This window comes from Ursus arctos, chromosome X (assembly GCF_023065955.2).
Source record: "Ursus arctos isolate Adak ecotype North America chromosome X, UrsArc2.0, whole genome shotgun sequence".
In the NCBI taxonomy this organism is placed as follows: Eukaryota; Metazoa; Chordata; class Mammalia; order Carnivora; family Ursidae; genus Ursus; species Ursus arctos.
Window position 1 is genome coordinate 59,133,711 of NC_079873.1, and position 72,089 is coordinate 59,205,799.

Genomic DNA, 72,089 nt, shown 5'->3' on the forward strand with positions numbered 1-72,089 from the left:
TGCATTTTAGAAAAATAACTTGGTCAAGAGATGATGTAAAGGTGCTTTAGAGTAGTTGTGGGTTGGAAAGAAATGTGACACCTTGGAGAAATATTTAAAAGGTCTAAGTATTTTATAATGATAAGAAGGATGATTCATCAAGAAATTATAACAACTAAAAACATATATGCACTTAACAAAAGATCCCCAAAATGCATGGGAAAAAAACAGACGAAATTAAATAGATAAAGGAATAATCCAACAATAATAGTAGGAGACTTAATATTCTATTCTCAATAATGGATACTACAGTAGACAGAAAATCAACAATGATATAGAAAACTGGAACAATACTAGCAACCAAATTGATTTAATCAACATGGAGAGAATGCCCCAACCAATAGTAGCAGAATAGACATTCTTCTCAAGCACTCATGAAACATTTTTTTTCCAAGACAGACCATATGCTAGGCCATAAAACAAGCTTCAATAAATGTAAAATGATTGAAATTATACAAAGTATGTTCTCCAATCATAATGGAATGAAATTATAAATCAATAAGAGGAGGAAATGTGGGGAATTCACAAAAATGTGGAAATTAAATATTGCACTCCTGAATAACCAGTGGCTCAAAGAAATAATCACAAGAAAAATTAATGAACACTTTGAGATAAATGAAAAGAAAACACACCATACCAAAATTTATGGGATGCAGCTCAGAGAGAGTAGCAGTGGAGTGTGGGAGTAGTGCGCAGAGGGAAATACATAACTGGCAATACCCATATAAAAACAAGAGAGATCTCAAATCAAAAACACAATCCTCACCTTAAGACACTGAAAAGAAGAGCAAAATAAGCTTAAAGCAAGCAGAAGGAAGGAATAAAGATTAGAGTGAAAATAAGTGAAATAAAGAGGTAAAAAAAAAAACACTAGAAAAAATTGACAAAGCCAACAGTGGCTTTTTCAAAGATCAGGAAAATTGAAAAAAACCTTTGGCTGGACTGGCCAAGAAAAAGAGAGAAAAGACTCAAATTTCTAAAATCAGGAGTGAAAGAAAATGCATCACTACTGACCTTCCAGAAATAAAAGGAGAATAAGGGATACTATCAACTACTGTATGCCAATAAATTATGTAACCTAGATGAATTAGACAAATTCCCAGAAAGACAAACTGCCAAAGCTGCCTCAAAAAGAAATAGAAAATCTGAATAGAGCTACAAGTAAAGGAACTAAACTAGTAAGTTACAAACTTCCCACAAGAAAAGCCCAGGCTGAGATGGCTTTAATAGTGCAAGTTTCCAAACATTTAAAGGAGAAATAGTATCAATTCTTTACAAACTATTCCAAAGAGAAGAAGAGGTGGGAAGACCTCAAAAATAATTCTTTGAGATCAGTATTACCTTGAAATGACAACCAGAGAGATCATCATCATCATCATCATCAAAATGCTATAGATCAACATTCTTTATCAATAAAGATGCAAATACATTCAACAAAATCCTAACATACCAAATCCAGCAGCATAAAAAAGGATTATACACCTCGGTCAAGTAGTACTTATCTGAGGAATGTAGGATTAGATGAACATATAAAAATCAATGTAATACACCATATTAATAGAATAAAGGACAAAACCACATAATCAACTCAATAGCCAGAGGAGAATTTGACAAGATCCAATGAAATTTTATGATAAAAAATGTTTAATAAACTAGGAATAGGAGGGAACTTCCTCAATCTGATAATAGACATCTACCAAAAGCCCACAGCTAACGTCATACTTAATGGTGAGACTGAATGTGTTCCCCTTAAGGTCAGGAACAAGACAATGACATTCATTTTCACAACTTCTATTGAACTAGTGGTTCTAGTAAATGCAATATGTCGAGGCAAACCCAAGAGATGCAGAAAAAAATATTTGACAAAATTCAACACCCCTTCATGAGAAGGACATTCAACAAAGTAGAACATCGTCACCTGATAAAGAATATGTATAAAAATCCCATAGCTAACATGATATTTAATGGTCTTAAAGACAAAACTTTCCCCCTAAGATCAGGAACAAGACAAGAATGTTCATTTTCACTACTTCTATTCAACATTGTATATTGAAAGTTCTATTCAGGGCAATTAGGCAAGAAAATGAAATAAAAGTCAGAATTCAAACTGTCTCCATCGTTTGACATAATCTTGTCTATAGAATCTTACAGAATTCACTAAAAAACTATTGGGACTATAAATCAGTTCAATTCAGCAAGGTTGCAGGATAAAAGATCGATATACAAGACTAGTATTTTTACATATTAGCAATGAACAACACAAAAATGAAATTAGGAAAATAATTCCACTTACAATAGCATCAAAAAGAATGAAATACTTAGAAAAAAAGTAACAAAAGACGTACGAGACTTACACACTGAAAACTACGAAACATTGTGGAGTGAAAATAAAAACCTAAATAAATGGAACAACATCCTGTGCTCATGTATTGGATGACTTGTAAGATAATACTCGCCAAATTTATCTATAGGTCCCACGATATATATCAAAATCTTAGTCGCCTTTTTTGCAGAAAATGACAAACTGATACTAAAATTCATATGGAAATGCAAGAAACTCAGAACAGTCACAACATTTTGGAAAAGAAGGGAAAAGTTGGAGGCCTCTTACCAATTGCAAAACAAAATACAAAACTACAGCAACGAAGACTGTATGGTACTGGTGTAAAGGTAACCATATAGACATATGAAATAGAATTGAGGTAAGTATGTGAGAAACCAGGGAAATGAAGAATGACAATAACTAACTCCAGGAGACAAAAAGCTGTGCAGATAGTAAGAATTGATCAGAGTATTCATGGCTCAGCCATAAGTAGCATTTACATAGTTATAATTATGTAAATGTTGGCTATTGACCCAACCAATATTAGCAGAAAGGTGAAGCCATGGCAGGGGGGCTGGCTGGGGTGGAGAATTTGAAATGTTTAAGTGTATGAGGTGGACCAAAAGATGGTATAGGTAAGAAAGGGCTACATGTTCATTCTCTGAAATGGAAAATCATAGATCAATTAAAACATCTAAAAAACATCAAGAATTCATAAGCATCTGCTTGACTTATTTCGCTTAGCATTAATTAAGGAGGACACATATTGCATGGTGCACTGGGTGTTATACACAAGTAACTTGGAACTTTTCATCAAAAACTGGGGATGCACTGTATGGTGACTAACATAATGTAATAAAAATATTATTATTAAAAATAATTACACTTAATGACAAAAAAAGAATTCATAAGCATCATTTATAGTTATGTCTCCTTTTTAAAAAGATTTTATTTATTTGACAGAGAGAGACACAGCCAGTGAGAGAGGGAACACAAGCAGGGGGAGTGGGAGAGGGAGAAGCAGGCTCCCAGTGGAGCAGGGAGCCCGATGTGGGGCTCGATCCCAGTGTCCTGGGATCAGGCCCTGAGCCGAAGGCAGACGCTTAATGACTGAGCCACCCAGGCGCCCCTATAGTTAGGACTCCTTAAATCAGTGTGTTTTAAGCTGTGAATTACAATCATTTAATGTATTTGAGAGATCAATTTAATAGGTCACCACCAGCATTTATTACAACATGAATAGAAAATGCCATAGCCAAATTATGGAAAGAGCCCAAGTGTCCATCAACTGATGAATGGATAAAGAAGATGTGCAAACATTCCAATATATAAATATTCCACATCCAGAAGATGAAATGAAAAAGACTCTTAACTATGCAGAACAAGCTGAGGGTTACTGGAGAGGAGGTAGGCTGACGGACAGATTAAATAGGTGATGGGTATGAAGGAGGGCACTTGTGGTGATGAGGACTGGGTGTTGTTGCATGTAAGTGACGAGGCACTAAATTCTATACCTGAAACTAATACTACACTGTATGTTAACTAACCGGAAGTTAATAAAAACTTGAAAAGGAAAAAAAAATAAAACTAGGGTGTTCGTCTGAAGGGGGAACAAAAAGAGTTGCAGGGGCTCACAAATTCATCACCTATCTTCAAAATTTCATGTTGTCTTCCCATATATTAAACCGAATTAGATTTTCAGGATCTCAAGTCTCAAGAAAAACAAGAAAGAATATATTTCCTTATAGAAATAATTTGCCCTCCTGGGGCGCCTGGGTGGCTCAGCCGGTTAAGTGTCAGCCTTCAGCTCAGGTCATGATCCCAGGGTCCTGGGATCCAGCTCTGCTTTGGGCTCCCTGCTCAGTGGGGAACCTGCTTCTCCCTTGACTCCCTACTCCTGCTAGCTCTCACTGTCTCTCTTTCTCAAATAAATAAATAAAAGCTAAAAAAAAAAAAAGGAAATCATTTGCCCTCCTAATTCAAAATTTATGCCATAGTATCTAGTGTACTGTACATATCAAATGAATATTAATTTCCTCTTTACCTTGTCTTACCCAACCAGTCCTAGGCTAGAAAATACAGCTGGTGGTATAATGAACCTAAGGTATATAGATACAGACATATAAATTTCATAGTTACTTCATCATTTTAAGTTCCCTTTTGCCATATGCACCTTTTACACATTCCAGTGTGTAGCTTACATTATTATATGATCCTAATTTTTAGGTGGGCTCTATTTTAAATTTATTGGAAGTTTCTAAATTTAAAAAAAGTAATGGATAGAGAGCTTGTTAGATTTTCTAGTTGTATGGTAGGTTGTGTTTTATAAGAAATTTGTCCATTTTATTAGGTTATCAAATTTATTGGCATAATTATTCCTTTAATACCTAAAATAAAAGAAAACATCAAAGTGCATTGCACACGTTAAAGGTATTTTTTTCTTGAATTTGTTTGAGTTATAACACACACATATATATCCTCTATTGTGATGTAAAATGCGTATCTTACTTCATGTCTCAATTAAAGTTGTTTGAAAATCAATACTTTAAACTATGGGCATGTATTACTTAATAAAGATATAAACCTAAAGGGAAATATACATGTGATAATTAATAAGGTTAATTTAATAAACATATATCAAATTTTGAACCACAGAGAGGTTTTTTGCCTTTTGAAACCATTTATGCAGCATCATTTAATTGTTTAGGAATAAAACTCATTTCATTACTATATATATAGCAACTCATGCTCTTTGGCTCTAATCCTTTATTAATTTTTGAAAATATTTATCTTTGTCATTGCATTTATGGGACCAGTTGCACATTCCAATGAAGTCATACTGAAAATAAAGACCAATGGCTACATATATTATTCTTATGTCTGTGTTTTACCAAATATGTTTGTATTGCCTGCCTGAAAAAAATTCATATGCAAAACATATAGTTAACTAGTGACTTAAAGAAAAACATTTATTGTGAGTTTTTAAAATTATCAATAACCTAGGGGCGCCTGGGTGGCACAGCGGTTAAGCATCTGCCTTCGGCTCAGGGTGTGATCCCGGCGTTCTGGGATCGAGCCCCACATCAGGCTCCTCCGCTATGAGCCTGCTTCTTCCTCTCCCACTCCCCCTGCTTGTGTTCCCTCTCTCGCTGGCTGTCTCTATCTCTGTCAAATAAATAAATAAAATCTTTAAAAAAATAAAATTATCAATAACCTAAACTTATTTCAAAAGTTGTAAAGTACAGAAAAGGAAAATAAGGAGAAAAAAATTGTGTTCAATCACAGAAACCCAAAATAGCTATGGTTGATATTTCAGTGTCTAGTAGTCCATATTTATTTGTATATCTATATAAATGAACATGTCCATAAATCTTTATGCAGTTTATATAAGATATAAACAATTTGGAAAACAACAGAGAGGAAATGTGTCCAATATTTAAATTACGGTTTTATAATTTATTTTTCAAGTGATAATGTGTTCTTTATACTGACTGCTTCAATCCTGTTATGTTTTATAACTTAAATGGTGGTGATTATCTTGAAAACTAGAATTCCTTCAATAAAATATGCAAGATTATAAGTCTCACTGTGGCATTTTATTTATTTTTTTAAAGATTTTATTTATTTATTTGACAGAGAGCACCAGGCAGGGGGAGAAGCAGAGGGAGAAGCAGATTCCCCACCAAGCAGGGAGCTGGACTGGGGCCTCGATCCAGAAACCCTGTGATCATGACCTGAGCCAAAGGCAGACACTTAACAGTCTGAGCCACCCAGGTGCCCCTCACTGTGGCATTTTAAAGATTTTTTTCTACCCTATGTATCTTATATCTTTGTGAACATTTGTATTTTATTTTTTAAAACAAAAAGGTGGTTGGTCTAATTTGTTATAATTTGTTTCTTTCATTTACTGGATTAGATACATCTCATACATATATTTCCTATGTCCATAAAAATGTCATCTACTAGATCACAAAGATCTAATTCTTAATTATAAGAAATCTTGTAGGGTGTATTTTCTGAACGGGGAAGGATTCCAACAAACGTAAAGATCCAAGTGTTTATTTAAAAAAAAGAACAACAACAGAAAACACCAACACTCAGCCATGCTTTTGACTTCAAGGATGGAAGGAAAGTGGGGCGGGGGGGGGGCGGGGAGAAGGGCCGCTGGAATGCCTGTGACACATAATTGGGGCCGTGCGCAAACCTTGTGTGACGTTACCGAGGCCCCTAGAGAAAAACGGCCACTTGTCTCTAAGCCGCCGTAAGGGGAGGTGCGTCGGAGCCTCCGGGGCAGTGGTGGGCCGGCTCACCCTAAGATCTCACCGCCGCCATGAGCAGTAACGAATGTTTCAAGTGTGGACGGTCTGGCCACTGGGCCTGGGGATGCCCTACAGCAGGAGGGAGTCGAGGGCGCGGAGCTAGAGGCCGCGGCAGAGATTCTCCGTGCAGTTCCACCAACCTACCTGACATCTGTTACCGCTGTGGTGAGTCTGGCCATCATGCTAAGAACTGTGACTTTCCTGAGGCCGTCTGCTACAACTGTGGGAAAAGTGGCCACATCGCTAAAGACTGTATGGAGCCGAAGAGAGAGAGAGAGCAGTGCTGTTACACTTGTGGAAGACCAGGCCACTTGGCTCGTGATTGTGATCGTCGGGAAGAGCCGAAGTGCTACTCTTGCGGTGAATACGGCCACATTCAGAAAGACTGCACCCAGGTCAGGTGCTACCGGTGTGGCGAGACCGGCCACGTGGCCATCAACTGCAGCAAAACGAGTGAAGTCAACTGCTACCGCTGTGGCGAGTCCGGACATCTGGCCCGGGAATGCCCCATGGAGGCTACCGCTTAGTTTTTCCCCTTTGTGTCGCCCCCACTCCCCGCCTTTTGCTGATTGATAATTGTATTATTTTCTCTGAAATCTCTTCACTGACCAGAAGTTGATAGATGGAGGCTACTCCCAGGCCAGTGAGCTTCGATTACCATGTTGAAGAACGAAAGGGCTGGGAAAAAAATCTCAAAAGAAGTTGTTCACTTTTAGATGTCTTATACTGTAATTAATGTGTTTCTGTGTCACTGGTGAAACATTACTGGACAATCATTCTAGACATTAGACAATTTTTGGTTCTCTGTACTTTGATTTAACATCCAACTAACTGTTACTGTATGCCAGCCACCGCTGCAGGAATTGGGGATATATCAGTGAACAAATCACATCAGGTTTGAGAACACAGGCCTAGAATCTATTAACGAATAACACAGAATGTCAGTGAAGATAAATTGCTATAGAGAAAAAGAACACCAGGTAAAAGGATAGAATATACTGGGAAGGAGACACGCGGTTCTTAGATACACAAGGTGCCCTGAGGAAATGACATTTCCTCAGAGATTCGTTGATAAATAAAGCTGATTCTAAAAATGTCTATGACTTTGTCAAAGTAATTTCAACTTTATTATATATTGACTGTTTTGAATTATCTGATCTCATTAGTTTTTAAATAATGTTGAAAGACATCTCTATCTGACCCTACCTAGAGTGTACAGTTTAATGAAAATAAACCAGAAAATGTGTACAATGTATGTAAGTAGCTTTGAGAGAGAGGGCAATGAGAAACGAACAAAAAAACCTTCACAGCAAATGGTTGACATAAACATATGGCAAAGTTTGGACTTACATATTTTTTAAAATCTAAGAAAAGTATAAACATTAACATTAAACATTGATTGGGACTTTGACAATTTAAAAAATACCCATTTTCATAGATAGGAAAATTATATTTATATTTAGGATTTTCTGAAAAAATGTGTTGTCACAGATATAAAAATGTTCAGTTTCAAATGCTGGAATCTATTTTTAAAAATCAAATCTGAAAAACAACTGAAGTCTATAAAGTAGAATATAAATTCTAAGTCTATAAAGTAGGATTTAAATTCCAAATAAAACCTGGGATGGGGGAGGTAACCATAATTGAAGTTGTAATGAAAAAATGGTTTGGAAAATAATAACTACATGTCAAACCTAGGATGTGATAGAATTTATATTAGAAAAGATAGTGTAGAGGGTACAATTTTTGGTCTATAAACACATGAGGTCAAAGAAATGTAACTGATTTTATAACTGAAGCCACATTCTTTTATGAACCTCCATAAAACTTCATGTGTAATTCTTTATTCCCATCTAAAAGATCCCTTCAATGCAGCTGAGTTTCAACTTCTGTGACCCTCTTGGGTTCCTAGAAATTGATTCTGCCATTGTGTGCTGTTGCAACAAGATAACCTCAGGTACACTCCCAGCCCCTAAGTGAGGCAATCTCAGTTCAATCTGCCAAGACACAATATTAAACCCCTACATCACTCTGAGCCAAACAAATTCTCGAGTCTCATCACAGTGCTGAGCTCTAGGAAAAGAGGAACACAGATCTCTGCATTTGAATCCCCCCAAACAATCTGGAGTTTCATTTCCCATGTCCTTAGGAGTTTGGCCCAGAGTTGGAGGGGGAAAATACACTATGTCCCTTTATAAAGAACACACTCAGCATTTAAGTCCCCTCTACATTCCTTCTAGGCAGTTTTTTCTAGTTCAAGAAGAAAGGAAGCCTTATTTTGACTCATTAGTATCCCTGTATCAGAAGTTACAAAATGGTGGCCCTTTTACTGAATCAGGTCCATACTATATTTAGTCTGACCTCCACATTGTTTAACAATATTCATGAAATAGATGCCAACATTTAAAAATTGCACCATTTTTCATAGACATTCTTATTTTTGGTCTCTCTGGAACATAAAACAAAGATCAGAAAGCAGTAGTCACCCATTTCTGCGTGGAAGCTTTCAGATGAAGGTGAGTAGCATTTTCTCCCTATTGACAAGTCACATGTTCCTCCTCTGACTCCAGCACCCACTATTCCCCATAATCTTACAAAAACCCCAACAGGCACTCCTTTCTCATTAACTTTACCTGCCAGGCCCCTCTAGTCGCTTGAGTCTAAACCTTTGCTGTATGCTTGGGGATAGTGGTAAACAACTATACGACATTCCCCAGAGAAGTTTAATTAAAGCTGTTTATATTCTCCTCAGTATTTGTAGATACAAACAGGGAAGCACGTTATATCAATAGAGGATAAAAAGGCATTTTATCAAATTCAAGTTTCTAATTTAAAAACAAAATAACAAAACATCTCTTCAAAATAACTTAAAATAGGGTTAATGGAGAAGAAGATTGAACAAATGCACTTTTACCTATTTCCATTCAGTGCAATAAAAACCTTGAACATTATAAAACAAACATAAAAAGACTCTGAAAGGTAGAGAGAAAAAGATGGGTAAGGGCCTTTGGATCAAAGAACTACACTGCAGTGAGTTTCCTGGGTTTTCTTTTTGCCTCCTATATCCTGGACTTGAAGCTGAAGAAATTTTAACAGGCACAGAAATAAAAGCTTTCACTAGCTAAATGGCCATGAAAGAAGCAGCCTAGAAACTTAGAAAACTTTTGGACAATAACTGCTTTACTTCAGCCAAATATCACAAGTAAAACTATGGCCCCACCCCCACCAGCAAAAGCCTAATGGGGAGACTAGACTTACACCCTGATAAAGCTGCAACAAAGTACTCCAACACCTCAGTTGGAGAACTGTCCAGAGAAAGCCCAGCAGTAACAAAGTGGCTTTTTGAAAAGATTTTAAAAATTGATAAACCTCCAGCAAAACTAACCAAGAAAAAAAAAAAAAAAAGAGGGGAGAGAAATCACCAACTTCGGGAATGAAATAAGGGATATCACTACCAAGCCTGCAGACATCAAAGAAATAATAAAGATTACGATAAACAACTCTACACACATAAACTGGACAACTTAGATGAAATGGACCAATTCTTTGAAAAACACAAGCTATCACAGCTCACCCAATATTAAATGGATAATGTGACTAGCTCTGCAGCCATTAAGGAAATTGAACTAGTAATTAAATATCCCCCCTCAAAAAATCTCCAGGCCCATATGATTTCACTGTAAAATTCTATCAAACTTTTAAGAAAGAATTCATACCAATTCACACCAATAAAAAGCCTCAAGAAAAGCCTACTTTCACTAGCCAAAGGTGCAGAAGGGAGGCAGCCTAGAAAGATAGAAAATAGAAGAGGAAGGAACATTTCTCAATACATTTTATAAAACTAGAGTTACCTTAATAGAAAAGTTAGACAATGATAGTACAAAAAAGAAAACTACAGATCAATATCCCTTATGAATATAAATGCAAAAATCCTTGACAAAATATTAGCAAATAAAATTCAGCAATATATTAAAAGAATTACATATCATAACCAAATGAAATTTTTTCCCAAGGCTGCAAGGCTGGTTCGGTATTCAAAAATCAATAAATGCAAGCCAATGTATTAATAAGCTAAAGAAGAAAAACCACAGAATCATGTAAATTGATGCAGGAAAGGCCTTTGATAAAATCCAACATTCATTCATGATATAAACTCTCAGAAAAACAGGAATAGAGGGGAACTTCCTCAACATGATAAAGTACATCTACAAAAAACTACAGTTAACATATTTAATAGTGAGAGACAGAATGCTTTTCTTTGGAGATCAGGAAACTGGCAAGGATATCGACTCTCACCACTTCTATTCAACATAGTGAGGGAAGTCCCAGTTAGTGCAATAAGGTAATAATGGGAAACGGAAGGCATACGAATTGGAGAGGAAGAACTAAAATTCTTCCTATTGGCAGATGACATGACTGTCTATATAGAAAATCCCAAGTAATCACCAAAAAACCCCTCCTAGAACTAATAATTTCAACAAGGTTGCAGGACAGAAGAAAAACATAAAAATCGATTGTATTTTCATATACTAGCAATGAATACTGAAACTAAAAATGCAATGCAAATTATACTCAAAAAGAGAAATACCTAAGTGTCAATTTAATAAAATATGTACAATAATTGTATGCTGAAAGGTACAAAATGCTGATGAAATAAAACAAAGATCTGAATAAATGGAGAGACAAGTTAATGCAAATCTTATAAAAATCTCAGCAAAACTTTTTGTATATATACTATTCACGTCCAGGCAAAGGCAAAGGAAATAGAACAGCTAAAGCAATTTTGAAAAACAAGAATAAAGTGGGAGGAATCGTTCTATCCAATTTCAAGAGTTACTTAATTGCCATAGTAATCAAGACAGAATGGTATAGGTGGAGATATAGATCTACATGTGTAGATAAATGTAACAGAATAGAAAACACTGAGGTAAATTCTTACAAATATGTCCAACTGAACTGTGATAAAGGTATAAAATCAGTTTAATGGAGTTTTAAAAAAAGGAATCTTACATAAAAATCAACTAAAAACAATCACACACTTAATTGTAAAATGTAACCTATACAACGTTTAGGAAAAAAAAATCTTTGGGATCTATGGGTAAGTAATGAGTTCCTAAGCACAACAAAAAAACACAGCCCAAGGAAAAATTGATAAATTGGACATCATCAAATTTCAAAACTTTTGCTCTGAAATACTCAACTGACAGAATGAAAAGACAAGCTGCAGAATTGTAGAAAATATGTGTAAATCACATATCCAAGAAAGAACTGTTATTTAGAATATATAAAACAACACTCAAAACTCAACAGTTGCAAATTCGAACAATTCGATTATAAAATGGGGTAAAACACACGAAGAGACTTTTCACTAAAGAAAACATATAGATGTCAAATAAAGAAACATTAAGATTTTCAACATCGTTATCTACTAGGAAAATGCAAGTTAAAGCCACAGTAAGATATCACAACATACTTATCAGGATTGCTAAAATAAAAAAAGAGTGACATCAAATGTTGGCAACAATGTAGAGAAATTGAATTATTCATACATTGTCAGTAGGAATGTAAAATGGTACAGCCACTCTTGAAAATAGTTTGGCAGCTTCTTTAGAAAGTACACATGCAACCACCATATAACCGAGCAATTGCACTCTAGGGCATGTAACCAGAATAATGAATAAACTTCTATTCACATAAAAACCTGTACACAGGGGCGCCTGGGTGGCTCAGTTGGTTCGCATCTGCCTTCAGGTTGGGTCGTGGTCCCAGAGTCCTGGGATCGAGCCCTGCATTGGGCTCCCTGCTCCGTGCAGGGCCTGCTTCTCCCTCTCCCTCTGCCGCTGCCCATGCTTGTGCTCTCTCTCTGTCTCTCTGTCAAATAGATTTAAAAAAAAAACCTGTACACAAATGTTTATAGCAGATTTATTTGCCAAAAACTGGAAACAATGCAGCTTCCCTTTAATGAGTGTGTGGTTAAAATGTGGTATAGCCATATGGATTATTACTCAAAATAAAAAGAATAAACTATCAATTCATAAAAAATGTAGATGAATGTCTAGAGAAATATTATTGAGTGAAAAAGGCCAATACCAAAAGAGCATATACTGTATGATGCCATATATGTAACATTTGTGAAATCATATGATTATAGAAATGGAGAACAGATTAGTGACCATCCAGAGTTAAGGAGTGAGTGAGAGTGAGAAGGAAGTGGGTGTGGCTATAGAAGAATTACATAAAGGTTACTAAGGGTGATGGAAATGTCTGAGTTTTGACTGTATCAATGCCAGTTTCTTGGTTGTGATATTGTACTATTGTATTATAAATTGTTACCATTGGGGAAAACTGGGTACACGGGCTATTTATGTATTACTTCTAACACCTATATGTAAATCTGTGATTGTTTTAAAATGAAAAGTTTAATTTTAAAAAATAGGACTTCACAGCAGAAAAACCTGACAAACACTACCTAAAATAGGTGATCGATTTCAACATGCACAGTCACAAATAATGTTGACAGTATATACTCATTTTTAATTAAGTTTTTAATTTTAATTCCAGTATAGTTAGCATACAGTGTTATATTAGTTTCAGGTGTACAATGTGGTGATTCAACAATTCCGTACATTACTCTGGGCTCATCGTGGTAAGTATATTCTTTAATTCCCATCACCTATTTCATCTGTCCTCCCACCCATTTCCCCTCTGGTAACCATCAGTTTGTTCTCTATAGTTTAGAGTGTTTCTTGGTTTGCCTTCCTCTCTTTTATTTTTCTTTTGCTCATTTGTTTTCTCTCTTAAATTCCACATATGAGCGAAATCATATGGTATTTGTCTTTCTCTGACTAACTTATTATGCTTAGCATTATACTCTCTAGTTCCATTCATGTCATTGCAAATGGCTAGATTTCATTCCTTTTTATGGCTGAGTAATGCACCACATCTTTTTTCTCCATTTGCCTATTGACGGACACTTGGACTGCTCCCATAATTTGGCTATTATAAGTAATGCTGCAATAAACATGGGGGTTCATGTATCCCTTTGAATTAGTGTTTTTGTATTTTGGGGGTAAATACCCAGTAGTGTGATTGCCAGATTGTAAGGTAGTTCTATTTTTAACTCTTTGAGGAATCTCCCTACTGTTTTCCAGAGTGGCTGCACCAGTTTGCATTCCCACCAACAGCGCACAACAGTTCCTTTTTCTCCACATCCTTGCCAACACTTGTTATTTCTTGTGTTTTTGATTTTAGCCATTCTGACAGGTGTAAGATGGTATCTCATTGGTTTGTATTTCCTTGATGATGAGTGATATTGAGGTATGTAACCTTTATATAATGTGATTAAAATGACACTTTACCTGGCAATTTTTCTCCTCTGAACATGTAACCCTAGTCTAATCATGAGAAAGACATCAGACAAATTCAGAGAGAGGATTACTATAAAATAAATGACTAATATTCCACAAAACTGTCAAGGTCATCAAAAATGAGGGAAGCATCAAAATGATCACAGCCAAGAGGAGTTTAAGGAGACATGACAACTAAATGGAATGAGATATTTTGGATGGAATCCTGGAACAGAAAAGGCATTAGTTAAAAAGTAAGGAAATCTGAATGAATTATGGATGTTAGCTAATAATTAGGTATCAATATTGGTTCATTAATTGTAGCAAATGTACCATACTGATAAAAACTGTTAATAAAAGGGGAAACTTCGTGCAATGTATATTGTAACTCCCTATACTATCTTCTCCATTTTTCTAGTAAGTCTAAACTGTTCCAAAAAATAAAGTGTATTAAAAATTAGGGCTCCTGGGTGAGAGGATTCTGGGAAGATGGTGGGGTAGGAAGCCTCAGGAATCTGCCTTCCCCCCTCGACAATTGCACAGGCAGAAACTGTCTGATGTAACTATTTTGGAATTCAGGAGTGTATTGAAAGATCAAAACTTCCAGGGGAAGGCTTGCATGGCAAATTGAAGTTAATTTTGATCAATTTCAGCTCTTAACACAGTAGCAGCCACCCATTTCCCAGCCCCAGCCACAGGCAGGCAGCTGCGCATGTGTTCCTGGATCAGCTTGCACACAGCTTGCAAGAGCCATGGTAGGCAGAAAGGACCGTGTTCTCCAAATATCAGGGATCTGCCTTCTGATCATCAACTGCTTTCTGATCATCAACTGTTGCTTCCAATCACGGAGGTACAACAAAAAAGCAGAGCCCATTGTTGTTGCATCTTCCCGCATTGTTGCAAACTCCACCCACTTTGGCTGAAGTGACTCCAAGTGGATTTAAAGGACTGGTGCCCGTTCCCCCCTCCCCCGCTTGATTTCTCTCTTTTACCCCTTTTGAGAGCCAGACATTAGAGATAAGGACATTTAAAAACACCTATATATATGGGGAAATTAGAAAGTGAGCATGCATGCCCACAGAAAGTCTCAAAAAAGACCCGAGAGGACCTTAAGTTTCTACCACAGCCTGAACCTCAGCATAGAAACAGCCTAAAACTGGGGCGCCTGGGTGGCACAGCGGTTAAGCGTCTGCGTTCGGCTCAGGGCGTGTTCCCGGCGTTCTGGGATCGAGCCCCACATCAGGCTCCTCTGCTATGAGCCTGCTTCTTCCTCTCCCACTCCCCCTGCTTGTGTTCCCTCTCTCGCTGGCTGTCTCTATCTCTGTCGAATAAATAAATAAAATCTTAAAAAAAAAAAGAAACAGCCTAAAACAACATCATCATCATCATCATCATAGCAAAAGACAGCAAACCCTGTGTAAGGTGGAGAATCTGATTTCCAGAATTATCACATTATTAGATTCAAATGTCTAGTTTTCTTTTCTTTTTTTTTTAATTTTTTTTTTTTAAAGATTTTATTTATTTAACAGAGATAGAGACAGCCAGCGTGAGAGGGAACACAGCAGGGGGAGTGGGAGAGGAAGAAGCAGGCTCACAGCGGAGGAGCCTGATGTGGGGCTCGATCCCACAACGCCGGGATCACGCCCTGAGCCGAAGGCAGACGCTTAACCACTGTGCCACCCAGGCGCCCCCAAATGTCTAGTTTTCAACAAAAAAAAATCACAAGACATATAAAGAAAAGAAGTATGACCCATTCAAAGGGAAAAAAAAAACCCAACAGAAATTGTCCCTGAAACATATTTGATGACAAATCTACTAGAAAAATACTTTAAGCATCATTCTTAAAGCTGTTCAATTAATTAAAGGAAGATGTGGAGAGAGTCATAAGAATAATGAATGGACAAAATGGAAATATCAATAAGGAGAGAAATTCTAAAAAGAAACCAAAAAGAAATTCTGGAGCTGAAAAGCACAATAACTAAATTAAAAAATTCACCAGAGGGATTCAAAGGCAGATTTGAACTGGCATAAAAAAAGAATCAGCAAACTTCAAGATAAGGCAATGGAAAGTATTGCATTTGATGAACAGAAAAAAAAAAACAATGAAAAGTGAACATGAGCTGAAGGGACCTGTGGGCTACTATCAAGAAGCTCAACATACACATTGTGGCAGTCCCAGAGGGAGAAGAGAGAGGAAAGGAGCAAAGAGAACATTTAAAGAAATAATGGCTAGAAACTTCCCAAATTTGACGAAAGACATGAATATAAACATCCAAGATGCTCAATAAATTCCAAGTAAGATGAACTCTAAGGGATCAAACTTTAAAAACATGAAATAAGGCAGTAATGCAGGCAATGAGGGACAAAAACTATAAGACATATAGAAAACAGATTGTAAAATGACAGAAGTCCCTCTTTATCAGTAATTACCTTAAGTGTAAGTGGTTTAAGTTTTGTCAAAAGACAGATATTGAAAGAATGGATAAAAACACACAATCCAACTATATACTGTCTATAAGAGATTCATCTTATTTCTTTATTTAAAAGTTTTATTTTTAATTTCAGTAAGTTAACAAACTGTGTATATATATATATATGCAAGTTTCACGTGTACAATATAGTGATTCAACAATTCTATACATTACCCAGTGCTTATCAGAAGTGAGCTTCTTAATTCCCATCACTTATTTAACCCATTCCCCCACTCCCCTTTCCTCTGGTAACCATCAGTTTGTTATTACAAGAGACTCATTTTAGGTACAAAGACACAAATACATTGAAAGTGAAAGCATGGAAAAAGATATTCCATGCAAACTGGGGATGTACTGTATGGTGACTAATATAACAAAATAAAAATTATTTTAAAAAAAGATATTCCATGCAAATTGTAACCAAAAAAGAGCAGAGGTGACTATACTAATATCAGCCAAAATAGACTTTATTTTTTAAATTTTTTAAAACTTAAAAAAAAACATTTTATTTATTTATTTGAAAGAGAGAGAGTACGAGCGGGGGGAGGGGCCGAGGGAGAAGCAGACTCCCTGCTGAGCAGGGAGCCAATCATGGGGCTCCATCCCAGGACCCTGAGATTATGACGTGAGCTGAAGGCAGACGCTTAACAGTTATATCTTATTGGCCAATGTATAGAGAAATGAAGGTAGAGAAATGAGCCACTGCCAGAGAAGCTGCCCGAAGTACAGAGAAATGCCCTAGAGTCTTTCTTCCTCCCAACCACGGAGGTTTTTCCTCAAGAGGCTGGGAGCCAGGAAAAGTAGAATAGTTTTGAGGGCAAACACAGCCAGGAGCAGCACAGGCCTCAAAAAGCTGCACTCCAGGGATCAGAGTGAACCAGAAGTAAAATACTCCCTTCCATTATAACTTATTAGACCACTGCTCCATTTTAAATGCAGGTGACTCAAAGCCACTATATTCACAACAGAGTACAAGTTAGACCATCTGAAACTATGTTGGAAGACTTAACTTTGTGATTGATAAGATGACTGGTCCAGTATCATATTTTCCCCCACTTCTCCTTCTTGCCATATATTTGTAGAGCCATGTATTTTGGTTGTGCTTTAGATATTCACAAAAAAACTTTTCTAGGTTTTTTTTTTTTAAATCGTGATAAAAATTTGCCATCTTAATCATCTTTAAGTGTTTAATTCAGTAGTGTTAAGTATATTTGCAGAGATTGAAAGTATGGATAAAAACACATAATCCGGTTAGAAGTTTTTCATCTTACAAAACTGAAATTCCATACCCACTAAACAAGAACTCTTCATTTCCCCCCCTCCTCAGTCCCTGGTAAACACCATTTTACTTTCTGTTTCTATGAATTCCTCAGGGATTTTATACATGCACATGCATACACACACACACACACACACACACACACGAACAGAGACATTAAATCAAATTGACAAGATGTTAACATTTGTTGAATCTGCATAGTGTGTATATAGAGTACACTGTATTACTCTTTCAGCTTTTCTGTGTTTGAATTTTTTCATAATAAAAATGTGGATGAAAAGTAATTAAATGATTGGGTATGACAAAAATAGTAGGGATAAGATAAAAATGGACATTTCCAGTCAAACAAAAAATGAAAGATTTTGCCACCAGAAGACTGGAACTAAAGGAAGTTCTAGGGGCACCTGGGTGGCTCAGTCAGTTAAGCATCTGCCTTTGGCTCAGGTCATGATCCCAGGGTCCTGGGATCAAGCCCTTGCGTGGATCTCCCTGCTCCACGGGGAGCCTGCTTCTCCCTCTCCCTCTCCCCCTCCCCTGCTTGTGCTCAATTTCTCTCTCTGTCAAATAAATAAATAAATAAATAAATAAATAAATAAATAAATAAAAAATATAAAATCTCAAAAAATAAAGGAAGTTCTAAAGGATGTTCTTCAAGAAGAGAGAAATGATATCAGATGCTGGGTCAGATAAAAGGAATTAATGATGAGCAGTGAAAATTTTGTGCACTGTTGTGGAAATAATAATGTCATTGACGCTAGAGATGAGGATGATGTATTATTTGAGGGTAGCAGTGATTCAGTTTTTAATTCAGTGAATGCCTAAAATGAAGAACGTTCTCTACATATACTGGTGATGAAATATCTTGCTCTGAGGTAGTGATTTCCTGGGCTTTGAAGATAAAGATAAAAACTTTGCAAAGATAAAATAAAAATAAAAATCGAGTGTGGCATCTCCTCAAAAAATTAAAAATAATATTACCGTATGATCCGGCAATTCCACTTTTGGGGATATATCCAAACTAATTGAAAGTAGAGTCCTGAAGAAATATTTGTATGTAGCATATATAATTCACAGCGATATTGTTCACATTACCCAAGAACTGGAAGCAACATAAGTGCCCATCAACAGATGAATGAATAAACAAAATGTGGTATATACATACTATGGAATATTATTCAGCTTTAACAAGGAAGGAAATTCTGACACATACTATAATATGGATGAACCCTGAAGACATTATGCTAAGTGAAATAACCCAGACACATAAGGGCAAATTTAACAAGGTTCAACAAAACAAAAAGGCAACCTACAAAATGGGAAAAAATATTTGCACACTATGTATCTGATAAAGGGTAAATATCCAAAAATATAAAACATTTATACAATTAGTGAAAACTAACCTGATTGAAAAATGGATAAAGGACCTAAATAGATATCTTTCCAAAGATATACAAATGGCTACCAGGTATATAAGAAAGGGTGCTCAATATCACTAAGCATCACGGAAATGCAAATCAAAACCACAATGAAATATTATCTCACAGTTAGAATTGCTAATATGAAAAAGAAAAAAAATAACAAGTTTTGGCAAGGATGTGGAGAAAATGGAACCCTTGTACACTGGTAGAAATGTAAATTGATACAGCCATTTTTTTCAAAAAAATTTAAAGTAAAACTACCATGTGATGCAGCAATCCCACTTTGCAACGTATATCCAAAGGAAATGAAAACAGGATCTCAAAAAGATATCTGCATCCCCATGTTCACTTCAGCATTATTCACAGTAGCCAAGACATTGAAACAACCTAACTGTTGCATGGATGAAGAAAATGTGGGCCATGGACATGAAAATTACAGCATAAAGAATATAGTCATTGATATTGTAATAACATGGTATAGAGATAGATGGTGACTACACTTATTGTGTAACACTGAGCAGTGTACAGAATTGTCAAACTAATGTGTTGTACACCTGAAACTAATATATTATTGTATATCCATTATACTTTAATAATAAAAAAGGAAAATGTGAATATTATTTGGTCATGAAAAATAAGGAAATTCTGCTATTTGTGTCAACATGGATGAAACTGGAGGGTATTATACTAAGTGAAAAAGCCAGAAAGAGAAAGACAAATACTGTGTGGTATCATCTTATATGTGGAATCTTAAAAAAAAAAAAAAAAGGTAAACTCACAGAAACAAATAGTAGAATGATGGTTAGCAGTGGCTGGGAGGTGGGGCATATGGGGAGATATTGGTCAAAGGGTACATAGGGTTAGGGGCGCCTGGGTGGTGCAGTTGTTAAGCGTCTGCCTTCGGCTCAGGGCGTGATCCCGGAATCCCGGAATCCCGGGATCGAGCCCCACGTCAGGCTCCTCTCCTGGGAGCCTGCTTCTTCCTCTCCCACTCCCCCTGCTTGTGTTCCCTCTCTCGCTGGCTGTCTCTCTCTGTCAAATAAATAAATAAAATCTTTAAAAATAAGGGTACATAGGGTTATAAGATGAATAAGTTCTGAGGATCTAATGTACAGCATGGTGACTATAGTTATAATACTGTATTGTGTCCTTGAAACTTGCTAAGAGAATAGATCTTAAGCATGCTTACCAAAAAAAAAAAAATAAGGCCATTGTGAGGTGATGTGTTCATTAACTTGATTGTAGCAATCATTTTACAATGTATATGTACATTAAATCATCAAGTTGTACACTTTAAATATATGTAATTTTATGTGTTCATTATACCTTAATAAAGTTGGGAAAAATGGTTGATATGGTAAATATTATGCTATGTGAATTTTACCACAATTAAAAGTAAATAAATAACAATAATAAAAGTAATACTCCTAGTTGTATCTCTAGGGTTGGGTAAATGAATGTTGATTTGTTATTATTATTATTACTGTATATGTTAAAATATGCTGTATGTATGATATTTCATGATAATAATTTTCAGAAAATAATTTATGAAGATATCAATTTTTCCTATTGGAAAAAAATTGGATCCCAACAAATATACTTATATGGTTTCTTTATTTGATTGTTTTTTGAACTAGACAACCTGATCCCTTAGATCATGTGGAAAAATATACATGTAAAAAGATGCAGAAAATCTCTGAAAAAGAAAATTAGAAAGAACTCATTTGTTCAGTGTTTTTTAATGTGAAAGGGTGTTGGACTTTGTCATGCTTTCTCTGCATCAATTTTTCTGTATCAACAGAAAATCAACAGTCATATGGGTTTTCCCCCTTAATCTTCTTAATATAGGTTATATTAATTTATTTTTGTATTTTGAACCAGCCTTGCATTTCTGAGGCATTTCCCACGTGGTCACAGGTATAATCATTTTCTTACAAATTCTATCACTTTATCGCTATAGGTTTGTTCAGGTATTCCATGTCTTCTTGAGTCAGTATCACTAGTTTGTGTGTTTCTAGGAATTGTCCATTTCATCTAGGTTATCTATTTTGTTGGCATATAATTGTTCTTAGTATTCCCTTATAATCTTTTTTTATATGTAATAGGAAAAAATCATCTTGGAGAGAAAGATGTTTTCTTATTTTCCTTTGCTAGGCATGATACTCCTTAGACCTAATTCTTCCAGACAATCTACCACTTACTGAACACAAATCATGGTATGTTGATCAATCTTAGGCTATTTGTTTAGTGTACAATATTCCTACCTTCCCAAGTCTGTTATAGGTTGTGGTAAAATCAGGGATGAATAGACTTGATACCAAAACCAGATAAAGACTCCCCTAAAAAAGAGAACTCCAGGCCAATATCCCTGATAAACATGGATGCAAAAATTCTTAGTAAAATACTAGCAAATTGAATCCAACAATACATTAAAAGAATCATTCACCACAATCAAGTGGGGTTTATTCCTAGGTTGCAAGGGGGTTCAATATTTGCAAATCTATCAAAATGATACACCACATTAATAAAAGAAAAGAACCACATGATCCTTTCAATAGATGCAGAAAAAGCATTTGACAAAGTACTGCATCTATTCATGATAAAACCCCTCAACAAAGTAGGGATAGATGGAACATCCCTCAATATCGTGAATGTCATATACAAAAGACCCACAGCTAATACCATCCTCAATGGGAAAAAACTGAGAGCTTTTCCTCTACGGTCAGGAACAAGACAGGGATGTCCACTCTCAGGACTGTTATTTAACACAGTACTGGAAAGCCTAGCCACCAATCAGACAACAGAAAGAAATAAAAGGAATCCAAATCAGCAAGGAAGAAGTAAAACTGTCACTTTTTACAGAAGACATGATACTGTATACATAAATCCAAAAGACTCCACCAAAAACTGCTAGAGCTGATAAATGAATTCAGTAAAGTCACAGGATACAAAATCAATGTACAGAAATCTGTTGCATTTCTGTAAACAACAATGAAGCAGCAGAAATAGAAATCAAGTGATCAATCCCATTTACAATTGCACCAAAACCCATAAGATACCTAGGAATAAACTAACCAAAGAGGCGAGAGACCTGTACTCTGAAAACTATAGAACGCAGATGTGAGAAATCGAAGATGACACAAAGAAATGGAAAGACATTCCATGCTCATGGATTGGAGAACAAATATGGTTAAAATGTCTATACTGCCATAAGCAATCTATTACATCTAATTACATTTAATATAATCCTTATCAAAACACCAACAGCTTTTTTCACAGAGCTAGAACCAGCAATCCTAAACTTTGTATGGAACCACAAGGACTCTGAATATACAAAGCAACCTTGAAAAAGAAAAGCAGGGGTGCCTGGGTGGCTCAGTCGTCAAGCGTCTGCCTTCGGCTCAGGTCATGATCCCAGCGTTCTGGGATCGAGCCCCACATTGGGCTTCCTGCTCAGCGGGAAGCCTGCTTCTCCCTCTCCCACTCCCCCTGCTTGTGTTCCCTCTCTTGCTGCCTCTCTCTCTGTCAAATAAATAAGTAAAATCTTAAAAAAAAAAGAAAAGAAAAGAAAAGCAAACCTGGAGGCAAAACAATTCCAGATTTCAAGTTATGTTACACATCTGTTGTGATCAAAACGGGACAGTACTGGCAGAAAAATAGATACATAGATGGAACAGAATAGAAAACTCAGATATAAACCCACAACTATATGGTCAGTTAATTTTCAATAAAGCAGGAAGGAATATTCAATGGGAAAAAAGACAGTCTCTTCAACAAATGGTGTTGGGAAAACTGGACAGCAACATGCAAAAGAATGAAACTGGACCACTCTCTCACACCATACACAAATTTAAATACAAAATGGATTAAAGACCTAAATGTAAGACAGGAAATCATTAAAATCCTAGAAGAGAACAAAGGCAGTAATCTCTTTGACATTGGCCGTAGTAACTTATTAGATATGTCTTCCTGAGGTAAGGGAAACAAAGTGAAAATAAACTATTGGGCTTTGCTTAAATAAAAAAGTTCTGCACAGTGAAGGAAATAATCAACAAAACTAAAAGGCAACCTACATAATGGGAGAAGATATTTGCAAATGACATATCTAGTAAAGAGTTAGTATCCAAAATATATAAAGAACTTAGGAAAGGAAACTCAACACCTACAAAAATGAATGATCTAATTTAAAAATGGGCAGAAAACATGAATGGACGTATTTCCAAAGAAGACATACAGGTAGTCAACAGACACGTGAAAAGATGCTCAATATCACATACCGTCAGGAAAATACAAATCAAAACCTCAATGAAATATCACCTCACACCTGTCAGAATGGCCAAAACCAACAACACAAGAAAAAAGTGTCAGTGAGGATGTGGAAAATGGGGGACCCTTTGTACTGTTGGTGGTGATGCAAACTGGTGCAGCCACTCTGGAATATAGTATGGAGGTTTCTCAAAAAGTTAAAAATAGAATGACCCTATGATTCAGCAATTGCACTACTGGGTATTATTTAAAGAATACAAAAATACTAATTTGAATGGATACATGTACCCCAATGTTTATAGCAGCATTATCTACAATAGCCAAATTATGGAAACAGCCCAAATGTCCATCAGCTGATGAATGGATAAAGAAGAGGTGGTATGTATGTATACAAGTACATACACACACATACCTACATGCAGTGGAATATTACTGAGTCATTAAAAAGAATGAAATCTTGACATTTGCAATGCTGTGGTTGAAGCTAGAGAGTATTATGCTAAGTGAAATAAGTTAGTCAGAAAAAGACAAATGCCATATGATTACGCTCATATGTGGAATTTCAGAAACAAAACAAATGAGCATAAGCAAAAGAAGACAGAGGCAAACCAAGAGACAGACTCAACTATAGAGAGCAAACTGACGGTTACCAGAGGGGAAGTGGGTGGGAAGATGGGTTAAATAGGTGGTGGAGATTAAGTAGTGCACTTGTAATGAGCACTGGGTGTTGCATGGAAGTGTCGAATCACTTTATTGTACACTTGAAACTAGTATTACACTGTATGTTAATCGATGAATTTACATAAAAACTTTTTTAAAAAAGAGAAAGTATGGTCCCTTAAATGATAATTCTTCTTGAATGTTCCTGGAAGGTCAGGACCATACAATGCTATTTGATACTGTTCTAAATTCTATTCAATGATGAAGGAAACCTTACTTCTAGCTCACAGCTTACCTTCTTCTTTTTTTTTTTTTAAAGATTTTATTTATTTATTTGACAGAGATAGAGACAGCCAGCGAGAGAGGGAACACAAGCAGGGGGAGTGGGAGGGGAAGAAGCAGGCTCATAGCGGAGGAGCCTGATGTAGGGCTCGATCCCGGAATGCCGGGATCACGCCCTGAGCCGAAGGCAGGCGCTTAACCGCTGTGCCACCCAGGCGCCCCCACAGCTTACCTTCTAAAATTATTCCAATTTGTGTTGATTTTGAAATACATGTTTGATGATAGTATTGTGGTTATGTTTAAAAAGGAGAATCCTTGCTTTTTAGAAGTACATATGGCTACATACCAATATTTTTACAGGTAAAATTATATGTCTGGAATTTGCTTCAAAATATTCTGAAGGTTGGAGTGGGGCAGAGATGATGAGGAGGTTGAGTGGAGATACAGAAGAAGCAAGCTTGACCATGATGTGATAATTGCTGAAGCTAGGTGATCGGGTTCATTTTGATATTCTGTCTGCATTTACCTGTGCTTAACAAGTAATCACTAATATCAGAATTTTCTTTTCCTACCCTGTCAGGATTTCCCCGATCCTCTCCTCCAACAGCAGCCTGGCTTGGCACATTAGAAATTGCCTCAGGCTAGGTATGGTATACACTAATTAACTCATGGAGAATGTATATAGAATGCAGCTAAATATAGCTCTGATGGTACTGGTGTCAGTAACAAACCAAAACTTTGAAGAGCTTGAAAATGTTCCTAATGAATGCAGTGCATTATGTTCAACGTGTGGAGCCTGAGTTTCCCACTGAAGAAATGTCTACACTTCTATGCCCCATAACTCCTTCTACACTTTAACCCCAAGTTCTCTGCACTTATGCCATAAACTCCCAATTCTAGTAGGTCTTAAAAGGGGACAGATGTCACACAGAATGATTGAAAAATTATAGAATCTGGAAATTTCAGTTAGAGATGGTGGACCAAATATTCTAGAAACTCACAAAAATGACAGTAATGGGATATTATGAAGGTATAAGTCTTGTAGGATCTAGAGAGGGAGACAAATAACAACAACACAATTTTGGAAGAAGGAAACAATGAAACTGACTTTGCACACCTAAATCCCAAGCAATGGAGAAAACTGAAAAGTAATCCAGTTCACCCTGAGAAACCCCCCCGCCCCCAAAAAGTCGGGAATTGGCAGCACTGAGTATTTCTGAATATGGGAATGAAGATGATGATAAAAACCAAGGGCTGATTATCTAAATTTTATCTAAATTTTATCTAAAATCAGTTAGATCCCTAGACCCCCCACCCCCGAGCACAGCCAGCCAACTTCCTTTCTTCCATCTTGGCGGAAGATTGGAGATTCATTCTTCAGAGAAGGTAAAACAATTTCTGGAGCAGGGAACCCAGGCACAATTAAAGTGAGAAGCATTACACTTAAAATAGTATAATTCATTTATATGAAAGCTTATATACTCAATATTGATACCTACCTCATCCCAGTCCCTGAGATTATTGCTATTTAGATTTACTACAGGGGAAAGATTGGACGACTCTATGTGAGGAATCTGATCACCCTGACAGAAAAGACTAAAATATACCAACATGGTGAGTTGCTCCCCAAAATGGAGTAATCGATACCCTGCAGAGTAAGTTAGTCTCTAAATCCCATCCATGTGCACAGGACTTCTAATCAGCTTCCTAGTATTCAAATCTTAAATACAAGTAGTCAACCAAGGATCACCATGCATTTGAGGAAATACAATTATAAATAATACGAAAGACAGAGGACCAAAATCAACAGAGGGAGGAACTTTGGAAAAAATAAAGGCCATACGTGAAAAGGAAAACTTAAAGAAATCTAAACATTCCATTTCTCTAACATTTCTTTAGCATATTATTCCATAGTTTAGTCTTCTTCCTTTGGGAGCCACTTAACCACCTCAGCAAAATCCTGAGCTACCTTCAGATCTGGTGTGTATTAGATCTTCCTACCTCTAGGAAATTGCTCATGTATGTGCCTTACCTATCTAGAAGCAATTGAACTTTCTTTGAAAAATTCGCATCACTATTAAATATTTAGGAATAAAGGGCCTTGACATCTGTCATTTATTCTCAAATGGTTTAACAACAACAACAACAGCAACAGCTTAAGGTATATGGGAATTCCCTGTACCATTATTGCAACTTTTCTACAGAAAGCTTTTATAAGTTTTACATTTACATTACATGAACGTTTTCATTTACAAAAACACAAGTTTTACATTTTTAAAAAAACAAAAGGTAAAAAACATTGTGTTAGACAACACATATGTACATACAGCCCCATGTGGCCACCTTCCCTTGGGATTTACCACAGTAAATTTTATTTAGATACTGCTCAGCAAGCACAGTTCCAATTTTCCATTTGAAAAACTGTCTCTTGCAGGTCACTGCACCCAGTGATTCTAAGGGAAAGAATTCAGCTCTTTATCATATCCCCCCTCCCTTTGAAAGAATACTTCAAACACTATTACAGCTCATGCCGAGTTCATCTCGATTTCTTTGTGTGATTTTTCTAACAATCTGAGTGCCAGAAATGGACATGTCTTGGCTCAGATTTAAAGCATGTTTAGATTTAGGTAGTGTTGAATATGAGTGTATAGTTCCATTATCATGAAAAAGTCCCTGAAAGGTAATCATTATAAATACTGCACCCATGTGGTCCATTTGTTGCCAGGAGTTGTATTCAAGGAAGATAATCAAAAGATCTTAAATAGTTTAAAAATATTTTACATTTTTTATTTTGTGTCCCTTCCAGAATATGAAATAGAATCTAATTTACACATGCCAGCAATACTTTTTAAAATCTTTTTAATTTAAATTCAATTTAGTTAACATATAACGTATTATTAGTTTTGGGGGTAGAATTTAGTGATTCATCAATTGCATATATAATCCCCAGTGCTCATTACATCACCTGCCCTCCTTAATGCCCATCATCCAGTTACCCCATCCCCCCACCTATCTCCCCTCCAGCAACTCTCAGTTTGTTTCCTATAGTTAAGAGTCTTCTATGGTTCGCCTCCCTCTGTTTTTATCTTATTTTACTTCTCCTTCCTTTCCCCTAGGTTCATCTGTTTTTTTCTTAAATTTGACATATGAGTGAAATCATATGGCATTTGTCTTTCTCTGACTGACTTATTTTACTTAGCATTATACTCTCTAGCTCTAAACATGTCATTGCAAATGGCAAGATTTCATTCTTTTTGATGGCTAATATTCCATTGTACATATATAGCACATCTTTATCCATGCATCTGTTGATGGACATCTGGGCTCTTTCCATAGTTTGGCTATTGTGGAAACTTCAGCAGCACTTTTTATATCCTCTCTCTTCTTTTCAGTTTTCTTACACACCCCACCCTAACATGTCTGAAGCCTCTCATCTGCAAAAAATGCCTTCAAATACTCTTGTTTCTCTCCTGCTCTCTCTTTCTCCCCAGTATCTTCTGGTTCTTTATTATGTAGGTTAGTTTAGCTTCTCTCTTTATATGTTTCATCTTTTCTCCCCACTTTTGAGATATTGTCTTCCTCAGTTTATTTTTCTATTTCTGCATCGCAAAAGTGTAAGAACTCACCTGGTAGGAAATTAGTCTCCTGGTTGAGGCTACTAAATTGGAAAGATTCCATCTCTTTACTTCCTTGAGGGAGAGAGAAAAATTGAGAAACCTGATATGTTAATAATTTTTTGCCCCTTTGCTTAAGCAAAAAGAGAAAAGGCATCCAGGAACCAACACCTAGGGCAATCCAAGTAATTCTACCAGGCAGTCTTTTTCTCCAGTGGGACTGCTTTTAACAAACCAAACTTGCAGAAAAATTTGCATATATTATTATTTAAAAAACTATTTATTATGTTTTGAAATGCAGAAAAATTTGAAGAAGAAACAAAAGACCTATAGTTCAATGCCCAGATAAACTTTCACTAACAGTATTTTTTTTTTTTGACTGGGAAAATAACTTCATTTTGTTTGGAGGTGTGGGCTGATGTCTAGTCTCAGAACTCTGAACTGCTTTTTGGTGCCAGCAGCCTTGGTGACCTTGAGCATGTTGAAGCTCAGAGTCTCTCTCAAGGGCTGGCACCTACCCACTGTGCCAATGTTGCCAATGTTGACATCCCTGAAGCAGGAGGGAAGGAGCATGGATATTCTTATGGCATTTTTTGAAGTAGTTGTACTTTTGGATGTAGTGGAGGTAATCTTGCCAGATGACAATGGTCCTGTGCATCTTTGCTTTGGTCACCACACCAGATAGAAACTGCCCTTGGATGGAGACATTACTAGGAAAGGGGAATTTATTAACAATGGCATCTTGAAGCCCAGAACAAAGTTTTTGTAGTATCATGAGAGCTTCTCCTTACCAGTTCCTCCAAATAGGCCCCTCTTCTTATTTTGAAAAATGGTCAGTGGCTTTTGTTGGGCATACTAACTGTGAATGTCTGCCATCTTCCTGGCCACCCAAAGATAGTATTTTTAATAATAAAATAAATATATGCATATGTCCAGAAAATTCAAACAAAATAGAAGGATAAAAAGAAATGTTTTCCTTCACCATCCTGCTCCCCAATTTTTCTCCTCAAAGGTAAAGGACCTGACAAGTTTCTTGTGTACTCTTCCAGAAACACATTAATGCATATGCTAGCATATGTGTACTCCATAGTGTCATCTCAAAAGCTCTAGACGATGATGCAGTCTGAAAATTCTTTTCCTAAATCAAGATGATAGAGGAAAACTAGTGACAATATTTAACTATATCTGAGACTTGTGCTCTTGGAGATTAGAGGTGGTTGAGAAATCCCCCCACCTTTTTGTGTTCTGAGAAATGGCTAACCACAAAGGACCACCCTGCCCTCATGTATTCTCACTCTGCTTCATAACTTAAACAAAATTTGCTGTCCACCTTTCCTCATGGTTCCCTTGTTTATCTGCCTCTATAACACTCAGGCCCCCTTCCTTTTCTTTAAGACATTCTTCCGCAGAAATGAACATTTTCCTTATTGCACTTGCCTGAATTTAAAAAAATCTCTTTAATTGTCCGGTGCATTTGTCTTTCACATTAATGTCAAAGAAAAATTATTCTGACACTTGTTAAAAATGGTAAGGAAGACTTTATTCAAGCGCCTATTGTAATGGGGATGGGAGTCAGTGGGTAGAAAATTACTTAGAGGTGAGAGATTTGATAGGATTCTTGCTGAAGGAAGGCCAGTGTGATTAGATACTAAGGGTAAGATATAAAGAATTTAATCAGATATCAAGAGTGGTCATATGCTGAGTGTGGGGATTCTTGCTAAACCAATTTAGGAGGATTTTTGCTAAAATTGGGCAATGCAAAGATGGAAACGGAAGTTCAAAGGTTGAGGCCTAGTTGGAAAGAGGTTTCAGAGGAACCTGACTAAAATTTGGGTCAGGGAGAGAGTCTATGTCACTAACAATTGAGGAATTCGGCCTTCTTTCCATAAGCAAAGACTAACCCTCAACATTAGGCTAAAAACTGTATGTGTTTTAGCCAAGAGTAAAAGTTTTTACTCTTGGATCTTTCCAGTTTACAACTTGAAACTACAAGAAGTCAGGTGCTGGGGAATCCTTTGGGTTCCTGACCAGGACTTCCAAATATCTAAAGATGCATTCTTAAAATATGTTTAACACGATCATTTCTCTATAATAGGTCTCTAGAAATGGTTACTGATCAGCAGCTCCAATATCTCTAGCAAGGGGTAATACAAATTACCACTACTTTTTACAGGCTTTTCCCCTGCAATTTACTTTTGTTTTTCTTATTAGTATTAGAGCCAATCCTTCAGTGCTGCCTTTTTCCATCATTTATTCTCCCCTTATTGGCATGACAGTGAAAGGCTATCTAGGCCAATAAAAAGAGCACAGGGCCTGGAGCCTAATCCAAGTTCCAGTACTGCCCTAGATGCTAACAAAAATGAAGAGGACTGAATTATCCAGAAATGGAAGTTGCCAAGTTTATCTGTAATGGCAGGGGAACATCAACAAGAGGTCTCATGGCAATAACATCCTGAGTTGTCTCATTCCTTCTATCCTTGCCTACAAACAGTTTATTCTTGGCACAATCGCAACAGAGACCCAGTTAATGACTAGATGATGTAATTTTGCTCTTCTCCTGAAATTGCAATGGTTTCCCACTTCACTGAATTAAAGCCAACTTCCTTATCATGGCTTGTCGGGCTGTGTATAATCAGACTCACCAATTCTCTGCCATCATCTCCTAATATTCTAATTACCTCATTCTTTACAGGAACATTGGTCTTCTTGTTCTTCAAACATGTCTCAGGGAATTACAATTATAATTGTTGTTGTTCTTCCTACCTGAACATCTTCCCCTAGATAATCATATGGATTGTTCCCTGACTTTTCTTCAAGTTCTTTTTCAAATGTCACTTTCTCAAAAAGGCATTCGTTAATGGCCAAATATAAAAGACAGATGCCCAAACTATGAATCCTGCAACATATTATAATCTTCCTATTCATTTATTTAGTGTTTGTTTTCTTCTATTAGAAGGTAAGATTCATCTTTTTTTTACTGATGTATTCGGCATCTGGAATGGTGTCTGCCATATGTCAAGCAACCAATAAAAATATGCTGAGTGAATAATAATGGAGGATTAGCATTCCATTGTTTCTTCTCCAAATATCGAAGCTTACCTTTATAATTCATTAGTAGTTGCCTTGTGTCTTCTGGAACTAGGGAGAAAGCCCTGTGTTCTCTGGGTCTCACTTTCCAACTCTAAAAAAGAATGGGCAGGATGCAGCACACCTGTGCTTTCTCCCTCATTGACTGTGGACAGGGTTAGGGCTCAGTATAAGGGAATAAAAGGAGGTGGAATCCTGGGTCCCAAAGGACTAGGAGCCCACTCTTTTCCATAGACACAGCCCCACATCAGGGACAGAGGCAAAGAGACAATACCTACACATGGATGGTGGGACAAGAGGGCCCTTCCTTTTCTGTTCCAAGAAAACATACAGCTCCTTAATAGCTCAGCACTTACAAAACAGCCTGGAAACAAAAAGACTCAGAAACCAAACAATAGGAATGACCAGGCAGTTAAAACAAGGCATTTCCTTACTTTTTCCCATGAAAGTTTCACTTAAACCGCTCTACATGTCACTGAGCTCCGTAAACATAGAATCCACAGGACACTTTCCATAGCTTCCCTCTCCCCCCCTTGTTTCCTGTGTCACTTCCCACCACACACATAGCAGAAGAGCAGCAAGGATGGAGAATAGGGGCAGCCTTGCTCAGTGCCCTTGCTCAGTGCCCTCTATATTAATTGTCAGGATCAATGGAAGATAAATCACAAGCACAGGTTTGAAGAAGGAGATGACTTGGCTCTCAGAATGAGTGGGGGCAATTTTTTTTCATAATAATTTGACTTTTGACATTTTTTGAATCCCCACAATACACACTTCACATCACCACAGCCAGCAAGAGAAAGGGGGCCAAGTTCATATGCAACTTCTGCTCAAAAGAGCCACTGAAGACTCAAGAGTGAGTTTTGGGGTCCCAACCCATTACTCTGAGAAGCCCTGCCTAAAGAAAAGGAGCCTCACCTCTCCTCCAAGCTCCAGAAGTTGCCCAGTTCTTACTGAGATAACAAAAAGTTCCTGAGGGTCATCCACATCCTTGACTATGCCTGCCTGACCTGAAGAGGGAAATCAGTTGCTCCCCACAGCTACCCTCCCAACCGACCAGAACTGACTCCTCTAGAAATGGGCACAACCAGGACACTGCCTGTAGCTCCAGAGCCCCTGAGATAGGCTCTGCTGGGTTCCCACAGGCTCCGACTTCCTTTAGCTTGGGAGTAGCTTCCTGAGTTGGAATCTCCTCTTGAGCACTTGCCTGCCTAGCTATGTTGCAAACTCTGAGAGGGAGGGACCACATCCCACTTGTTCACAGTTTGGTCCCCAGTAACTTAGTCACTATATGTTGAATAAATGGAATAGCTGGGAGATTCAGTAGCTCCTGGTGGGGCGGTCAAGTTAGAGCCCCAGTTCAGGTGCTTGGTAGCCAGACATGTTTGTGACCTCTTCTCCTGTGGTGTGTGTGTGTGTGTGTGTGTGTGTGTGTGTGTGTGCGCGCGCTCATTCCCCCAGGAGAACCCAGCAGCTCCCTGATGATGGGTTTCACAAACTGGTTTTAGTTAATGCCACAACTCTGGGGACTGGCTCTCCTCTTCACCATCCCCACACCTCACTAGGAAGGATTCCCTCCTGAGGAGGTCCCCAACTCTTCCCCACTCCAAGCTCCTCTCTGTCCTAGCTCTTTGTGAGCTTGGACAAGTCCCTGTATCCTTGTCTAGAGAATGGGGAGGTAGGGCTACATGGAGGGCAAGGAGCTGATCAGTGTCACAATTGTTCATCTCCATGACATCTGAACACTGCTGCCTTCTGAACACCTCTGGGGTTGGGTGTAGGGGCTGCAGAGCTCCAGACCCCACTCTCCCACCATTGTGACTTGAGTTGTGCATTCTATTCCATGAAAGTGCCTGTTGCCCACCCAGATACTTCTGGGACAACGAACATGCCTATCTAGACCTGGGCCTTGGCCAGAGAAGCCAAGACTCAGAGACAGTAGGAAACGGGCAGGAAGACCCTTCTGACTGTAAAGATAATTAAGAACAGTAACCATTTACCAAGGAATGTTATGGGTCTCTGTTTCCTAGAGATCATAGAAATGTGGGGGCTAGTGGGCCCCTAGAGATCATCTGGCCCAACCCTTTCATTGTATAGATAAGGAAACAAAGACCCACAGGGAGGAAATTGCCTGCCCAGGGTCACAGAGCAGCAAAATGAAAGAGCAGAGACCCAGACCTGCCATCAGGGTTCCCCAGCTAGAGCACACTTCATTGCTCCAAGCTGAGAGGGCTCCTTCAACCACAAGACAGCCCAGCAGATTCTCTGGAGTGTCTTTGCTGCACAGATGAGGACTTCCTGATGCCTCCAGAGGGTAAATGGTCTGTAAGAGGGAGGGGTGAGGCCAAAGGCCCGTCATCAGGATGCCAAGGCCCAGGCTGTTCCCTGGACATTGCCTTGCCTCCTCTGAGGACAAGAGAGACCATTTTCACTCTGCAGTGTCTGAAGGCTACTCCTTCCTGGGGTCCAGGACCTCTCCTCCCAAAGACTCACCTGTATTTCCAGCACACCTACCTGCCAGAAGACCCCTGACTCAGGCAGTCAGTCAGTAGGCCCCCCTTCCTTTGGGGAGCACCTTCCAAATGCCTCTGGGTGAGTCTCAGCTGGAGCAGGTCACCAATATCCAAGAGCTAAGGTCCTTGTACTGAAGGAGCTTCTGAGTGAGTGGGACACCGAGGCACATGCACCCAAAGGCAGATACTTGGGAGGAAAGAAATGGGCCAGAGTGGTCAGAGGAGGTGGGATTGCATGGGTCTTTCGCAGATGCTGGGTAGGACCTGGACTAAGGTGGTCAGCGGAGGCCTTCCCCGACTCCTTCCTAAAGCCTTCTCTTACCTCTTTGGAGGCAGGACAGGTGGGGGTGGCAGAGCATGGTTGTTGGAACACATACAATTAGGAGTTTGGACTCCTGACATGAGTTACTGGCCTGGCCCAGTGCCTCATTAGCTGGGTGACTTTGAGCTCTTCATTTCACGACTTTGAACCTCAGTGTCCTCGTCTTAAGATTTGGGAACTAATAATGCCCCACACAGCTCAAGGCAGAGCTCATAGGAAGTCTAGGAAAAGCCCGGGCATCGATGGTTTCCAGGATAATATCGGTTCCTTGTTCTTTTTTTTTTTTTTTTTTTTAAGATTTTATTTATTTATTCAACAGAGATAGAGACAGCCAGCGAGAGAGGGAACACAAGCAGGGGGAGTGGGAGAGGAAGAAGCAGGCTCATAGTGGAAGAGCCTGATGTGGGGCTCGATCCCAGAACGCCGGGATCACGCCCTGAGCCGAAGGCAGACGCTTAACCGCTGTGCCACCCAGGCGCCCCACGGTTCCTTGTTCTGTTGGAATATTGTGGGGACCCACTTGGAACCCTAGAGTTGGTATAAAGATTATTTTAAGCTGAAGAACCTTGAGATTCAACAGATAACAGGGGGAAAATCCTTCTTGGAGCTTCCCTTATCTGACTAAAAGCAGCAACTTCTGGGAAATGAGGCGGTCATAAATTCCTTCTTAGGCCATGTACTCCCAGAAGGTAGACTGTGAATAAAATCTACCCCAAATCTCTTCTCCAGGAGAGTTTTGTGGTCCTGAAGGAGACAGAAAGACCACTCACACCTCTAGAGACAAACGTTATCACAAACTTTCCTATCAACTGTTTGTTCTCCTGAAAACCCATTTATCTTTCCAAAAAGGCATTTGTTTTCCAGCAAGTGCCTTTCTCTCCTAGCCCTCACCTAGTAAGATGGCATATAAGCATCAAACTCCAATCACTCCTCTGAGTTATGATCACTCCGTTCTGCCATGTATACGGAGATTGGGCCTGTAAATAAACTCTGGTTTTCCCCTCCTGTTAGTCTGTGTTTTATCAGTTTAATTTACACACCTCAGTGCGTCAGTTACTGAGCTTAAGAGAGTAGAGGAACGTGGAACACTCCATCAAAAACTAATGATGTACTGTATGGTGACTAACAAAACATACTAGAGAGAGAGAGAGAGAGGGAGGGAGACAGTAGAGGAGAAGGTTTTCCTCTCCTACGGTGTTCAGAAAGTGGAATCTATAGATTAATGTGTAGATTTTATTTAGATCCCGACCCAAGTAAACTGTTAAAAAAACAGACCAACCCTTCATGATAGTGATGTGATATTTGAAGTTTGAACACTGACTGGGTATTTGATGATATTACGGGATTATTGTTAATTACTTTAAAATAACACTGTAGTTATGTTAAAAAGAGGATTCTAATGTTCCAGAGCTGCAAACGGAATACTTACAATGATGTGACAATCTGGCTAGGAGTTAATAATTGTTGATGCTGGGTGGTGTGCACAGGAGGGCTCATTATGCTACTCTACTTGTGTGTAGGCTTGAAATTTTCCATAACAAAAGGTTTTCAATATGAAATAGAAAAGGGTGGATCAAGGAGGTATTTATCCAAATGCGGGTTATCTGTCCGGCTTTGGGAAGGCTTTTCATTATAGAGCACAGAACTTGCAAATTTAAGAAAATGTGCAATTTGTGAGCACCAGCGGCAGTGCTGGCAGAGGCTTAGGACTGGAGACAGAGATTTTGCCCCTCATTTCAGCCCCCTCATTAGGCAGCATCTGTGCTGCTCTTCTCAGCCTGTGGCAGTCTGGTTGCCAGGCAATGGAAACCAGAAGCCCTTTTCTTGGGAGGGAGAAAGGGGGAAAGGGAGGGAGAGAAGCAAGAAGAGGGGGGAAGGTAGAAAGAAGTTGCCCAGGGGAAGGCTTGTCTCTGCCCAGGGGCCTGGCTCAGGGTGAGAGATGGGGATGGGGGTCCCTCGTTAGATGCCAGTTTCCCACAGCCCCCGCTTTCCGTGGCTTATTTCTAGGGGGCAGCCCTGTTGTCAGAGCTTGAAGCCCTAGGGAAGGGGTAGAGGAACGCATGCGTGTGCACCTCCCATGAAGTCCAGTGAGATCTGAGATTAAGATACCAGTTAGCCCCCACTCACAGAGTCAGAATTCTGATCAGCCTCCTCCTAGGGGACACTCCTGAACTCTTACTAAGTTAAAAAATTCTGGACAAGCAGCTCGTCAAATGGAAAAATCTGCACTGATGATCACCCTGAGCTGAGGCCATCCCCAAAAGCAGGAGGGCAGAAGGCTTCTTCTTCGTGGTGGAGAACCCTGTCCTCACTGTCTTTTGGGAGGGGCAGCAGAAGCCCTCTGTGCTACACAGTGGCCTGGCAGTCTCACGGATGCTGACTGTGTTGGGGAGCCTTGTGCTCTGGCATTGGTTCAGACCCAGCTGTCACTGAAAGGTTGTGTGGATCTGAGCCCATCTGACTCTGTTTTCTGACCCCTAGAAGTGGGGAGTTATCATGTATGGTCCCTTGCCTCCCTTCACACGCAGGTGGGCTGGGAGTACAATGCACAGCCCCTGACACCCAGAGCAGGGATTGCTCTCACCCAGAGTTTAAGGAGTGGCCACCAAGGAGTGGCCCACCCCCACTCCCACACACCAGGCCAGCCTGGAGGAACCCGCATAGCCAGTGAGCTCTGTCACTGGTCACTGGAAGTGACCTTCACTGGAAGGGGCACTTCCTAGAGCCACCCTACTGTGATCATGAGCTGTCTTCTGCCAGGGCTGGGAGGTGGGATTCAGAGAGGCTCCAGGCAGGAAGAATGGGTGGGGGGTGAGGTCAAGGCAGCTGCCCCAGAGATCAGCCTTTCAAGACCTGGCATCTGAGAAAGGAAGGATGTCTGTACTCAATGAGAAAAACATCAGGGAGGCCAGCAGTCAGGAGCTGAGCAAGAGCAGGGCTCAGACAACCCCCCTTTCTGCAGCATCTCTGTGGCTTCTGGTTGCCAGGAGCAGGCTTTTCTGTTGCTAAGCAACTGGAGCCTGGTGGATTAAAACCAATTTCCTGAGCTCGCTGCAGGGGGAGGGAGAGAAAGTGCAATGCAGATGCCCTGGAGAAGCTCATCCCTGCCTTCAGGCTTTGTTGGGGGATGTGGGTGGTGGGTAAAGGGAAGGTGCGGCACAACTTTGAGCTGATCTCTAGGGAGAAGGGGGGGTAAGGAAGAATAGGGACTATGCCCCAGGTATTCACTGTAAAGGCTAAAAGAAGAGAGTGAGACTGGTGATTAAAATGCCAATTAGAGTACTAATGAATGCTAATGCTGCTCCTTTTTGAAACCTCAGGAAAGGGCTGTTAGTCCCTGGGGTGCTTCTGAGCCACCTGACCAGGCCAGACAGAACTGGGCAGGGTTTGTCTTCCAAAGATGGGAGGATCAGAGCATTTTAGGGTCCATGGGCCCCCAAAGGTCCTGGGGCCCAACTTCTTGATGAATCCCAGAGGCCCCTCCACACATGGCCCTCTGCTCTCTGCTTAGATAATGACCTCAGGATGACAGGGAGCTTACTTTTTCTGTACTTTGCCCTTAGAGAGTGCTTTGTCCCTTGTAGTCCAAGTCATTCTCACTGTGACTCTTTCCCTCAAGGGCCAAGGGAGCTAGTCCAATCTGCCTTGCTGTAGGGATCTGTAGCGTCTCTCTTTCGTGAGCCCCACATCCCACCTCTTGCCACTTCTTGGGGGACAGACTTGGTGGAAGACTTGCCATGGATGGTGCCTTCTGGTTCCCCAGCCCCAGCCTGATCTTTAGTCTCCTTAAGGGGTGGGCCACTGGGACAGACAAATTTACGAAGAGGTCCTGGATCCAATTCCTACACCAGAGTCCAGGCAGGCTTTTTCCATCGCCCTGCTCAGGTGGAGACCTCCTGGCCCAGGACCCTGTCAGTGGGCAGGTGTTTGTCTTTCTGGTTCTATTTCTGTTTTACAAGAGGCAGATAGGGTCAGTGGAGGAGGGCAATGAGCCCTCTCCCTGCTGTCCTGATCCTGTGTCCTGATTCTGAATGTGACCTGATCCTGAATGTCTTCAGGCATCAGCTTCTGTTTGCTGAGCAGGACTGCTGTTCATGCTTGGGCCTGCCCTGGGCCTTGGTTAGTCAGACTGACTGACAGAATGCCTTTTTCATTCAGTTGCCTGTAAGTGATCAAGGACACATTCAGCTAGGTTGAACATTTTCTTTTACTTTATAATACTTGCCATTATGTAATATATATTTTTACTATTATTTTGTTTTTCTGTTTCTCTACCCTGTGATATAAGTTCCATGAGGGTTGAGATTTTTCTGTGTTTAGTTTATTGTTACATATCAGTGTGTAGAATAGGTCTGACACCTAGTAGATGCTCACCAAATGTATGCTGAATAATAAATAAATGCTTACATATATAGATAAGTTATTTCAATACTCATATAGCATGATATCCAAGCTAAATCCTGAGTGAAAAGGAGCAGGATACAGAACAGTATGTATTATATGGTACCTTTTGTGTGGGAGGGCAAAAGAGAAATACATAAAGGAGAAATTTATTTTTGTAAATGCCCAGAATGTCATTGGGAGAATAAAAAAGAAACCTGTCTTGGGATAGGAAAGTTGGGTGACTGAAAGAACAGGCATCGTCTACATACTTTTTGTGGTATACCTTTTCATGCCTTTTGAATTTTGTGCCATTAACATGAATTACTTAAATGTTTTCATTAAAAATTTAAAGCTTAGAAAGAATTTTAAAACCCTCAAAATAAAAGCCAACTCACTGAATCATTTCCAACAATCTCAGGTACTATGATTTGTCAGCTTGCCAGACACAAGTCATATGGGCCTATGCCATGTGATCCCCTAACTGCCATTGTTTTAGGCAGTTTACATTTAATTATCAATTATAACTGATAACTTGCCATGTCAAATTATTATGTTCAAATAGACTAGTTCATATTGGAGGTATATGCCAAAGACTTCCAGCTGCATTAGTTGCAATAGGACCTCATTCTTTCCTATCAAAAGTTTACCAGTCACAGCCACTCTGGAAAACAGTATGGAGGTTCCTCAAAAAGTTAAAAATAGAGCTACCCTATGATCCAGCAATTGCACTACTAAGTATTTACCCCAAAGATGCAGACATAGTGAAAAGAAGGAGCACCTGCACCCCAATGATCATAGCAGCAGCAATGTCCACAATAGCCAAACTGTGGAAAGAGCCCAGATGTTCATCGACAGATGAATGGATGAAGATGTGTATATATATACAATGGAATATTATTCATCCATCAGAAAGAATGAATACCTTCCATTTACATCGACATGGATGGAACTGGAGGGTATTATGCTGAGCAAAATAGGTCAAACAGAGAAAGACAATTATATGGTTTCACTCATATGTGGAATCTAAGGAGTAGCACAGAGGATATAGGGGGAGGGAGGGAAAACTGAATGGGAAGAAATCAGAGAGGGAGACAAACCACGAGAGACTTTTAACTACAGGAAACAAATTGAGGGTTGCTGGAGGGGAGGTGGTGGAAGGATGGAATAAGTGGATGATGGGCATTAAGGAGGGCACATGATGTGATGAGCACTGGTTGTTATACGCAACTGATGAATAACTGACCTCTACATCTGAAACTAATGATGTACTATATGTTGGCTAATTGGATTAAAAAAGAAGCTTACCAGTCTTTTCTTTTTCTGTAACATGAAGATATGCATCTCTTTGGTGGGATAAGCCCTCTAATTCATTGCCTTTGGGACCATAGATTAGTATGTTTTCCCCCCCCCCCCCGAAGATGGTGTATCAATACGTACTAAAGCTTAAAAATATTCATTTCCATGAGTATCCACTTCTAGATAACCTAAAGAAAATATTTGAAATTTACATTATGTTTTATGTATAAGGATATTTGTCATGGTGTTGTTTACCATGGGAAAATATTTTAAATCATATAAATATCCAACAAGAGGAAAATGGTATTAAAATAAATTTTGGCAGGACCATGTGATAGAATATCATGCAGCCATTAAAAATATATGTTTTGTGGAAAGGTGAATTTAATCTAATCTTATTGAAGAATGCTTAAGGATGTGGTTAATTATACATACTAGGCACACTATCAGGAGCAACTGTAGGAATTATGAAAAACAAAATGTCAGAATGTGCCTGATGAAGAATTATGAAAGTACAGAACGCCAGACTAAGCCTGAAGAATTATGAAAAATAAGACTTCAGAATAAGCTCAATGTAACAAGTGATGTAAATTGAAAATCAGTTCACTGTTCACCAAAAGTTGGATGATGTGTAACAGCTATGGATTTAATTCCATATAAATGCAGCTGAAATTCCACTAAACTTTGTAGTCACTTGTTGGCTACCTGCATGCATTCAAGGTATTTGCTTTGTTCAATGATAAAATCTGTTAATTCTATATAAACTGGTGCTTCTCTTTGGGTCTTCCCCCCCCCCCACCCCCAATAATTTAGCAATGAGGATAGGATTACTTGAATGAGCCCTTCTTCTAGATGAATTTGTCAGAGGATTTGTGGCCACCTTTGTTCAGGTGAGACTCTGGCTGTTTGCTAAGTAATCTCCCTTTAACTATTTTGGCTGAGTTTAATTGGGTTCCCGAGAAAAAATTTCAAACCCTTATAGCAAATTTTGAGTTACTATTACACAAAATAGGTAACATAGGTTCTAAGATCCCATCTGGTTCACCATTAGCTCCAATGGCAGAAAAATATGAGAAACCCAAAGTATTGGCTGATTTCACTCTGTCATGTTGGGGATGGGGATGCTTATGAGTACCTTGTGTTTTAATGGCCAGAGGAAGGCTTTTTCAAGGTAGACAAATTGCTGTACTTACAGGAATCTTTAGAAAAGCTCCACCCAAGCAAATGTATTATTGAAATGACTGTTTCTCAGGAAATAAACTCAAGAATGAATAGGATAGCTGTAAGCAATGAATCAATATACTGGAGGAAAAGATTAAGAAACTGAAAGCTCCTTTTTTTCCCAGGTTTGCAATGCTTCCCTACTGTTGCTCTTTCTGCTTCCTCTGTTTTTGTTTTATTTTTGTTTTTGTTTTTTTACCATTCCAGGCTTCAACCTGGGACCTGGGAGAAGGGGGGTAATAACCTCTTGGATGGATGGTTCCCAATGGTTATAGAACCTAGAGATGACTTCCTTTTGGAAGGGGGAGAAGTGTCAGCTTTATTCAAGTGTCCTAATATGGGCTGTCCAAACCTTAATTTCACCTCTGAGATTTTCAGAAAACCAAACATACAAAACACGGTTAGAGAAGTAGAAACAATTAAGAGGAAAGAACAAGGAGTCATTGAGAATTTGGATAAGAGACTGTGTCTTAGAATGCAAAAGAATTTATTTTTTTAAAGATTTTATTTATTTGAGAGAGAGAGAGCACAGAGGGAGAGTGATAAAGAGAAGCAGACTCTCTGCTGAGCAGAGAGCCTGATGCAGAGGCTTGATCCCAGACTCCAGGACCCTGAGATAATGACCTGAGCCAAAGGCAGATGCTTAACTGACTGAGCCACCCAGGAGCCCCAAGAAAAGGAATTTAAAAGGCAGTCAGCCTACTAAATGGCAAAATGGGAATGGACTACAATGCCTTTTAAACCTCCCTATTTTTCATCTCAACATGAAAATCAATCCCACTTTCTTGGAGCTCAAAAGACTCAGATGGCTCTTAGAAGTTATTCAGGACTACTGGGAAGACTGGAAAGGTACTTTTACCAGCTGATATTACTATCTTAAGAGCTTTTTTCGGTGCTCCATGAAGATCTGTAAAATTTTGCTGAGGTCCTCCACAGAGTGTTTTCAACCTACAGCCTTATGCATGAGGATGTACCCTGGCTGCTTCATAAACTGTTGACTTCTGGATGATTTTGCTCGACTAATGGAACAAGCACAATGTGGCTGTATTAGTTTCCTAGGGATGCTGTAACACAGTACCACAAACTAGGTGACCTAAAATAATAAATTATTATCTCATAGTTCAAGAGGCCAGAAGTCTGAAATAAAGGGGTCAGCAGGTCGTGCTCCCTCTGAGACTCCGAATAAAGTTCTTCCTTGCCTCTTCTTACCTTCTGGTAGTGGCTCTCCACTCTTGGCACTCTTGGCTTGCAACTGCATCATTCCAATTTTTGCCTCTATCTTCACACAATGTTTTCCCCGTGTATCTCTGTTTTGACATGGTGTTTTCCTCTTCTTAAAAGGACACCAGTCATATTAAATTAAAGCCTACCTTTTGTTTGATGATATCTGCAAAATATCCAATTCCAAAAAAGGTCACATTCTCAGGTGTCATGGGTTGGGACTTCAACGTATCTTTTTTGGGGACACAATTCAGCTCATGACAGGGACCAAAGAACTCCCATCACCAGGAAGTGCCTTGGCTTCAGGAAGTCTACTGTTTACCTCTTCCAACAACTCAGGCTGCTTTTAGAGCCTTGGAAACTCAATGCAAGGGATTGATGATGGCAATCCTTGAAGCCTTTCTACAGAAGGTGAAGTGGAAGAAACTACAATGCTGCACCCAGAAGCTGGATGAATCCTCATTGATTTTCACCCGTAGTTTACTAAGGTACTATCTAAATTTACAAGGATTGATCCGGGGGCAGATTAGAAAAGTCCCTCGGTTTTCTTTACTTTGTGGTAGCCTTTCTGTCTAGAAGTCAAGAGCAAGTAAGGGAAAATGTAGTTAGATAGCAAGGACAGTTTCTTAGGTATTGGCAACAGCAACAACTCAGTTTTAGAAGATTATGGAGATGGATAAAGACAAAAAGAAACTTAAGACCTCAGTATTAACTTCTCAGGATTATTCATAAAAAGAAGAAACCATTATCTAGAGCCCTCCACACATATGAGGGAGTCCCCTAATGTAAAGTCAACATGTCACTATTGTAAAAAGGGCACTGGAAAAATGAATGCCAGAAGAGACTGAGGAAGATCAAAGGGATGGAAACTAACTCTGAATCTTTACAACTGCCTCAAAAAAATTATCCCGCAGGAAATCACAGAAGAAATAAACGCAGATAGTGCAAACTAATAAGCAAAATTGGTCCAATGAGGAACCTTGCAGCTGAGGATGGGAAAAATTTACATGTCTGGTTTTCCCCCAGCCTTAGTCTTTCCTTGACTGTTCTTATGGGTACTGGAGGCAGATGTTCTGTGTTTTATTTTTTATTATCTATCATCTATCATCTATCTATCTATCTATCTATCTATCTATCTATCTATCTATCTACTTTAATTCCAGTATAGTTAACATACAGTGTTATATTAGTTTCAGGTGTGCAATATAGCGATTCAACACTTCCATTCAACACTACTGGGTGATGTATCACCCAGTGCTCATCATGACAAGTGCACTCCTTAATCCCCATCACCTATTTCCTATTTCCCCCTACCCACCTCCCCTCTGGTAACCATCAGCTTGTTCTCTATAGTTAAGAGTGTGTTTCTTGGTTTGTTTCTCTCTCTTTTTTTTTCTCTTTGCTTGTTTGTTTTGTTTCTGAAATTCCACATATGAGTGAAATCATATGGTATTTGTTTTCCTTTGCTTAGCATTATATTCTCTATCTCCATCCATGTTGTTGCAAATGACAAGATTTCATTCTCTTTAATGGTTGAAAAATATTTTATATATATCACATATATATATTTATACATATATATACACACATATATACATATATATGTATGCACACATATGTATATATATACATACCACATCCTCTTTATCCATTCACTTATTGATAGACATTTGGGCTTCTTCCATAATTTGGCTGTTGTAAATAATGCTGCTATAAATGTCGGGATGCATGAATACCTTTGAATTAGTGTTTTTGTATTTTTTGAGTAAATACCTAGTAGTGTGATTACTGGATTGTAGGGTAGTTCTATTTTTAATTCTTTGAGGAAACTCTATACTGTTTTCCACAGTGGCTGCACCAGTTCTCATCGAGAGTGCAAAGGGGTCCTTTTTCTCTACATCCGTGCCAACACCTGCTGTTTCTTGTGGTTTTGATTTTAGCCATTCTGACAGGTGTGAGGTGAAATGTTATTGTAGTTTTGATTTGCATTTCCCTGATGGTCAGTGATATTGAGCATCTTTTCATGTGTCTGTTGGCCATCTATATGTCTTCTTTGGAGAAATGTCTGTTCATGTGTTCTGCCCATTTAAAAATTGTATTATTTGTTTTTGGGGTTTTGAGATGTTCTGTGTTTTCTAATGACCTTGTTTTTCCTTGGCCCATAAAAATATCCAAGTTGTGGGTATCTCTGGACAACCTTCTACCTGTTCATTCTACTCTAAATTTCCTGTGCAGCAAGTCATCTGTTAGAGGAACATGACTTTCTCTTGTCTCCTGTTGTGACTGTTAATCTGATGGGAAAGGACCTGGTCTATAAACTAAGGGTTACTACATTCTGTACTCAGGATGGAGTTTTTTGGGGTACTCAGGAGGCAAAACACCTGGGTTGCTAAGTATATCCTTCTAAAACAAAAGGGGGACAGGTGAAAGTTATAGTCTCATTTGGTGCTGGAAAAACACTCTAAATTGTAAGAATTGATTCATCTTTAGGAATTAGGATTTAGGAATTTAGAAGTCCTAATTAGAGAATTGGAAAGACAGCATAATTTAAGAAAAAAAAGTCTTGCGTCTATGAAAAAGAAAGGACAATTTGACATGAAAGTTCAACTTATTATAGATTTGTATGAGATCTGAGAGAAATAAATAAGTTAGTCATTTCTCTGACAATTGTTATACCCAACCATGCTACTCTTTTAATTTCTATACTTGTGTCAGCTGAATATTTTTCTGTAATAAACTTACTTTTAGTTTTCTTTTCTTATATTTAGCTGAGGAATCAATGTTCCTCTTTGTATTTGTCTATGGAAGCTTTCTTTTAGCAATGGATGTCTCAGAGATTTGCCTATTACAGTTGACCCCTGAATAGCATAGGTTTGAACTGTGTGGGTTCACTTATATACAAATCTTTTTTGATGCCGTAGAGTAATATCAATGTGTTTTTTCTTCTTTATGATTTTCTTGATAACATTTTCTTTTACCTAGCTTCCTTTATTGTAAGAATACATTATATAATACATATAACCTATTAGTAGTGAAGTTTAACAGGAGTCAAAAGTTATATGTGGATTTTTGACTGCATGGGGGTGTTTGCACCCATAACCCATGCCTTGTTCAAGGGTCAACTGTATATTCTCTAGACATTTGTATAAGAACTTGAAAAACTTTCTCTGACTTAGTAGCCCATGCTATTTCAATATGTGGATGACTTACTGATAACTGCTAAGACTGCATGTATGCCTGTAAAGAAGATACTTTGGATTTCTTAGTATTTTTAGCGGCTGAAGAACATAAAACCTCTCTAGATAAATTGTAGTATTATCAAACTGAAGTCAAATATTTGAGACATTTAATATTGGTCAACAGGCAGAAGATAGTTCCATCTCAAAGTCAGACCATTTACAATAGAAGCAAACTGCTCTGACAAAAAAAAAAAAAAAAAAAAAAAAAAAAACCCAAAAATACAAAAAAAAAAAAAAAAACCCAAAAAATAGTCCGCTAATTTTCCAGGTTGGTTGGATATTGCAGGCATTGTGTCTCTTCCTTTTCTGAAGACTAACCATCTCATTGAGCTGTCTCACAATGCAGCATAGAACTTTTACCGTGGTCCAAAGAAACTAGAGAAGTCTTTTTCTTTTTTTAGAAAGATTTTATTTATTTATTTGAGGGAGGGAGAGAGAGAGAGAGAAAGAGAGAGAGAGAGAGAAAGAGAACACACAAGCAGGGGGAGTGTCAGGCAGATGGAGAGGGTAGGCAGGCTTCCTGCTCAGCAGGGACCCCATTGCAGGGCTTGATCCCAGGACCCTGAGATCATGACCTGAGCTGAAGGCAGATACTTTTTTTTTAATTAATATTTTTTATTACATTCTGTCAGTCACCATACAGTACACCCCTAGTTTTTGATGTAAAGTTCCATGATTCATTACTTGCGTATAACACTCAGTGCACCATGCAATATGTGCCCTCCTTAATACCCATCACCAGCCTATCCCATTCCCCCACACCCCTCCCCTCTGAAACCCTCAGTTTGTTTCCCAGAGTCCACAGTCTCTCATAGTTCATTCCCCCTTCTGTTTACCCCCCTTCATTCTTCCCTTCCTTCTCCTACCAATCTTCTTATTTCTTACGTTCCATAAATGAGTGAAACCATATGATAATTGTCTTTCTCTGCTTGACTTATTTCACTTAGCATTATCTCCTCTAGTCCCGTCCATGTTGCTGCAAATGTTGTGTAATCATTCTTTTTGATGGCTGAGTAATATTCCATTGTATATATGGACCACAACTTCTTAATCCATTCATCTGTTGAAGGGCATCTCGGCTCCTTCCACGATTTAGCTATTATGGACAATGCTGCTATGAACATTGGGGTGCATATGGCCCTTCTCTTCACTACGTCTGTATCTTTGGGGTAAATACCCAGTAGTGAAATGGCTGGATCATAAGGTAGCTCAATTTTTAACTTTTTAAGGGACCTCCACACTGTTTCCCAGAGTGGCTGTACCAACTTGCATTCCCACCAACAATGTAGGAGGGACCCCCTTTCTCCACATCCTCTCCAACATTTGTTGTTTCCTGCCTTGTCAATTTTTGCCATTCTAACTGGCATAAGGTGGTATTTCAGTGTGCCTTTGATTTGAATTTCCCTGATGGCTAATGATTTTGAACATTTCCTCATGTGTCTGTTAGCCATTTGTATGTCTTCATTGGAAAACTGTCTGTTCATATCTTCTGCCCATTTTTTGATTCATTTATTTGTTTCTTGTGTATTGAGTTTGAGAAGTTCTTTGTAGATCTTGGATACCAGTCTTTTATCTGTAGTGTCATTTGCAAATATCTTCTCCCATTCCGTGGGCTGCCTCTTAGTTTTTTTGACTGTTTTGAAGGCAGATACTTAACCAACTGAGCCACCCAGGTGCACCTAGAGAAGTCTTTTCTCTTTTACAAATTTATTTTTCTATTTAAAGATTTTTAAATTAAAGTAAAATTAGCATACAGTGCTTTATTAGTTTCTGAGGTACAATATAATGATTCAACAATTCTATACATTTCTTAGTTCTTATTAAGATAAGTATGCTCTTTTAAAAAAGGTTTTTATTCAAATTCCATTTAGTTAACTACAACATAATAGTAGTTTCAGGTGTACAATTTAGTGATTCAACACTTCCATAACATTACCCTGTGAGAAGTCTTTTAAATGTGTAAAGCAACTGCTATTTCTCAGCCAGGATTAGAGTTCCTAACTCTGACAAACTATTCCATCTTTTCTGTCATGAAAATAAGGGAGCTGCTAATGGTGAACTTTCTTAAAAACTAGGCTCTGATTATAGGCTTATTGTTTACTTTTATGTGTTATTGGATTTGGAGATGTCAGGATATTTACAAGCCTTAGCACAGCTGGTCTTCTAGTTGAAAAGACTCAGTCTTTGACCCTGGAACAATTAATTTACTTACATGCACCTCATGCTGTTACTGCTGTTTTATAAGTTAATAAGACATTAACACCTGTCACTGTGCTATGGAAATAACTATGGAAAAGCTTTATTGTCTAACCCTAATGTTATTCTAGAAAAGCGTAACCTTTTGAACGCAGCTACTCTGTTGCTGGATCCTGACCAAATATGTAAATATGATTCTCTCACAGCTGTAGTAGAAGATACTCAGCCTTGGTCTGATATTCCTATTCCTAATACTGACTTAATATAATTCACTGATATATCTTGTATGAGACACACACAGGAATATACAAAAGTGTTGTATATAGTAGGCAGTTCTCATTAACTTCTAGAGGCTTATCCTCTCCCAAACAAGATCAGCCCATGAAGTAGAACTCATGGCTCTTGCATAAATTTTTGAATTAGCCATAGATTTTAAAGTAAATAGCAATCTTAAAGTAAATATCTATACTGAGAGTAAACATACATTTGGTGTCTATCATGCTATGAGACAAATGTGGAAGAATAGAGAGAACTTTCCAGCATCAGTGGGAACTAAAGTATTACATGAAAAATATAATTGCTGATTTATTAGAGCCATCCGAACTTCTCCAACCGATTTCTAAAATTCATTGTAGAGCTCAGACAAGACAGCAAGATGAAATATCTAAAGAAAATAAATTTTCACACCAAGCCAAGGAAAGAGTTATTAAGGTTTTGATTGGAGAAATTGAAACCCCATTAATTCTATCTAGGAATCCCATTCACAATTTTAGAAACATGCAACTCCATAAGATTTAGAAAATTGGAAACCAAGGGGAGCCAAGAAGGATACCATAGAAATATGGGAATTATGAAATAGGAGAATTCATGTATCTCAATTGTATATGCTTGGATGGCTTTTTCATGTCACCAACAAACTCATTCAGATGAAAAGAATATACTGAAAACCTTGGAATCTTACCACACTTGGAATAAGGATTAAATGATTCAGGAAATAGTACAAAGGTGTACTGCTTTTCAGAAAAAATATTTATTGGAAACACCTAAGATAAGTCAAGAAAGCTTACTGAGGACAATATTACATGGGATCTGACAGCAAATAGGCTTTATAGGATGTCTTAGTCCATTTGGGCTGCTATAAAAGACTACCATAAACTGGGTGGCTTATAAATAATGGAAACTTATTTTCCATGGTTCTGGAGTCTAGGAAGTCCAAGGTCAAGACACCAGCATTTTTGGTGTCTGGTGAGGACCTGCTTTCTGTTTTATACACAGCAGTCTTCTTGCGGTGTCCTGACATGATGGAAGAGGTGAGAGAGCTCTCTGGGGTCTCTTTTATGAGGGCGCTAATCTCATTCATGAGGGTTCTGCCCTCATGACCTAATCACCTCCTAGAGGCTCTACTTCCAAATACCATCCCATTGGTTATTTGGTTTCAACATATCAATTTTGGGGAGATCCGTTCAGTCTATAGCATAGAGTTTTCACCTTCAGAGGGTGAGAATGATTGATTAATAATATTGTGTATGATGTCTGGATTTCCAGAAGTGTTCCTAGCATCTAAAGCAGATATTCAGTGCTTCATGGACTTATTAAATAATATCATTTCAACCTGTGGAATTCCTGAATATGTAGAATCTGATAGGGAAAGTTATTTCGTTTCTATGGCAACTCAGGAGCTCTCTAAAAACCTAAAAAAACCAATAATTTACTCTGCTCCTTATAATCCTCAGTCTTCTGGACAAGTGAAACAAATGAACCATACTCTAAAGAATTTTTTGGCTAAATCATATCAAGTCACTGGCTTACAATGGCCCAGAGCTTCACCATTGGCTTTATTTAAGAATAAGGTCAACTTCCTCTAGCAAGCGTAGTATCTCTCCCTTTGGGTTATTGTTTGGAAGATTTATGATTTTAGAGTTTAAGTCTGCCTGTTTTTACAAACTTCATGAAACTGCACCCAATATCTGCTAGACATAGATAAAACAAACCCTGTAGCTATAAAAGAACTCAAGCTGATGCTGCACATTGATGCTTTCTGACCAAGAGTCTCCTCATCTGCTGCTGAGTGACACCATCTACACACATGAGACCCCTCTCCAATTTTACCTCCCCTTGGGAGTTCTCTTGCCCTCTTCCCCTTCTGGGTGGTGGCCTGGTATGGCTCTCTGGAAGGTTTCCTGCTGTGAAGGACTTCTCTCATACTACCTGTCAAACTACCACCCAAATTATGCTTGTTACATGCTACTGTTAACTCATGGTTGTATCCTAAAATCCTTATGCTCACAAGTGGTGATGAGAACAGGATTCCCATGATAATCAAGGAATTGGCATGGGGTCTACCCCATCAGTAGGCCAAACAACTGGCAAATTGATTACAGAAAGCCTTAAGTGATTGGGACTCAAAATTTGGAATACTTCTAAGTCAGTTTGGCATGGCATTGCTCTTTGTTGTACTTCATTCTATTTTTGGTGCTTCCCCCTCATACTTCATTAGTCTGGCCAAGTGGTAGTGTTAGCATTTGAGTGAACCCACAACATTGGAACTGACTTTTGTGGTCACAGGTGCTGAACTGGCAGAGGGAGATCAGCCCACTCACCTGGGTCTCTCACTAGGCAGGTGCTGAAAGTTGTAGAACCCATGGGGCTGAATAGGAAAAGAGGACAAATGTGTGCTTCTGGATTAAGGGTAGGTTGGCCCATCCCCATAACAGGCTATAGTAGGAAGAACTTCTCCTTAGCTAAGCTGATGATTTGGGGACTCTGAGATGAGAGGCCATCCTTGTCATGGCAGGCAAAGGAGCTGATGCAGCAGACATCAGGCTGAGGCTGGTCTCCTAAGCACAGTTAGGGGAGAGCTTTTGCAAGCAGCTATCATGCTTCTGCTGTTGCAACACCCAGTTGTGCTGTTGCAGATATCATTCTAGACTTTCCCCCAGAGAGCTATAAAGATCCCAATCCTTGGGCTGAACTGGCTAAAGCATTTCTTTTTTTTTTTTTAATATTTTATTTATTTATTTATTTGACAGAGATAGAGACAGCCAGCGAGAGAGGGAACACAAGCAGGGGAAGTGGGAGAGGAAGAAGCAGGCTCATAGCAGAGGAGCCCGATGCGGGGCTCGACCCCACAACGCCGGGATCACGCCCTGAGCCGAAGGCAGACGCCCAACCGCTGTGCCACCTAGGCGCCCCTGGCTAAAGCATTTCTTAAAGTGACTAAAGGCAAGAAAATTTATACCCCTGCCTCTTCCAAGACTCCAAAGGAGGCCATTGACCTGCTGGACATGTGCTCAAAATCACAAGACTCTTGCTAGGCCCTGCCCTAGGTGGCAGCAAGCCACCTAGAAAAGAGGTAGGAGTCCAAACTTCCTGGGGAGACAAGACAGAGGGGAAGACCCTGGGGAGGAGGACCGGTGCTCTCTAGAAGAAAAGGCAGCATGGTGTCACCACAAGAGTGACTGGGATAATTTGCCCATCACTTTGTGCTGACCACTCACAAAGTAATTAAGACAGAAAAGACAAAAGGGGAGGGCCAAGAAGGAGGGGCTGGTTTTCAGTTGGTAAGGGAGACACGTCTTCTCTTTTACCCTGAGGCCTAGTCTCTCCTTAATGACCTGGTTCAGGAACCAGATTAAAAAAGGGGCTGCCTAGGTATATAGAACGTACCTGTCAAGGAGCAAGCACTCCCTAACAGCGGCTGGAATTAAGCAACTGGCTGCCATAGTACGAGATGGAATAATTGAATTTCTACTGAAGGATCTTGCACAATTTGTGCAGAAGGTTATAATGACCTCCAGAGGAGGCTTTGGACCTGGGTCCAGATTTATACCTTATTAGTGTGGATTTCTATGGCTTACAAGGCTACCTACTCTACGTTGGGCTTTACAAAAGCCCAGGCCAACTATCAATGGTAAATGTTAGCTAAGGCCAATCATCTCCACAAGTTGGTGATGTTGAAGTGGGCTTATCAGGTAATACGTGGTGTGTGGCATGATGGCTTGGCAAGTTCAGAGGAGGCTGAATTGAGTCCTGAATCCACCCAGTTATTTCTTAGGAGGGCTCCTAACAAATGTAAATCTTCTTCACTGACAATGACGGCTAATGCTAAATGTTAAAGAAGACATAGATGCCCTGGATCTAATAGAAGCTCATGGAAGACAATCTCAGAGTCAAGTATTGCCTGTTAATTCTACAAATAATACCCCACTGGATCCAAATAAAAATTACTGTCAACAGCAAGGTCGCCTCCCTCCTAGGCCAAATGAACCACCTACGGTCAGACCCCTATTTGAACATGAACACTGAGATAAACAAGGGAAACGTGAGATGAACAAGGGAGATTATACTACAACTTAGGTGATGAGAAGGTCCCAAATTGAGTGATCATCTTTGGTAAATCAGTGCAACAATTAATACTAGAGTCAGATTAAAACCCATCACGGGTTTCCCCTTTGGAGGCAGCTTTACCTTCCACACTGGCTCTTGATCTCTGCCAGCGACAGGGACCTGATTCTACAAAGGGATCTAGTGGTTGCAGAAGTGCCCCCTCTGGCAGAAAATTACCCTTTTATTACGTTAACTGTGGTTTGGGTTCCAAAAAAAGCAACATTGGCTGGCTCTGTTGGACATAGGTATCAAAATCTTCCTAATCCCAGGAAGCACTCATGTTTTAAAGGGACCCCCTCACCCAGGAGTTGACCAGCTTGAGAGGAGGATTAAAGGGGGGATTACCTGCTTAACTATTAAAATTGGCCCAGTTATTGCTAAAAGATTCTTCTGTCCTACTTATTCCCCATCCCTCCAATACTACCCTTTTCCCCATTATTAGAATGGACATCTTCAGTCAGCAGGTAACCTCATGGAACAGGCCTAAAGCTTTTATGCTATTGGTAGGCGCCACCCAGTAGAAATCAGTTAACCTTCCCGCACTGGTTTGAGTGGTAAATGTGCCACAGTTTGGCTTTGGGGACTAAGGCAAGGGACTGAAGGATTATGGCTTCTCATAGCTGACTTAGTTAAAGAAAGGGTACTGATCCTTACCACCTTTTAATTTTCTAATATTAGTTGCTGAAAGCTACAACTAATGAGTAGAGGGTAACTATAGACTATGAAGAGTTAACAAATATGTTCCCTTTATTAGAGCACCTCTACCAGATATTATTGCCTTAATGAATGACATTTAAAACAACATGGGTAATGGTCTTTCTCTGCTTGAGTTATTTCACTTAGCATAATCCCCTCCAATTCCATCCATGTCGATGCAAATGGTGGGTATTCATCCTTTCTGATGGCCGATAAGGAATAGCATGGAGGACATTAGGAGAAGGAAGGGAAAAATGAAGGAGGGGAATAAGAGGGGGAGAAGAACCATGAGAAACTATGGACTCCCGGAAACAAACTAAGGGTTTTAGAGGGGACTGGGATGGGGAGATGGGTTAGCTCAGTGTTGGGTATTAAGGAGGGCACGTATTGCAAGGAGCACTGGGTGTTATATGCAAACAATGAATCATGGAACACTACATCAAAAACTAATGAAGTACTGTATGGCGACATAACATAACAAAAAAATAAAACAACATGGATAAATGGTTTGCAGTTATAGATTCTGCTGACACATTCTTTTTTTAAGCACTATTATTTTTTAAAATTTAAATTTCTTTAGCTAACATACAGTGCAGTATTGGTTTCTGGAGTAGAGCTCAGTGATTCATCACTTACATATGACACCCAGTGCTCATCACAACAAGTACTGTCTTTTTTTAATTTATTTTTTATTTTTTTAGATTTTTTAAAATTTATTTGACGGAGAGAGAGACAGCCAGCGGGAGAGGAAACACCGGCAGGGGGAGTGGGAGAGGAAGAAGCAGGCTCCCAGCAAGGAGCCGGATGCGGGGCTCAATCCCAGGACTCTAGGATCAAGCCCTGAGCCGAAGGCAGATGCTCAATGACTGAACCACCCAGGCGCCCCCAAGTACCATCTTTAATACCCACCACCCATCTAGCTTATCCCCCCCAACCTCCCCCCATCAACCCTCAGTGTATCTATTATTAAGAATCACTTATGGCTTGTTTCCCTCTCTCCTTTTTTTCTTTCCCCCTTCCCACATGTTCATCTCTTTTCTTTCTTAAATTCCACATATGAGTGAGATCATATGGTATTTGTTTTTCTCTGACTTATTTCACTTAGCATGATACACTCTAGCTCCACTCACTTCATTGCAAATGTCGAGCTTTCATTGTTTTTGATAAACATTGGGGTGCATGTATCCCTTCAGATCTCTATTTTTTTTATCCTTTGGGTAAATACCTAGTAGTTCTGTTGCTGTGTTCTATTCTGCAAAAATTTCACAAGGAGTTAACCACAATTCACCTTCACCTTTGAAGGTCAGTAGTATATCTTTTCCAGGTTGCCTATAAGGTATTTAAATAGTCCTGAAATTAAACACCATCTTTGTGGTCAAGACCCAAATGTTTGACTCACTCTTATACTAGAAACTGAGCTTTGACATTGTATCAATGACATCCTTCTCTTTGGACCTGACCAAGACTCTGTCTCATAGATCATCACAACTGTGAGCAAACACCTCACTGAGAGGGAATGGCCAGTTGCCCCACATAAGATCCAAGGCCCTTAATCTGTCACATTTTGAGGCTATATTTGGAATTTATAAGAGGAACTGTTACAAATCTGGTAAAAGATAAGAATCTAGCACTTCAACCTTCCACTTTGGTAAAGGAAGACCAACATTTGGTAGGAATGTTTGGATTTTAGTGCCAACACATTCTATACCTCCAGTGCTGGTCCCTGCTTATTATAAGTTTTTCACTTTTCAGTGAAGACTTGAGCAACAACAGGCACCAGATAAAATAAAGGAGGCTATTACTTTGGCAGTTCTACTAATGCTTTGAAGATAGGACTTAATGAGAAGTTTTGGTCACTGCAAATTTGCTTCCTGGAGCCTCTGGACCAAATGAACAATTAAATGGTTATGCATAGGCTTTCGGTGTAAGCAGCTCCCAGACTTAGCCCCAAAGTATTCACCAGTAGAGAGGCAACCCCCTGGTAACATACTAGGCACTTAGTAAAACTGAAGCCTTTACTGGAGCAGAGCCAATTACTCTATGGATCGAGATGCCTATTATGCCCTGAGCAATGGAAAAAGCTCTCTGTAAAATTTAATGAGGCCTCCTTATTAAAATGGAAATGGCATCTAAATGATCGAGATGCTGAAGTGCCACAATCCCATGAGAAATTAGCGTATACCCTGCCACGGAGGTTAACTTGCCAAAGCCCCCAGAAATGCCTCCTCCTCTTGCTTAATGGAGACCGGAGGGAGGACAGCCAACACTCTTAAAATGAGAAAAACAATGGTCTGTCTTCACCATTGAAGTGAGTCTGGGGTATAAGGCAGCAAGACAATGGACAGCCACAGCCCGTTACCCCTGTTCAAACAATCCAATTTCCATAGGGAGGATAGAGGGCTGAGCTGTATGCAATACTTCTATCAATAAAGCATGCCTTTGACAAACATTTTCCTAAGGTTCTGTTTTCACAGACTCCTGGTTGGTAGCTAATGGGTTAAACACTTGATCTGAACTTCAGCAAAATCATGCTGGAAAATGCAAGGTTGAGACATTTGGGGTAAAGAGATATGGGAAAAATTGCCACATTAGCTCCCATTCTGCCCATCAGGGTGTACCATACCTTGGCTCATGCCAAACAAGACACATAGGAGGCACAATACAACACACAAGCTGATGAACTAAACAGACATCTAAAATAGGTAAGCTTCTTAAAGGATGGGCAGTACCCAGAACTCTGAGACTAGCCACCTTACCCCTTCTATTGGTGTACACCCAAGAGGTCAGTAGATTCATGTATCAGAGGGTTATGAAAATGGATAGTTAATAGAGGAATTGACCCAGTAGAGAAACATTTACACAAAGCCATTAGGGACTGTACCAGATGTGAAAAATCTAGACACTGGAAAAATTTACAGAAGAGAAGGGCCACATCAGAACTAACAAACTGACTTCATTGGGCCTTTCTCTGTAACAGTAGGAGTCATCAAATATGCCTTAACAATGGTAGATATCCACATAGGTCTTTTATTGCCTAACCCATGTAAAGTACTAACCTTTTCTAGTGTTATTGAGAAGTTAATGAAACTCTGGGAGCATTACAGAATTACACAGTCAGATCAACACTCACTTCACTGCAAAGGGAATGCAACAATGGCCATTACAAAATAACATTGCTTAGGTTGCTCACCTACCCTATTGTCCTATGGCAGCAGATATCATAGAAAAACATAATGGGCCTTTATTTTTTATTATTTTAAAAAAGATTTTATTAATTGATTTGAGAGACAGAGAGTGAGAGAGAGAGCACACGAGTTGGGGGGGGAGGGGCAGAGGGAGAGGGAGAAGCAGACTTCTCACTGAGCAGGACTCCTTCCCAGGACCCCAGGATCATGACCTGAGCCGAAGGCAACTGGTTAACCAAGCCACCCAGGTGCCCCCATAATGGGCTTTTAAAACAAGGACCATAGAGAAAACTTGGAGGACAATGGTCCCCTAAGTGGTCAAAATACTGTTCATAGTCCTGATTACATTAGACCCACCCCAAATGGCATAACTATGCCATATTTAAAGTCACAACAAATAAGGAGACCACCAACAAAGATGTTGCAACCTCTGCTGTTTTATGTAAGCACACTGGATGCAACACAATTATCCATTTTTATAGATGTGGTAACCCTGACATTATTGTCTACAGCAAAATAGCATCCACCTGATACTTCAACTTTCCTTCCTCCCTCATAGAAAATCCAGAGTCTAGCTGTCTCTCCCTCAATCCTGATGAAGACCTGGTGTAGACTACTGACTCTGGAATCATTCTCAGCCTGTGTCTGCTCATCATCCAGTGTAAGTGGAGCAAACCACCTACCAGTATCTGGAAGGAGTGAGGCATGCTAATCTGCCACCCACATACTTTGCTCTATTAAGGCTCTGTGGAACAAATCTGTACCTGCTTCTGACACCCAGCAGGTGGAAATAATTGCCCTGGCTGATATACAGGGGACAATCAGATCCACTACTCCTGGCTATGAATGGCCTCTGACTTTAACCCCGACTCTGTTGCTGTGCCCTTTCCTTACTTGAGAAGTTCCAACCCTCACTAGTGTTCCTACACACCCATTGGTGGATCACCTTAACATGCCACATGCATACCATAGGGAGACATGCAACACTGGTCGGATTGAGGACAATGAGAACCACTTTGTTGGTTATTCAGATTGATAATCCTACTAACATGACCACAGAAATCAACACTGAGACTACTACTGTATTTCCTATCTCTACAACTGCTGGCAACAACCCTCCCAGCTAGGCCAGACTCTATAGTATTGCTGGTGACTCATAGGTGCCTTCTAAACCTATGAACAGATTTTTGCTTCAATCAAATGAAATCTGTTATTAACTAGTGCCACCAAGCCAATAGAGCAATATGCCGCTATCTATCAGGTGTCATTTAAGGAATTCCTAGATATAGTGTGTACCCAGGATTACAACTAAGATGCTCATAATTGTGCAATTAAATAAAATGTAATCCAGAACCAATACCAACAAATCCTATGGGATTACAGAGATAAAATTATAGTTTTTTACTAATCCCTGGGATGATGATAAATATAAATTCTGTTAACAATATATATCCTTACAACTTTTGACTTCTTTTTAAAATTAATTATAATGATCTCTCTCCTACTCCAATACAAGTCCCACTTATTGAGGTGGAAAGAAATTGGCATCTTACCAAGAACCTTCTTTGTGGTGGTTAATTTTAGGTGTCAACTTGTCTAGATCACAGTGCCCAGATGTTTGCTCAAACATTATTTTGCATGTTTCTCTGCAGGTGCATTTTTGAGAAGAGATTGACATTTAAATTAGTGGAATTTAACTAAAGCAGATTACCCTCCTTAATGTGGGTGGGCCACATCCAATTAGTTGAAGGCCATAATACAACAAAGACCAACCTCCCCTGAGCAAGAAAGAATTCTGCTAGCAGATTGTCTTTGGACTCAAGCTGCAACTCTTCCCTGAGTCTCCAGCCTTCCATCTTTCTCTATTGGATTTTTGATTTGCCAACCCTCCACAATTAAGTGAATCAATTCCTTTTTTTCCAAAGACTTTATTTATTTATTTATTTATTTAAGAGAGAGAGAGGAGGAGCAGAGGGAGAGGGACTAGCAGACTCTGCGCTGAGTGTAGAGCCCGAGGTGGGGCTCAGTCCCATAACCCTGAGATGATGAGCTGAAATCAAGAGTCTCACCCTCGAAAAACTGAGCCACCCAGGTGCCCCTGAACCAATTCTTTAAAATAAATACCGCCCCCCACACACGCACACACACGTGTGTACCCTATAGATTCTGGTTTTCTGTAGAACCCTAATAAACCTTCTCTGGCCTCACTAATCATATATACAAGGAGGGCAATGTATACTACATATTTCTTTTTTTTTATATATAATTTTTATTTTGCTATATTAGTCACCATACAGTACATCCCTGGTTTTTGATGCAATGTTCCATGATTCATTATTTGTGTATAACACCCAGTGCACCATGCAATACGTGCCTTCCTTAATACCCATCACTGGCCTATCCCAATCCCCCACACCCCTCCCCTCTGAAGCCCTCAGTTTGTTTCCCAGAGTCCATAGTCTCTCATGGTTCATTCCCCCTTCTGTTTACCCCCCTTCATTCTTCCCTTCCTTCTCCTACCGATCTTCCTATTTCTTACGTTCCATAAATGAGTGAAACCATATGATAATTTTCTTTCTCTGCTTGACTTATTTCACTTAGCATTATCTCCTCCAGTCCCGTCCATGTTGCTGCAAATTTTGTGTAATCATTCTTTTTGATAGCTGAGTAATATTCCATTGTATATATGGACCACAACTTCTTAATCCATTCATCTGTTGAAGGGCATCTCAGCTCCTTCCACGATTTAGCTATTATGGACAATGCTGCTATGAACATTGGGGTGCATATGGCCCTTCTCTTCACTACGTCTGTATCTTTGGGGTAAATACCCAGTAGTGCAATGGCTGGATCATAGGGTAGCTCAATTTTTAACTTTTGAAGGGACCTCCACACTGTTTTCCAAAGTGACTGTAACAATTTGCATTCCCACCAACAATGTAGGAGGTATCCCCAATTCGCCAAGGAGTTGTTGAAAAGGAAAAACAAAGCTGGGGGCATCACATTGCCAGATTTCAAGCTATACTACAAAGCTGTGATCACCAGGACAGCATGGTACTGGCACAAAAACGGACACATAGACCAATGGAACAGAATAGAGAACCTGGAAATGGACCTTCGGCTCTTTGGGCAACTAATCTTTGACAAAGCAGGAAAACACATCCAGTGGAAAAATTCAGTCTCTTCAATAAATGGTGCTAGGAAAATTGGACAGCTATAGGCAAAAGAATGAAACTTGACCACTCTCTCACACCATACACAAAGATAAACTCTAAATGGTTGAAGACCTCAATGTGAGACAGGAATCCATCAAAATCCTAGAGGAGAACATAGGCTGCAACCTCTTTGACATCGGCCACAGCAACTTTCTTCATGACACATCTCCAAAGGCAAGAGAAACAAAAGAAAAAATGAACTTGTGGGACTTCATCAAGGTACTACATATTTCTTGTGCCAAGATACATGTAAAAAATCAGAAAATTGAACTAGTTTGGAAATTATTCTCTAACCTAACCTCTTAAAAGGCAAGTGGAGTTTTATATAATAGTCAATGGAAGTGAGTTTCTACCATTGCAATACTGGCCATTCACAGTAAACAATCATAGCTGTTGAATGTTAAAGCAATTTTTATAAAAAAACATATTCTATCTCATAGAGAAATCTAACCTCTCCTTGCATGGGCTAGTCTTTACCCAAATTGATAACTACTTGTTTATAGCTGTTACAAAATTTTCAATACCCACCAAAACCATCATCAATAAAGACTTGGGAAATATTTGAGGAAAATTGCCACCCAATATTACTCCTCTGGAAGCTCCTTTAAAAACATAAACACCTCCTCTTACAGCAGATATAGAAGATAATGAGAAGCCTGATAGTGAAGCTAACCTGTAGGTTACCAAGGAAAAATGCTCATAACTACCATACTCCTTATTTCTGTAACTGGTCACATGGTCATAGCTGGTGTTTCTTTTTTTTTTTAATTATATTATGTTAGTCACCATACAGTCCCTAGTTTTCGATGTAAAGTTCCATGATTCATTACTTGCATATAACACCCAGTGCACCATGCAATACGTGCCCTCCTTAATACCCATCACCAGCCTATCCCATTCCCCCACCCCCCTCCCCTGGTGTTTCTAAGTACCTTCTTCTACTACCCATTCCATATTCCCTTTTCCCTTTGTTGATTGTAATTCTTTGCCTGGTGGGGTGTCCCAAACATTTATTCCTGAAGGGTCTGGGCCATTAGTAGTCCTGCCTGAACTGGGCTGTTGGAGTTTTTCATTGACTTTAACCACAGGATATGGTATTACTAAGAAATGCTCTAGAGGCACCTGGGTGGCTCAGCCATTAAGTGTCTGCCTTCGGCTCAGGTCATGATCCCAGGGTCCTGGGATTGAGCCCCACATCAGGCTCCCTGCTTGGTGGGAAGCCTGCTTCTCCCTCTCCCACTCCCCTTGCTTGTGTTCCCTCTCTCACTGTCTCTGTCAAACAAATAAATAAAATCTTAAAAAAAAAAAAAGAAATGCTCTAAGGGATATCCACAAAAAGAACCATTCTATCCATATGGTTATTAAATCTTCCTCTGCTGAGGTTACCTTTTGAGTGCATTACTTGGGGGCATAATATCTTACATTCTTTGCCCATTCAGAGAGGTCTATCCACATAACAGTTCTTCTGACTCCTTGCCACCAATTTTCCAATCATGTTTCCTCCAAGTCTTTGACCATGTAACTAAACCATTGGCCATGGCCCATGAATATATGGATTTGTGGCATTTGGGCTACATTCTCATGTAAGTTACTTGTGCTTTCAGGGCATCCTTGATCCCAATCTTGTATATACCACTTCTCTTTGATAATGGAATGCTGCTGAACATGGCCAAATTTATGGCTTGGTGGGGCAGTTCATGATGGGCAGCTTAGGTTTCATGGTTATTTGGTGGCCTGTGGTTAAGTATGGCCCAATGGAAAGCCAAAATCTGTTTCTCAAAAGGAAAGTATTCACAGAGGATGTTAGGGTATTGCTTTAAAATCTTAAGGGCCAATAATGCTCTTCAGCTCTAGGGGCCTCCCAAAGTCTCCAAACTGCCACCGCCACTTCAAGCACCAGCAGATTAGTTGGATTATATGGCTCAAGTAACAAAGCAGCTTTCATGGCAGCCTGAATCTGTTGTTGAGCCTTCTCTTGTTCTAGACCCCACTCAAAGCTTGCAGTTTTTCGGGTTACTTAGTAAGTGGGTCAGAGCAGCATACTCAAATGAGAAATATGTTGCTTTCAATTCCAAAGAGGCCCAGACCCATTAGGCATTGTTCCTCTTTTTTGGATGCAGTAGGGGCCAGATACACTAACTTATGCTTTGCCTTGGAAATAATATCTCAATATGCTCCATGTCACTGAACACCTAAAAATTTTACTGAGGTGCAAGTCCCCTGAATTTTCATCAGATTCATTTCCCACTCTCTGATGTGTCTTACCAATATGTCTAGAGTGGTTGCTACTTTCTGCTCACCAGATCCCATCAGCATAATGTCATCAATGTAATGAACTAGTGTGATGTCTTGTGGAATGGAAAGGTTATCAAGGTCACTGTAGACTAAATCATGACGTAGGGCTGGAGAATTAATATGCCAGATCAATAGCTGCATACCAGGTACCAGAAGATGTGTTAATTGCCCAAGCAACAAAACCACACATGGAACAGTAGGTGCAATTGGAATCATCATCTGGTTAACTTCACAATAATTCTCTGTAATTTTCCAAGTTCTATCTGTTTTCTGCACAGCCTAAATAGGTAAGTTGAATGAGGAAGTGGAAGTGGTAGGACTCACCACCCCTGTGTCTTTGAAGTCCCTGATGGTGGTACTAATTTTTGCCATCTCTCCAGGAATGTGGTATTGCTGTTGGTTTACTATTTTCCTAGGTAGAGGCATTTCTAGTGGCTTTCACTTGGAGAAATAACCATGGCATTGAAAACCCACTGGACTCATTGTGAGATGAACCCAAGCTAAAACTACATTGGTCACCTGACACCCATAAGCTCCTGCTCTGACTTGTGGACCACAGTGATGGTTAGGGTCTCCTTGAATTAGTGCCAGTTCAGAGACATTGTCTAGTAATCCTCCAAATGTTTGACTATTTTTCCCCCAATGCATAATCACCTGGTCAGTGCCCGTAGGTTCTTTTAAGGAGAGTTGGGAGAAAAATTAACAATAAAAACTTCTGGTGGTATAGCAGGGTCCTTTCTTAAAAAAATCACATGCCTCTCTTCATTCAAAGGGTTCTGGGTCTGTCAACTGGCTCAAGTCTGGGAATTGATTGAAAGACAATGAGTCTTTCTTTTGGTGATTCACGTTAGACATCGTTCACTCAAATTAGAACTCTCCTATCTACCCAGATCAAGTAAGAATTTAGTAGATTGCTGATTTATTTCTTTTCCAGGGATGTGATAATCAACTAAAAAATGCCACAGGTCTCTACAAATTAGACTATTCTGATACTGCTTTGACTCTACTGTCTATTACAGCAAGCTCACCTTGTCTTTGGTAATTAAGTTTCACTATTTCACTCCTGCAGCCCTGGGATCCAATTATCCTCATTGCATTTAAATATTCTAGTTCAGTTGCGGAAATTCACACTATAATTTTTGACCTACAGGAAATTGACCACAGAGTTCTTCAAAGATGCTGGGATTACCCTCACAAATTTATTATTCACAGTCATGGTGAAAAGTTGATCCTCCAGGGTAGGTGAGCAGAACTTAAATGATAAATCCACTCTAACATTCCAATCTTCCCAAGCCTTCAAATAGAGAAATAGTTGATAGAATAACAGGGCCATTCTGGCATTTCAACTTCACTCAGTATAGGTCACCTTTTGGTCCATTTTCAGCTACCCAACCAACCATACTGTTAGAGTGCTTTTGAACAACTTGAACTAAATCATTGAACCCATAATCTTTGCTTAGCGTGGGCTCATATCAATCAATTTGGCCTGATTTAACTTCGTATTCCTTCCACCATTACTCACCTCCATTCCCACACATATTCTCCATATTTCTGTCTGTATAAATTGAAAAAAATCATGCACCTGCTTTGGTGTATAGCACTCCTTCTAGTGGATTACCCTTCAAGGTTTGCTGGGACTTGAGCCCAGGCATATGTCTAGGAGCAAAGAAGAGCTGCAGGGTAGATCCCGAGGAGAGTCAGCAGTGCTTTGCAAGGAAACTACCTTAAGAGAGGCCATTACAAATTTTTTGGGGGGGCAAAGCACAACCTTCTCAGGCAGGGGTGGAAATTTTGGCAAAGAAAACTCAATAGAATTTAGGCGTATGACATCTCCAGCTTCATTGGAATTTTCCCATGGGTCTCCACTCCAATGTTTAGGATCTTATTCTCTCCCAATCAATGCTTTTTTTAAAATTTTTTTTGAAGATTTTATTTATTTATTTGACAGAGAGAGAGACAGCCAGCGAGAGAGGGAACACAAGCAGGGGGAGTGGGAGAGGAAGAAGCAGGCTCATAGCGGAGGAGCCTGATGTGGGGCTCGATCCCATAATGCTGGGATCATGCCCTGAGCCGAAGGCAGACGCTTAACCGCTGTGCCACCCAGGCGCCCCTCTCCCAATCAATGCTTTTTAAACTCAACTTACCTTATTCCCCATTCCTCATCCCATACATACCTTAACCATACCTTTTTCTTGGGTTTTGCTTTGAAAATATACTACCTTATTCTTGATTTTTCCCATACACTTTTTATCTACTAGCAGAGAAAAATCTTGGGTTGTATGGTGGGATGTGAGGATACAATGTCCATCTCCAATTCCTGTCTCCAAGCACCAACTGTGCAGTTTCACTACCATTGGCCAAGTGCTCAGAGGATTGGCGTCCATGACCAAGCCTTTTATTTTTCTATGATATACTTCCTTTTCAGTGGCTTGTCTGAAACACACACTTTGGCGGGGAACAAAAGACATTTTTCTCAACCAGTAGACTCTAGTTAGTGCAGTGAAATTGCAGTTTACACCGAAGTTTTCAAGGGGATTAAACATTTAAGGGAAAATTACATGTAGCAAAAATTATCCTTGAAAGTCATTTGTGAAAGTTCCATGTGAAAGAATTACATAATGTCTATCAATAAGGCCAGTATTGGAACAGATTCCTGTTTGTTCAATTGAGCACCAGATTAAGTAAGTGGCTTTTGTTTAGGGTTCCCATTGAATGAAAAATAGGTGTTTAAACACTAGAACACACTCAAGGTGGTGGCATACTTAAACTGTGAGAAGCACACAGAGAGTCTCTTAACTCTCCTTCACTCCAATACTTAGATTTGCTGAGTGGAGTAGTAGATGGATTCACCCCATTATTCATATTCTTATTTCCTACGTGTATGATGTGACCCCACAACCCAGAGGAGGTCACATGCCCCCAAAAGGGAGTATTTGGAGACAAATTCAGAAAATGCCTCTCAACCTGAAATTATCAAGAATTAGCAGGCAAGGGCCCAACAGAGTGGAAGTCACTCTGTGAGGCAGTGGCGACAGCAGTGGTGAAAGGATGAACAACAAGTTCAATGCATTGAAAGATTATGACAGTGGGGACCATGATCAAAATGAAGAAAACAGCACACAGAAAGAAAGTAAGAAGGAAAAAACAGAATGAGACAAGAGTCAGGGCAGCAGTAAGAGGAAGGCTGTTGTTCCTGGACCAGCAGAGCATCTCCTTCAGTACAATTATACTTTCTGATACTCCAGAAGAACCCCCAGCCATCCCACCAGCTCACAAAGCTATGAATAAAATATCAAACAGATTGGCACCTTTTTTGCCTCTGCAGAGCAGTTCTGGAGATTTTACAGCCACATGGTAGGTCTTGGGGACCTGATGGGCCACAGTGACATCCAACTCTTCAAAGAAGGAATTAAACCCATATGGGAAGATGATGCAAATAAAAATGGTGGCAAGTGGATTATTTGGCTCCAGAAAGCCTTGGCAGCTCATTGCTGTGAGAATCTTATCCTGGACATGTTGGAGGAACAGTTCATGGTTGGGGAGGAGATCTGTGGTGTTGTGGTCTCTGTCCAGTTTCGGGAGGACATTATTTTAATATGGAATAAGACTGCCAGTGATCAAACAACCACAGTCCAAATCCAGGTTATGCTTTGGCAAGTGCTTAACCTATGTCCCAACACCATCATAGAGTACAAAACTCATACTGACAGCATCAAAATGCCAGGCAGCCTGAGCCCCCAAAGGGTCCTCTTTCAAAACCTCTGTAAGCTGCAGTTGAATGTGCCATGACCTTCTCCCTCTCTGGATGGCACCATCATTGAAGCTGGCATCATTGGATTCTCTTGTTCTGTTGGCATGCTACCTGGAAGATCCTTCTGTCCTGGACAAGAGAAACTGGAAAAGCATTTTATGGTTTTTTTTTTAAGATTTATTTATTTATTTGAGAGACAGAGCAAGCACACAATTATGAGGGGCAGAGGGAGGAGAGATAATATTAAGCAGACTCAGTGTTGAGTGTGGAGCCCAAGGCGGGGCTTGATCTCACGACCCTGAGATCACAACCTGAGCAGAAACTAAGAGTCCAATGCCTAAACAACTGCACCACGCAGGCGTCTTGCAATTTAAGAGCGCGCTGACAAGCAGCAGCTACAACAGCTGAGATCACTTAATAAGTGGTTCTAAACTTAAAACAAAATAATGAACAGGAGAGAGAGATTAGCAAAAAGTAGCCAACCTGGAGAGAGTGTGTGCTTACAATATTGTTATTTGAGTGTTTCCCACATTTCCATAAAGTATGCTACATATCTTCTAAACATAATCAAGGATACCAGAAGCCTTACAAGTTCAATTAGGCTGATTCTGAAGTAGAAATTACTTCAGAATGGGATTCATTGGGGTGAAGGGTGTTGTCTTGGGTTCAGCTGTAACAAGAATGAGATAATTGTTGTGTTGTCATAACAAAAGAGAAGTTTACATAGTATCTTTAAAAAGTAGGAACCAAACCCAAGAATTTGTCAGTGTTGGTGTTGATTAGCTCTATGGTAGGGAGGAGAGTCCTGTATGTGGCAGACCCAAATCTTGGTTCCTATTGAGGTATATTCCACTATGGAGTGGCTCCTTTGTGGCTTTGAAGGAACTATCTGTGAAGATTAGTCTGTCTCTTTTGCTCAGAGTCCCACTGCAACCAGCCTCTTCTGATTACAGTAACAGCTAACATTTTTTTAAATTTTATTTATTTATTTGACAGAGAGAGACAGTGAGAGAGGGAACACAAGCAAGGGGCATGTGAGAGGGAGAAGCAGGCTTCCCGCCAAGCAGGGAGCCAGATGAGGGGCTCAGTCCCAGGACCCTGGGATCATGACCTTAGCTGAAGCCAGATGCTTAAGGACTAGCTAACATTTTTTAATGATGGTTTCTATTGACAGGCCTAGTCACATTTTGATTTGACTTGACCCACTAAGCAGGCTACTAGTCACTTTACTTCACTACTTTGACTTCCTCTTGTGTTTAGATCTGTCTTCTTCACTCTTAGGGGACTGAAAGCTGAGAGAAATTTCTAGGGAAACGGAGCCCTTTGGGCCTTGTTCTCAGACGTATACCCTCTGGTTCTGAAATATAACTGCTTTGCCATACCTAGGAGTAAACCTAACCAAAGAGGTGAAAGACCTGTACTCTGAAAACTATAAAACACTAACGAAAGAAATTGAAGATGACACAAAGAAATAGAGACATTCCATGCTCATGAATTGGAAGAACAAATATTGTTAAAATGTCTATATTACCCAAAGCAATCTACACATTTAATATAATTCCTATCAAAATACTAACAACATTTCTCACAGAGCTAGAACAAACAATCCTAAAATTTGTATGGAACTACAAAAGACCCCAAATAACCAAAGCAATCTTGAAAGGAGAAAAGCAAAGCTGGAGGCATCAATTCTGGACTTCAAGTTATATCACAAAGCTATAGTGATCAAAACAGTCTGGTACAGGCACAAAAATTGACACATAGATCAATGGAATAGAATATAAAACCCAGAAATGAACCCACAACTATATGGTCATCAACATTCAACAAAGCAGGAATGAATATCCAATGGGAAAAAGACAGTCTCGTCAACAAATGGTGTGGGGGAAAACTGGACAGCAACATGTGAAAGAATAAAACTGGACCACTCTCTTACACCATGCACACAAAAAATTCAAAATGGATTAAAGACCTAAACATGAAACAGGAAACCATTAAAATCCTAGAGGAGAACACAGACAGTAACCTCTTTGATATCCGACATAGCAACTTTTTTCTAGGTATGTCTCCTGAGGCAAGGGAAAGAAAAGCTGAAATAAACTATTTGGGACTATATCAATATAAAAATCTTCACAGCAAAGGAAATAATCCACAAAACTGAAAGGCAACCTATGGAATGGGAGAAGAGATTCGTTAATGACATATCTGATAAAGGGTTACTATCCAAAATCTATAAAGAACTTATAAAACTCAGCACCCAAAAATGAATAATCCAATTAAAAATGGGCAGAAATCATGAATAGACATTTCTCCAAAGAAGATGTACAGGTGGTTAACAGACACATGAAAAGATGTTCAACATCACTTACCATCAGGGAAATACAATTTAAAACTACAATGAGCTATCACCACACACCTGTGAAAATGGCTAAAATCAACAACACAAGGAACAACAGGTGCTGACAAGGATGTGGAGAAAGTAGAGCCCTCATACACTGTTGGTGGGAATGCAAACTGGTGAAGCCACTCTGGAAAACAGTGTGGAGGTTCCTCAAAGTGTTAGAAGTAGAACTACCTTATGATCTAGCAATTGCACTACTAGGTATTTACCCAAAGAATACAAAAATACTAATTCAAAGGGATACATGTACTCTGATGTTTATAGCAGCATTATATACAATAGCCAAATTATGGAAACAGCCCAAGTGTCCACCATCGACTGATTAATGGCTAAAGAAGATGTGATGTACACACACCACACACACACAAGGAATGTTACTGAGCCATAAAAAAAAAATGAAATCTTGTCATTGCAATGACATGGATGGAGCTAGAGAATATAATGCTAAGCAAATAAATTAGTCAAAGAAAGGCAAATATCATCTGATTTCACTCATACGTGGAATTTAAGAAAGAAACAAAACAAACTAGCAAAGGGGAAAAATGTGAGAGTGTTTCAAACCAAGAAAACAGAGTCTTAGCTATAGAAAACTGATTATTACCAGAGGGAAGGCAGGTGAGGGTGGGAGCATGGGTGAAATAGGTGATGGGAATTAAGGAGTGTACTTATTGTGATGAGCATGGGGTGTTGTAAGGAAGTGTACCCCTGAAACTAATATTACACTGTGTTAACTGGAATTTTATTTTGTTTTATTTTATTTTAATTACTATTATTGCTATTTTACTAACTAGAATTTTAATAAAAACTAAGAAAAAACCTGCTTGGCCATTGTGGTGAATCCCTTTTGGTGTATCTGTGCAGGTCATATGACTCCTTAAATTGCCCCCCCCCTTTCCAGTTTCTTTCTTATAATGGTGGGATCCTGGCAATGCATGTCATTTGTAAACATTGTTTCAATCCCAGGCCTAAGTTGATTGGCCTAAGGATGAGACCCTGACTATTTAGAAGCTCTTACAGAAATTTTAAGTTGTGTGTGTGTGTGTGTGTGTGTGTGTGTGTGTGAGAGAGAGAGAAAGAGAGAGAGAGAGGAGAGAAATGGAAGTGGATTGGTTTTCCCCTGTGGTTCAACCTTAGAAAGTAAACAATAATACCCTGGCTCTGTGGGGAAGCCATATTTCCTGTGCTTTCTGTGGGGCTGAGGAAGCTGCTCATCAGAGAGAGAACAAAAAGAAATATTATAAAGAGAAGGATAAATGATATTGTCTAAGTTTCTGAAGACTTTGCAGTTGCCTGTTCTGGTCCATTTCTGAAATCTAATAACATTCTTGACCTTGAGTTTTGTGATACACCCCTAACTCCTTATATAATAAGTTTCCCTATTTTGATGAAAGTAGCTTACATTGGTTTCTGTTACTTGTAACTGAAGAATCTTGGTATAGAGACTTTAGTCAGGTTGATCATCATGCCTAAATATCCAAACAAATTTTCTTTTAATTTGTCTTTTAGCACTGTTTCTGGAATAAAGTTTAAGAACACCCTCTATCCTCCATGTTTCAGTCTATTCTCTAGGCCCTTTCTTTCCACCGGCTGACATGTTGTAGATAACTTAGTTACTCTTGCCATTTCCCAAGGGGTTGAGCCAGAGCCAAGTCACAAGTCAGTGCCAGCAAAGTAGCTGCATTTATTTCCAGTCTGTAGCAGTAGATAATTTATATACACATTTACAGTGGGTTGGGAGGTTGTTGCAGGGAAAGTGGAAGGAGGGAGAGTTCCAGAGGAATATAGACATCAGATTTGTAGAGGAATGAAACACATTTATCGAACAATCTATAGGATCTCAGGCAGGAATCTCAGAAAGGACAGAGAAGAGAACTCTGGATCAGTTCTCCCAAAGTTAAGTTGTTATGTTAGGCAAACTTCTTTCTGGGCCATAGGTTTGCTTTTCATGGAGCACAGAAATATAACAAGAGCTAAAGAGTAATCAACCAGATAAAACAGGAAGTCCAAGTCAAGGAAATAGGAGGAAAGAAGGTGAAGGGGCAAGGTGAGAGGATAGAAGAAAAATGAGGTAGAAAGCCCTAGAGACAAACTGGAGCATTCTAAAAGCACTAAGTCAGGAACCAGTTGACTCATCTGGAGGTCAGCCAAACCAGACAGGTAGCCCCATGTTGTGTTGATATAACTACCATAGCCAAGAGCTTTCAAGGCAGTGGTTTGGCTTTCCTGATTATTTTGGCAAGACCACACTCCCACCACTGTACTTATATCAACATGATTTGGATGAGTGCCTTTGTAATTGCCACTACAGCCCTTCAACCTATATCAAATGATCCTGCATTTATTGGAGGTCTCCCTTTCTCTCCGTCCCTGTTTCCAGGCAGAATATTTATAGAGACATTACAATTGTGCTTCCGACTAATGTCTATCATTATTTGGTACACATTTAAGTGTAAATGAAATTCAATTTTATATTTGGTCATTTCATCCCAGGGCAAAATATTCTATTATAATTCATGAGAAATTCAAGAAAGAACAGAGGGTCTACTCAGGCTCAATCGTTTGTAAGAAACCCACACACGCTAACTCAGATAAAGTGAAAATTATTCTAAGGCTATGAGTAGAGCAACAGGGTGGAAGGAGTAGTACATAAATCCAAGAATAAACACTAACAGGAATGCAATTCACCAAGATTAGAGTGGGGGATGGTTTTGGCTTCAAGTTAGCCCTAGAGAATTTCAGTAAGAGTTTAGAGTCTTCATTCTAGTGAGTAAATGACTCTTCTTTCCACCCTACCACCACGTGACTGCCTCTAATTAGTCATTATTACTCACAAATGTCCCTGAACATGGCCTATCATGGCTTCTCCAGTCCCACCTATACCTCACGACATTTTAGCTATAATAATTCACTGTTTTCTGTTATTGTAGTTTTCTGTTTTATATTCTATATTTAAGAAATAAAGTATGTGATTCACCCAGTTCATTCTTGCAAGGCAGGCCATATTGGCCAGTTTACACCCTTAGAAAGGTCTTTCTTTCTCCCTCAGCACAAAAATTTAACTGGTGGGGGAGGGGAAACAAGTGGAGTCATGTGGTAGAAAATGTGACTACTTAACTGGTACTAGGGATCTGGAAGAGCATAAAATAGTGGAACATGACATAAGGGAGAAGGAAAGAATATAGCTGAGGCACTGGTGCCTACAACAAAGAAAACTAATATGCGGAGTCAATCTAAGCCTGAGGCAAGGTCTTAGACCCAAACAGTAGGAAGATTGTTATGGGGATCCCTTACAGGAACATTTATTGAACATCTACTTTGGACCAACCAATTTAAATTTGTTGACTCATTTTTCTGGCCTCATATTATCCTTGAGGAATAATTATTATTAACACAATTGTACAGATGAAGAAACTGAAGCCCAAAGAATAACTGGCTAAACTTATGAGCAAATAAATGACAGAGAAAGGATATGAGCCCAGAGTGCCCAAGATCTGTTCCACCTGTTCTTGTTAGAGAACAGGAAGCCCTTATAGGTGGGTGTGGATAGTGGTCTTCTTTGCAGAGATAGGCTCCTAAGTAGAAAGTCATGCAAATATCCTGGGAAATTAGCCTAGCCTTTTGGGACCATCTGACTTGGCATGGTTTCAATATTGGGCAAGTGATATAAGTCCTAAAAATAAGCCAGATGTAGAAGGATGAGAGACTTGGGGAAATATATGCTGTCAGGGAGAGGGTACGTGAAAACAGCTACTTTAAAATGAGTAAAGTAGTTTTGACCTTCCAAACCAGCCCAGACAAAGACCCCTTGAGGGCCTCTGGACATCAAGCAAGGACCGGGAAATTAACTCTCAGTGGTGATAATTCTATTGAATAATAAGAGGACCGAGGGAGTAAGGCACAGGAGAGTTCATTTTGGAGTTTTACCTCCATTTTAAGACACAGAGGAACCCAGTAGACAATGTTGTGTATTCCCAGAGAAAGGCACATTAGAGACTCCTAATTACTCTTCCATACTCCCCTCCACATCCCTCTCCCTCCACAGGAGAGGCTGGCATGGGTGGGTGGGTTGGGGGAGCACAAGGACTCTGGCTCAACTTCTGCAGCCTTCATGCCTCCATCTTGGGGCTCTGGTGCGACTCACTGTCCAGACTTTTCCTTGGGGGGGGCAGAGTGGGCCTGGGGGCAGTAGGTACTCTCTCCAGGAGCAGGAAGCCGACTTTCTGAGAAGTCAAGGGAACAGAAAGATTCACTTCCTTCCCTACATTCTGTAAGGAAGGGTGGAAAGAGCCTTGGAGAAGGGGTTTGAAAACTGGCATTTAGTTCCCTTCTGGGCCTCACTTTCCCCATCTGTAAAACAGGTATAAGAGCAGCTGCCTCTCAGGGTTGGGGGGGTGGGTCAAATGTGATGAAGGATATGGGAGCATCTGTAAACTGTAAGTTGCCCACCCAAAGGTGAGGGCACCGTGTTACCATTGTAGGGAGCCTCTGTGTCCAGATACGCTGGAGGGAAGGCCCTTGTGTTCATGGAGCTGAAGGATGAAGGAGGTGTGTCCCTGTCCAGTGGGGAGGGGACAGGGTGAATAAGGAGGCAAGTAGCTGAAAGATCTGCCCCTGACAGGAGGAAACTCTGGCCCTTGCAAGGCTTTGAGGCAGATGGAACTGCAG

General features: G+C 39.5%; 1 protein-coding gene and 2 pseudogenes across 1 annotated transcript; 2 read left to right on the forward strand and 1 right to left on the reverse strand.

Moving 5' to 3' along the window:
- Positions 1-6,692: 6,692 nt before the first annotated feature.
- ZCCHC13 (zinc finger CCHC-type containing 13) lies at positions 6,693-7,208 on the forward strand. Its single transcript, XM_026487182.3, has one exon. The coding sequence runs from the start codon at positions 6,693-6,695 to the stop codon at positions 7,206-7,208; it is 516 nt and encodes a 171-aa protein (XP_026342967.1).
- Positions 7,209-28,410: 21,202 nt separating this feature from the next.
- LOC113246591 (40S ribosomal protein S11-like) lies at positions 28,411-28,893 on the reverse strand (annotated as a pseudogene).
- Positions 28,894-64,268: 35,375 nt separating this feature from the next.
- Positions 64,269-65,061, forward strand: LOC123000400 (eukaryotic translation initiation factor 4E type 2-like; annotated as a pseudogene).
- Positions 65,062-72,089: the final 7,028 nt, after the last annotated feature.

Bases quoted from the DNA above. Each gene is read 5' to 3' on its own strand.
- ZCCHC13 (XM_026487182.3), top strand. From the start codon at position 6,693: ATGAGCAGTAACGAATGTTTCAAGTGTGGACGGTCTGGCCACTGGGCC.